The 72,089-nt window shown below is 42.5% G+C and overlaps 2 protein-coding genes across 3 annotated transcripts; one reads left to right on the top strand and one right to left on the bottom strand.

Moving 5' to 3' along the window:
- Nucleotides 1-4,671: 4,671 nt before the first annotated feature.
- LOC147890321 (uncharacterized) lies at nucleotides 4,672-10,807 on the bottom strand. The gene is made up of 8 exons (XM_087391110.1): nucleotides 10,412-10,807; nucleotides 10,136-10,248; nucleotides 9,996-10,045; nucleotides 9,630-9,863; nucleotides 9,349-9,513; nucleotides 5,413-5,508; nucleotides 5,273-5,293; nucleotides 4,672-5,152 (listed from the first exon to the last, which is right to left on the bottom strand). The coding sequence occupies exons 1-8, from the start codon at nucleotides 10,714-10,716 to the stop codon at nucleotides 4,985-4,987; spliced, it is 1,152 nt and encodes a 383-aa protein (XP_087247236.1). The 5' UTR covers nucleotides 10,717-10,807; the 3' UTR covers nucleotides 4,672-4,984.
- Nucleotides 10,808-35,610: 24,803 nt separating this feature from the next.
- LOC147890320 (DNA/RNA polymerases superfamily protein) lies at nucleotides 35,611-60,902 on the top strand. Of its 2 annotated transcripts, XM_087390441.1 has the most exons (14): nucleotides 35,611-35,855; nucleotides 36,057-36,229; nucleotides 36,403-36,576; nucleotides 36,665-36,788; nucleotides 37,047-37,147; nucleotides 37,242-37,328; nucleotides 40,396-40,491; nucleotides 40,589-40,709; nucleotides 47,274-47,402; nucleotides 57,928-58,019; nucleotides 58,138-58,249; nucleotides 59,000-59,156; nucleotides 59,235-59,678; nucleotides 59,819-60,902. In XM_087390441.1, exons 1-14 carry the CDS (start codon nucleotides 35,798-35,800, stop codon nucleotides 59,931-59,933), a joined length of 1,983 nt encoding a protein of 660 aa, XP_087246567.1. In that variant the 5' UTR covers nucleotides 35,611-35,797; the 3' UTR covers nucleotides 59,934-60,902. The 2 variants fall into 2 exon arrangements, with proteins under 2 accessions (XP_087246567.1, XP_087246568.1); XM_087390442.1 differs by lacking the exons at nucleotides 59,235-59,678; nucleotides 59,819-60,902 and having other exon boundaries at nucleotides 59,023-59,110.
- The last annotated feature ends 11,187 nt before the right edge of the window (nucleotides 60,903-72,089 follow it).

Here is a 72,089-nt window from a genome sequence, read left to right as displayed (position 1 = left end):
TAAGCTCTTTCTCCAATGATTAATCTCATGTACAATGATCTTCGATTGCCGAGGAACCCATTGCGAAATGACGTCATTTTCTACAGGATATTGAGTTGAAGGAACATCGTTGCTACCGTGGCTTTCCATATCTGTTTGTTCATTCTTTCATCAAGCAATATGTAAGTTTAGCATTAACTTCGTTAACATCAACATCATTAAACAACAAATAAACAGAAGTTTATAATCTTGTAATATCATATGTAGACTAACTATTTATATCTGAACTAGATAATTGATGAATTCACCATTAATAAAAAACGATATATGAGCTTAACATTAATACTATAAACATGCATATCATTAAACATCAAACAAGCAAAATCTTACAATATAATAATATAATATATATAAATAGAGTGTTTAAGTAACTAAGTAGAAAATCGATAAAAACACATTCAGTTAGGCGTCAAAAATTATAGCAAATAGTACTAAATATTTAATAATAGTATAAATTGCATGTATACTATGTAATAGTTATGTATCTTTGAAACTCTGAAACTCATATCAATTACTCATTAGTAGTTAAGGAGATATCATCAACCTAGTATGACTTAGAACATAAAACATACAACAGCATCACATAACCAAGATGATCTAGATCATCATTTATGATCACACATCTGGTTAGGAAGATCATTATTAAGATGAACCGACCAGTAGAAACGAGCCATCATTCAGATAACAATCATCTCTATTTGCACCTATATACATGTATATATATACGTGCGTACTAAATCATAACGAGGCGATCCAAACGAGAAAATGCGAGTTATCATCCGATTGTGATTGTATACTATCTAAATATGTACGAAATTTAAAGCGAGATGATTCCAACCAACACAAGCGAGCCATCATCCAGCTTTAAATGGTAGATATAAAGATAGATTTCTCTTTCTCTCTCTCTCTCTCTCTCTCGCTTTTTTCCCCCCTTGCTTTTTTACATCAATCAAAACAAAACAAGATAAATTCATCTTGTTAATGTAAGCAATCAGTTAGTTTTAATTAATAGCTATATAATTGTACTATATTCATTTGTTGTTAGTAAATGCTACTATCAAATTTCTACTAATTATTTATCGCTAGCAAACATTATTATTCAATTATAAGTAGTTACTGGCAAGGAATATGTTATCAACATAATATAGACTTAAAAAAACACACGCGTATACATACACATACACATACACACGCATATGCACGCATACATTATATATGTGGTTAACACAAGCCTTCTCCAAAGGAATGACATGAAGTAACTTACTGAAGAAGCTCCAGGTCTCTATCTCTTTCTCTCTCTCTCTCCCTCCTTAAAGATTCTATATCAAGCTTACAATATTAAAACTCACTATACAAGACTCTACTTCAATTGTCACCTAGCTAAGGATCCCAACTATGAGCTCTTTTTCTTGTCTTCATTTATTTTTCGAACTCTCTATAGAATCCATCACTGAATCCACCACTTGCTAAATAGCTTCCTTATAAATTCCACAGATCTCACAAAGAATCTTATCATTCTAGTCCTCTCATCGATTCTCTTTTACTTGTTTTCATTATTACCTAAGTCTAGCAATAAACCTAGACTCGATCCCCTCATAATGAATAATACAATAAACATTTCTGAAAAGAGAGTAGATATAATAAATAAATAAAACGAAACATGTCACTCAAGATAACCAATACGAGAAAAACTTATCAATAGAAATCTTAATCACAAGAAAGTTTGCTATAAGAGACTACATAGAAACAATAACATGAAAATGAGTAAGCTAAACACTTTTCTTTAATGTTCTTTTCCACATAAGAATTCATATCTACTAATTTCATGCTCAACAAATGAAGGCTAACGCAAAACTACTCAAAGCAAAGAGAGAAATTAAAGACTATACTACTTAAAGAGTACCAATGATACTTCCAAAAAAAAATAAAATGATACTTGTTTCCCAGAAAAAGACTCGTGTCTATCTTTTCATGTCATGCCCAACAAATAAAGATAAAATTCTCTTTTGAATGCAAACTTAAGACATAAAAGTAGAATGTTATATTCTACTTGAAGTAAAAATACACCCCAGGAACTAATTCATGCCAAAACCATGCGTGTAAATACTATGAAAACTACAAAAATCTATGGTGGTGTGGGACAGAGTAATGGGCAATCATAAACCTAATCCCCTCTCTTACTCCTTTGGTCATCACTAAGACCTACAACATTTTCGACAACCCCCTCACTCTTGACTCTGCAACTATCAAAATGGAAGCAATATATCCTCCCACCTTAGCCTCACAGCCCCGTGTGGACCTCCAGATAATCTTCACCGTGGTGCCTTTGTCATTTCTAGAGGATCCCATCCCCCAGCTGACCTGGACCTGCATATGGGACCCAAGGGAGATGACTCAAGGGAGCTCTTCATTTACCTTTACCCGTTCAATTTGATTGCCTACCAGCCACCCGTTGCTAACAGTTGCCAATGGAGATAGGAACCCAATTGGCTGGAATGAGCTTGCCCACGACTTATTAACAGAAGCATTGTCCACTTAGTTTGTGTGTGACCGCGACCTTGATGATCCGAATTGCCCTTGAACGAAGCAAATGTCATGAGTAACCAAATTCAAGAATCAAGGGGTATATGTGATCGTCCACTTAAACCCTAATATTCTTTCGTGAGGAGTGTGCCTGAAGGAGAGAATGTAGAGTTCTAGTGTGGGTTGAACTATGAAGCAGTGCGAAGAGCAAAAGAGAGGGATGGAAATTGCGGAGCTGATGAATTGTAAGGGAACTGGAGAGAGAGAGGGAACGAGAGAGAGAAGGTGACTGATTGTCTCTAGCTGTGAATGATCTGAAAACTACTCTGATTGAAGTTGCAATGAAGAGGGAGCAGCACCAGGGGAACGTTTAAACTGTAAGAACTTGCAAAGCTCGATCTGAGGAGGACATGCGCTCAGCGACAGGCGAGACTGCTGGATTCCATAGGTCACTCGCAAGAGGGTGCTCTGAAAATGCTGGATTAGCAGGCCTTCGAGAATTACACCACTGAATCCGAAGAAAATTTTTGCAACAGCAGTATCCTTCCGCAGCAACGGAAGAACCTGTTGACATAAAAGATGTCGATGATCGAGCAGAGCTTTTGCGCGCTTCCTCGGGAACACAATGTACAGATCCAGAGTGTCAATCGTCACTTCGAGAGGATCCTCCTGAATGTCATAGGGCTGCACTTCCTTCGCATCTCCTTGAACCGAAAAGCGGGGAAAGCTGGGAGGAATCACCTGCACTGGAGGACAAGCAAGAAGATGTCCAACCTCAAACAAGCAGCTGTTCAACGTCTGCCATAAAAGAGTCGATTGAGAGTACGCATGTTGAGGTGATAATTTCTCTCTTTCTCTCCTTTCCCTTTCTGCTTCACTATGGTCAGATAAATATTGTGCGCTCTCGCGTTATACAAACAAATTGATAGCATACCTATACTTTTGTAATGCTCGTTCGGATGATGTATATACGTGCATGTTAGGAGAGCTTGGTGCCTTTCTCGAAATTAAACTCGTGATCAAAACTCAAGCTTTCAATCGTTTGGAATCGTGAAGAATAGAACCGATTTTGCGCTGGCAGTTTTGCAATCCTGCAGTGACCTGAGTAACTGCATGAGATTATTCTCGTAAAAGCTTGAAATGCTGCACTGGCCGTGGAAAATTGTGATACGCTCACCCCAAAAATGAGTGAGCTTAGAGATTGTTGCATCTGCATAAAGATACAACCGTTCACGTTAATTGTTTCTGCCCTTGAATGCTTTACCTCATTGGAACGATGTCAGGTGCTCGAAGGAGACGAGGAAGCTCCGAAGGTTGTGCAAAGTATATCAAACGACAAGTTAAATTCTCTCGTCCAAGTACTACGCAAGTGATTCCCAGGAGATGGATTTCTCGCTCCGCCAAAGCATTTCAGTAAACGTCGATTCTGACGAAATCTTAGGGAGCCCCTCTTCCCCTTTCGCTGCTCGATCTACGCTTGTTGATTCGAGTCGTTCTACAGATTGGGAGGAACTGTTGCGCGGGGATGGCCTCGTGGAAGAGAGCCATTTCATTGCTCAAAGCAACAAAGACCAAATAGAATTATCTGTTATTGCACTTCTGCTGGCAGCGTTCATTAATTTTATGCTTAACAAACAAGCAGCCAGCAACTTAAGCTTCCGTCCGAATAGACTAAATGCTGCCTCGCGCGAGAGAGAGAGAGAGAAGATTTAATATCACCACACGCCCTCAAAAAAAGGAAAAAAATACTAACGCTTGCATAGGGAACAAAGATAAACCAACGTACATATAAGAAAATAAATGAAACACCAATAAAAACAAAAGAAAACAATTATTATCATTAATATCTTTTAATTTGTTATTTATTTATTTATTTATTCAAATGTAAAAGTACTAATAAATAATAAATAAGGAAAAAATACACAAATATCTAAGAGTCGATGACCTCCAAAAAAGAAAAAACCTAAGAACTGGAAAGAAAATGAGCTATGAAGCTCCCCACTTTGGATTTTGATTCTAAATTCAAGGATCCTAAACACATGACCAAAGCCGAAATTCCAAAGATACAAGCTTACATTAGTGATTAGAATGTACAAATGTGGTCTGGAAGCCTGTGTGCACAGATTAATCCTTTTGTTTACAATGAAGACTTAAAACTTATGACAAGTTACTTAGGAAATTAGGGTTAGCAGGGGCATTGGGAGAGCCTTTGCTCAAACAGAAAATGGGCCTCTCTACAAATTCAGAGGAAAAATGATTTGAAATTGAATAATATATGCTTTGAGGAAGTGACATGGCAGGTTGAATTGCAGAAATTGCCTCACAGTGGTACAGTGCCAGTTGTAGTCTTGTGACAATGATTTGTTAATGGCTTTTACATGCTTGAAACCCACTTCACGCAGATTGAATTGCAGAAATTGCCTCACAGTGGTACAGTGCCAGTTGTCGTCTTGTGACGATCATCTGTTAGAATGGCTTTTACATGCTTGAAACCCACTTCACGCATAACCTCCTCAAGATTTATGCTGTAATACACATCAATCCAAGGTTCTGTGGCTTTCATCAAAGTAAACAGCACAGGCGGTAGATTCTGCAAACCCAGAATAAATTTCACCTAAGCTTCATGCAAATAGAAAGAAATGGGAATTCCTGCATTCTATATGCAGAGTGATTATACATATACGTTAAAGATTTTGCATCCATTTCTTACCTGAATGACCTTTGACTTGGGCTGCAAAAATGATGGTAATAAGTGTGACCCGTTGCCAAGAGTGCCATGTTTGTTAGAAGTACAGCAGATTGAAAAAATGCCCAAAGACAAAGCAACCGAAAATAATAAGCCACACTTACTGCAAGATCTGTAACAGCAAGAGTACCCCCAGGTCTCACAAGCCGAAATGCTTCGTGGATCAATGCTCTTGTGGCGTCCTCTGAACATTCATGAAGCTGGAAAAGTGGATCTCTCAGAATCTAGTCTAATATTACCAATGAAAAAATATCAAGGCCACAAAGGCATTCTTGACAGGCCAGAAAGAATACTACAATTGTTACAGATGGCAAACCTCTGTCACCTGCCTTGTCAAAGTCAAAGTCAAATCTCTCATTGTTAGGGAGAACTTTATACGTAATATTTTTGTATGACTTTTATTGAGCCAACGACACATTCAGGCCCTGTAAAGAAGTCACTGAGTTTGAGCCATCTTTCTCAAGACCTAAACCTTTGATCAATGGAGGTTTTCCAGCCCCTCTAAGCTCCACATAGGAAGTTATGGCAAACAGTCCATTTTCTTAGCCTTTGTGCAAAACATCAAAATGATAAATGACTGTAGACAACCATTCTCTCTCACATAGCACACATATTCACATGCCCACATAAAGATGAGCATACATATCAACCAAGGTCTTACTAAATTTTGTCATAGATGAAGCACGGACAGGGAAATATGGATGAGGGCCTCCAGCGCCATTTGGATGCACTCCAGTCCTTCTGCAAGACGCATGATTTGAAGGTCAACCTGGGTAAAACCAAGGTTATGATCTTCAATACATCCAAGGCAGCCGCACATCGAGACCAGTTTACCTTTGATAGGGCACCATTGGAGATTGTTGCATCCTATACATTCTTGGGGTTCTCTTCTCGGGCTCGATCTTCACAGTGCAACCAGCCATGCATGCTCGTTTGAGCAGAGGGTTTTGCTGGCATTTTCAGGATCCTGGTACCAAGTCTTTTCTATTTGATTCTCTTGTCCGTCCAGCTGGGCTGTATGGCAGTCCCTCTTGGGGGACAGACTTTTTGGCCTGTGTAGAGAGACTTCAAGTTTTGCTTCTTGCTCAGATGATCCACAGCCAGCTATCGGTCCCACATTAGATCATACTAGCAGAGCTTGGGGCTACCCCTCTACAACTCGGTGCAGTCGTCCAAGTGGTCAGTTATCTCCATGAGTCAGGTATTTTGGGACCACGACACCTGGACGGTGCAGATTGCCATGGCTAGCGCTGACTTCATCTATGTCCATGGACGGATAGGGGATCAAAGGAGTTGGTACGCTCCCTCAGACGCCAAGATGGTTTGCAGGCTTGGGACTACAGATGGACATATTGCCATTATTTCAGTATAGCCTATAAACCCCATCACGCATAGCAGGGACTAGCTACTATGACATCCCCACGGACGTCATCAGCGCCCAACAGTAGGTGTAGACCATAGTTGAAACATATGCTCTCACACATACAAATCCACACACCCACACATACTCGAACATCCATTTATACAAAGTCTTCGTACTGAGTTTCTGTTGGCACTCCGGAGGTGAAGGGCAGACTCAGCCATGATGCAGCTAGCACTAAAGGAGAAGGCTAATCATGTGATATGCACGAGACAGAGACAGAGGATCACTTTGCATTCAAATGTCCTCTATACGATGAGATCCATGAGACCACATCATTGTCTATTCAGTGGCCCACTGAGAGAGTTGTTGGCACATCCTGATCAGCAGCGTTTGGCCGTTTTTCTTCTTGAGGCCCAGAGACATTACGAGCATAGAGGAGAGCATGATCACGGATTTTTTCTCCAGTGACCCGTGGTTAGGGACAGCAGAGAGCCAAAGTACATGACTCAACAAACCCAACCCTTACATTGCAGTCATATCCTCTCTTTTCAACGTGGGGAGACAGACCACTAGAGTGACGATAGCACTCGTCAGACAACAGGCTACCACAGGGAGACTACAAAGGAGGGAGGGACCTGGACAGGCCGAGCATCAACGACGATCCATCACTAAATTTCTTTCTCGATGCCAGTCCTCACCAGACCTAAAGCCACTGTCAGACGAGCTCCTCTTGTCTCTCCTCAGTTGTCCGGTGGAGCTGCTCCTACAAACAACATACATAGGTCAAATCATTCACATGGATGGCTGACCAATTGGTAGATGACCAGGGGTCTCCCCTCATTGTTTCCCCTTTTGTGAATTTTCCTTCTCTCGCAGAGTGATAGCGCGATGTATCTAATTGTTTTCTTGTCACAGATATCAGCCTCGTTTAGTGGCCCCACCCTTATGTATTGGATTTTTCAATGTTATAGATCCTTCCGTCTTTCATGGATATTAATAATCTCTCTCTCTCTCTCTCTCTCTCTCTCTCTCATGCTGACGGGAGTGACAGTGGCACTTGTTCATTGCACGGCCATAACTAGGAGATCAAAATGGACCACACATACGACAGCCGTCAGTGCACGATCACAAGCTTTGTACCACCACCACCTCATACACCGCCGACCCCCTCTTAGGCTTAACCTCTCCTCTAGCTTCTAGATGATCATCACAGTTCTGTCAGCCCCCATCTTCTTCTCCATGAGCTCAGAGATTTCTCTTTCTATATTGGTATCTTTATGATTATGATTTTTTGAATTTGTCATGGGTGTTGATGCCCACTTAGAGGCTCCACAATTTCAGCTCGTTGTATCACGTTCTTTCAGTCTCATAGACCCTTCGATCTTTCGAAGACTTTTAAAATCTCTCTCTCTTCCCCCCTCCCTACTGCTGTATGACATTTGGGTCGATCTCTTGTTCTCTGCATTCATATTGCTTCTATGCATTGTGTACTAGAGTGAAATATATAATTAATGTTTCCTTTTGTGTTGTACTTGCACTTAGGAACTCCCATGGTCCTCAACTATACACATTATATATATACGTTCATGAGACTAGGATATCTTGAATCTTCAAAATTAGTTTTTTTTCAAAACAAGTGAGAACAAAGGAAAGAAGGGGAGTTGTAAGCGACTTTAAACAAAACTATGAGTAAATGAGAAAAACAACAAAAAAAGGGACTTAGAAAGCAAAGCTATGCTTTGGTATGTACATCTATACATTGTGTTCTCTCCATTCAGACTCAAATGCATTGGTTTACACTGAAATACGTAGTAGCGTTTCCTTTTCATCGTAGTTGCCCTTAGGAGTTCCCATGGTTCTCAACTACGCATTGTGTACTTGCATGTACCATTTTGGTCTCCCAAAGACGTTTACTCCCTCCCTCTCTCTCTCTCTCTCTCTCTCTCTCTCTCATCCGCTCGACATGATGAAGGTATATCGATAGCCCCCTTTATAGCTTGTACTTTACTGTCCCCTCTCCTCCAACTCATATTTTGCATTTACAAACTTCTCCTCAATCTTCTCTCCGTCCACTCTTCTAGTTCTCTTTTTTTTTGGGGGGGGGGGGTAAATTGTGGGTTTAGGCATAAGGAGATAACAGAACAACATCTCTAAAGTAAAAAGCGAGCCTTCTCCCAGCCTCAAAGAATTTGGAGTACTGTGATCTGTTGGTTCAGAAGTACACGACTACCTCAAAAGACTGCCACTGCCTAAATGCTCCACTCTTCTAGTTTCTCCTAGACCCCATGGTATCTCTAAATCCCCCTCTAAATCTGTCCTACCACCTTATTCTCAGATTTTCTATTCTTATTTTCCACAAAATGATCCGCACTCTCAGATTCTGGATGTGTGATACTGAAATAAAATCATGATATCTTTCAATGAAGTAAAAAGTACCAGACGACATTTACACTGGATGTCAGTAAAATTTAGCTATAACCCCTATGTGTTGTGCTACATGGCTGACGAAAGTGGCATGTCTGAACGTGGCAAGACATGCCTTGCGAAGGGCTATGGACCACACACGTGACAAATTTCCACCCAGTATAACCGATTTGTACAGCAATAATGCCATTCACTGAAGTATATATATATGAGAACCACAGGAAAAAAAAAGGATATCCAGACCGCGACGCACCACATAAGCAATAGAGACAACGTCAAAAGATGCAGATAAAAGCCCCGTCTCCTCCCCCCTTGCATGTAACCAGCGTATTGCTTTCTCTCTTTTTGAACCCATTGTGGCCAGTTGTTTTTCTCTGTGTTGAGCCACTGCCAAAAAGTAAGGTGACAAATCCAGGCCCTGCAAAAGCGATCCAACCAGCCCGCAATGTAGTTCTTCAGTTTTATTTCTATGGCAGTAAAGCAAATATGGACACTGACCGTGACTTTTTTTTTTTTTACAGAGAAGATACTGACCGTGACTTGAGCGGAGGGAAATCTGTCGGCCAAGCTGCGAGTACTGAGACCAATAGAGCATCCAACGTCAAGGATATCCATGAGCTCCTGACCCCCAGAATATTTTTGGTGATGATTCTCTATAGTTTGTAACCAATTTCCCCGCAACACGTTTTCAGCCTCTTTCAAGGACTTGGCAGCAGGAACAGCACGCATCACTATTGAATAGGTTGCTGCTTCCGCCTCGGCTGCTGCCTGCTATCACCACAATTCCCGCAGTGTGTGATTAACATCTTACTCGCCTTCAGAACCAACCAACAAAGACCGGGTTTCTCTTCACTACGTCAAGGATACGAATGCCTGTTCATTGATGCGAGCGTTCAATACCTTCCATGATAGATTCCCATCCCCGTAGCCATGAAAGTCCTGCAGATAATCTGATAACGCAACAAAAACGCGACCACGTAAGAAGGCACCCGCATTCTGCTTATATAAAAAGACTTTATTAACTGGGTCTAATCGCTTACAATCAGGATATACAACGGACGTGTTTTCAATCAATTCCTTCTCTGCGTACACATCAGACGCCAGACATTGTTCTGCCATCTGCCTCCATGGTACTCCATTCTTCTCTGCTGAGCTGAAAAGGAGTATTGCACAAACAAGGGGAAAGAAAAGATAAAGTTGTAGCCATGGAACATCAAAAGACCACATTTCCCCAATGTTGATTAGCAACAAAGCGATGGATGAACATGGCAGCTTCCATCCAAGTGCTATATCTTCAAATTGCGGGTGCGCTATACCTGATAAGAACCTGCCGTGCAGCAGTCTTCATGAGAGAGAAAAGAGGCTTGATGGAGATGAGGGAAGTGACGAAGCGAGCGAGGGGATCATGATGGCCACTCAAACGAGGCTTATCGAGGGGACCTTCGGAGAAAGGGCCATGGAGGAGGGGATGGGAGGGGGAGGTGGGGGAGGAGGAGGAAGCGTGGATTGTGAGGCGCCATAGCTGGTTGTGGCGACGAGGAGACGTAAAAACCTGAGTATTGGGCTCCTGGAGAACGGAAGAAGCACCCAGGAAAATCGATCCCAAACCCAACACAGACATCGCCACAATTATGGATTTTTTAAATGCTCACAGCTCCGTGCATGCCACACCAAGTTTTAGAGACATTGCCACAGTAGCACAACATCATGAGTTTCTGCACAGGAGGCCCACGTACCTAACTAGGTGCGGCTATCGACAGTTCCCCACCTTGCCATAGTAGGACAACATCATGAGTTTCTACAGAGGCGGCCCATGTTCCTAGCCAAGTGCGGCTGGCCGGCGGTCCCCTGCCCCTAGCCGCACCTGGCTAGGTATGTGGGCCTACCCAGGTGCGGTCCCCTACCCCTAGCCGCACCTGGCTAGATACGTGGGCCTCCTCTGTGGAAACTCATGATGTTGAATACTACATGGAAAAGGGTCTCTTTCCCACCTGGTTAGGTACTTGGTGCCTTCTCTGTAGAAACTCATGATGTTGTATACTACATGGAAAAGGGCCTCTTTCCCACATGGCAAAACTTCCAAAATGTCTTGTGGTGGTGAGAGTTGAGTTGAGGCATGTTTCTTTCTTCCACATTCTCCACTTTGTCTACGACAACGGGTCACAGACCCGCTCCACTCGGTCTTAAAATGTGTTTACTTTCAAGAAATAAAATTTCAAGTTTCTAGATCTCCTCCACCGTAGGCACTATTTTGGCTTGGCTCTATGATAAGTTTACTCAACAATTGAGCTAGATGAGAGACCAAGTCATGTTGTTCGAGGAGCAAAGCCCTCTCTCTCTCTCTCTCTCTCTCTCTCTCTCTCTCTCTCTCTCTCTCTCTCTCTTTCTCTCTCTCTCTCTCTCTCTCTCACACACACACACACACACACGTGTCACACACACAACACTCAAACTTAGGAGACATACACACACAAACACTTGAATTTCGGCTCTCTCTCCCCTTTGGCTACCAGATGGCAACTTTTTCGTAGTAAAGGAATAGAAGTAAATATAGACATATCTATGTGTGTGTACACACATGGCCTTGATTGTGCAACATGTGTGTATATTTCTTTTTGCAACTTTTTCGTAATAAAGGAATAGAAGTAAATATAGACATATCTATGTGTGTGTACACACATGGCCTTGATTGTGCAACATGTGTGTATATTTCTTTTTAAGCTTTTGTATTAAGTATGCATACGACCTTTTTTAAACTAAAACTAATGCTTAGGCTTAATTGAGATCTAATTCAAAATTTTGAAAAAAGAATTAAAATATTGAGATCCATAATAAAACCTAAAATATTATTCCTTGGAATTAAAGGAAAACTTGCAAGAAATTGGCTTAACTCATTGAGGGATGATTCAAATCGAATGACCAACTGTCCAGAAAGCCACAATAAGGCCAATGACAATTTAAAAAAGTTCGACTTTGTCAATACCTGTTTTTGTAGGACATGCGTGTGGTTGAGTTGATGATTGTATTTTTCCTTAAAGAAGGGCATGACCCTCATTTCGTTGCTCGCAGTTGCTCCGCCATCTTGTACAAACTTATTTTCCCCAATTCTTTCGGTTGACAGGTCTCAGAGTGGATACTTCTTTGGCAATTCATGATGCTTAACATTAACTTGAGATCTCTTAAGGTTGGCACCACTTAGTTAAGGGGATCATTCATGCCACAAATCTTACAGTCAATGAAGTCGAGGATCTTGTAGAAGATAATAGCAGAGAGATCGAGGTTTGGGACCAAAACCTTGCCGATACGCTCTTAGAGAAGCCATTCATGCAAGTAGTGTCTCTTCTATTCATTCGTGTGGGAGACATCAATGCATAAGATTGATGCGCACTTAATGACCATGGAGAGTTCCCATCCAGGGTGTAGACCCACACTTTGCTGATCAACATGACATTGATGTAGTGTCTATGGCAAAGCCATAAGAGTAGATGGAAAACTTGCAAGACCAATAACTAAAGATTTTGACTTCTTCAATCGTAGCTATGACACATGTTAGATCTGCCAAATGATAGAGGAGGTCTATCAAGGTTCTTAATCCCATGCTATACTTCTCAAAATCAACCATATTTCAAATCTCCCTCCCTTGTTTCCCATCATAAATTTGTTATGTGTTCTCTACATGTTCACATATCCCCCCTCGTACCTTTGTTTCCATCCCTCCTCTTTACAAACAATTCCAACTGACATTCCGATTTCTTGCTCATTGTGGACCTTACTTTCTCTCAAAAATGCCTTAGATTATTCAAGTCATCTGGCCTTTCCTTCCTTCAAAACAATGTTAGTTAGACTCTTGGTGTTTTATTAGTTTTCCCACATATAGGTCACAAAACATATAATTACAATATGATTGATTCAGACATTGTTCAAAACAATGTCAGTCAAGGCTCTTGGTGCTTTATAGCTTTCTCACATATTGGTCATAAAACTTATATTTACACTATGACTCATTCAAACAATAAATCGGTCTCGAGAACGAAAATTGGCTTACATTTTGGAGGCATAACCAACCGAGGAGATTAGAGTTGATGTAGAAATGAACAGCTGGCCATGCAGCAATATGTAGGACAGTGTTGCGCAATTTGTCTTGGGCGGAAGTCTAGTAACCATTCTGCTTGGAGAATATAATGAAAGTGACCAAATGGTCAAAGCAATGTGGAGGAGTTTTTTTGCTTATAGAGTCTCAAATCAAGGCCGCATTCACTTGCACTCTCTAGCTATATGGACCAAACAATAGTTGGCTTCACTATCTCCCCTGACCCACTTCAACAATCGTTGTGGACCATCAAGATGAGTAAGCATGGAGCCGAACATAGTGCCTCAAACCATTGCCATCACTAGACGAGTAAGCACAAATTGGAACCTACATAGTGCCTTGGTAAGCCTTAACAGGTGCTCAATGGAAAGGTTGTCACCCTTCCTTTTAAATTTGCATGTTTGTTTAATTGAAGAATTAAGACGATGTCACTGGTATCATATCTAGCGCTTCATCGGCTTCAAACAGGGAGAGCAATCTTTTGACCATGTTCTGAATAGATCATGGGGCTGCCATAGATTTAAGGAAGGTGATACTAATAGATTTGTTGAACCGTCTCTCTCTCTCTCTCTCTCTCTCTCTCTCTCTCTCTCTCTCTCTCTCTCTCTCTCACATAGGTCTCCAAAAAGAGATATAATAATTAAGGAGACTATTCACAAACTTGCCACGTGGATTAATGTATGTATGTATACACATATATAATACATATCCCTATACCTATAGTTATTCCTCTACCTAAAAAGAAATAAAAATTAAATAAAAAGTACTATATATACATATACACATACATATATCTATACCTCTCTCTCTCTCTACCTGCTGTTAATTTGCCATGTGTCATGCTTTCTGATGTCTTTGCACATTAATCCATTGCCACATCATTTCTTTGGTCTGCTTCAACCTTGCACCGCCGTCTATACCAATTTTCATTTATAATATTTTTTTTATATTTAAAATAATTAATAATATAAAGTTGATACAATTATATATAATAACATATATATGATAATATATGTTATAGATAATATATAATATAATATAATCTCTCTCTCTCTCTCTCTCTCTCTCTCTGTCTTCTCTCTCTCTCTCTCTCTCTCTCTCTCTCTCTCCCTCCCTGCCTCCCTCCCTCCTTCCCTCCCTCCCTCCCTCCCTCCCTCCCTCTCTCTTTCTCTCTCTCTTTCTCTCTCTCTCTCGAAGGACACCTGGCTGGACTCAGAGGAGCATCACTTCAGTGGGAGGTGGATCTCAGAAGAGAAGCAACAGGAGCTTGGCTGGAGAGGCGCAACCGTGAGCTGCTTGGAGGGGGACTGTGCAAGTTGAAAGCTTTGGGTCTTGGTTGTGGCGTCGCTAATATGTGGGTTGGAAGAGGTATGTGTGTTGTGTGTGCAGAAGAGCAACTACAATAGCTCATGGATCCTGCTAGAAGAGTTGTAGATAGTTCTTGCTAGGAGTTTTTGGAGGTGGCATTGTTATTGTGCAGGCTTGGAGGAGACAGCTGATGTGAGTCCATGAGTTTCCATGAGATCTGTGAGCAAGAGAGTAGTCGCAATGCTTGTGATCATCACGTGAAGGAGAAGCGATGGACTATAGTAGTAGATTGGTTATCACGTGAGCTAATAGATGGGCCAACAAGCAGCAGTGGGTTTGTGGCACATGCAAGAGCACACGGGCTGGGAGGTTTTGAAATTAGAGGGGCTTGACAATTATGTAGGCGGGTGCTCCATGAGCTAGGAAGCTGCAAGGGATCAGTCACTCCATGAAGACAGAGGAGGGCAACAAGGGCGATGAGCTGTGATATGGGAACTTGTCTTACTTCAAACTTAAAGGATTTCGACAGGACCATAAGGGTGGCTGATAGCAAACCCGGTGTCCATTGTTGATTATAGAAGAAGCGTTGTTGCTTGTGATGATGAGACTATGGGCAGCATGGTGGTAGTTTGAGCATATGCTACTTGAAGTGTTCTTGATGGATTTTGTCAAGGGAGATATGAGCATGGTTGTTTAAACCTTGAGCTGTTAGGAAGTGTTCATGGCAGTTATGCAATTCTGAAGTTTTCATTCTCTTGGGATTTATGTTTCATGGCTCTTCTATGTATTTTATGAGCTCAATCTCAGTCAGTAGGAGAGCTTGTCTTGAGTGGTCTAGTCCTTTGGGTTCTTTTTAAGGTTGTTTGGCTTTGGGAGGAAATGTGGCCAATGTATGAACTGAATGTAGAGAGGTGTAGAGACAAGGATATTGAATGAATGCCTTTTACCTTCCGATGGTGTTGTTCATTTGCTTTAAATGTGGATGAGGGTGGTTGTGCAGGTGGTCTAGGCTCTATTGCTTTTGTCCATCCACATTTTGGTGCCTCCACGGAGGAGATCACTTCAATTTACAAGACTGGAAGAGAAGATGTTTTGAGCTATGTTGCAAGCAATGGGGAGAAATCCACACATGAGAGGGTGTGGTCATAGGAAGGACAGATGCATTGAAGTCTAGCTACGTGTGATCCGACTCCATGCCAGAGTGCAGAGAGCTCTGAAAGTGCATGCCCGCAGGAAAAAGAATGCTCTTCGGATGCAGAGTGAGCTTCTTCAGTAGTGTGTTTGCTTTGTTGCTTTCCAGTTTGTTGTGGTTGAGATAGGCCAGGGTGTGGCAGTTGTAGGATTTTGAGGATGGCACAGGACTTCCCAGAGTACTGGGGGATGCCGTATGAGAATGCAGTAAGGTTCCTGGAAAAGATGGAATTTACAGCACTTATGAAAGATAGGACAACCCTTGAGATTTTGTTTCAGATCATGAATTATTGCTTGCAGGGAGATGCAAAAGCATGGCTACAAACTCAAGTTGCTACCTTCAGGACTACTCATCCTCAGCAGCAAAATCTGGAGTATACAGTGGTGAGAGCAGCCTTCCTTGCACGATTTGCACAAGCTAGGAGCCCTAATGAAGTTTGGAAAGAGCTATGTAAAGTGAGGCACGAGGAAGAGCAAGATGTGAATCAATATCTAATTTAGTTTGGAAGACTATGGAGTTTATGGTGTGAAGCTCTTGTTCTAGAGGTACCGCCTCAGATGATCAAGCGTGATTGTTTCATAGTTGGCTTGAAGCCTACACTCAGATTGAAAGTGGAGCTGAAGAATCTGGATAGTTTTGAGGATGTAGTTAGAGTGGCCAGGGAGAAGGAATGGAAAGTCCAGAGACTGAGGCAGCTTGGCATGCAAGAGGAGCCTAAGAATCTGATTGGAAGTCTAGAAGCAATAAAGGATTATGCAGAGAGAGAGCTGGTGTCTGTTCCTATGTAGGTTGATTCCCTAAAGAAGGAATTGCATGATGTTGTAGAGCTTATGAAGTCACTCAACTTGAACTGGATGGAGTCTGCAAGAAGAGGAAGAGACCGAGGTGTGCAAAATAACAGGAGAGATGCACAGGTTGGGAGAAGGAAATTCAATTGGAATAGGTAGTGACGAGGATACATGAGCAATGTAAAGTGCTAGAACTGTGGAGAGTCGGGACATATCATCCCTCACTATGATAAACCAGCAAGAGTAGGTGGAGAAGTTTATCTTGTAACAAATGATAGGTTAGGAGACTTTAATGTGGAAGAGAAGGATTTGAATCATCCCTCTACCAGTGGAGTCAAATGGGAAGATAAGGGAAAAGGGAAGGTAATTAGCATGATTAGGGTGGAGACTATTCCGAAGATCATGCTAGTGGCAAAGAGAACAAGGAGTGCAACAGGAGAAAATGGACCCTTTGCAAAAAAAGGGAAGCATGTGGAGTTTGATCTCAGTCCTCAATCTCCTAAGAAGAAGAGTCGGAGGCCTACGAAACATGATAAAACTTCAGATTTGCATATTGGTCAAGGTAAAGAGGAACACACTAATGAATGATTTGAAGGGGAGGATAGCCAATATAACTTTTGCACAGTTACTTGGTTTGTGCCCGAAGCTCAAGACAGAATGGAAAAAGTTGGCTAATCCTAGGAAAAGTAATGAGCAGGAGCCTACGAGAGGAGAAATGGACATTATGTCCGTGGAAGATCTTCCAAATTTATGCCCTGCGGTGGATGCATGGTGTGGAAGTATGAGTGTTAGAGAGGCATATGTTGATGGCGGTGCACAGATAAGTGTCATGACTCAGGCATGTATGGAGAGGTTGGGGCTAAAATTGAATGCACATTCAGATTTTAGTCTCCGATTGGCAAACCATGCGAAGGTGAAGTGTCTGGGTATATGCATGGGAGTAGTGGTGGATGCTTTCGGAGTATCATGTTGCATTAATTGGCACATTATGCCTATTGATTTGGGAGCATACCTACTGATTTCAGGCAGACCTTGGCTCAGACAGGTGGGAGCAATGCAAAAATGGAAGATGGGTACAATTACAGTGCATAATAAGAAGGGAAAGGCCAAGAAATTTGATATGAGCAGCAGATGGGAAATAGAAGAAGAACCAAAAGAAACAAGTATGGAAGAGGAGTCAGACAATGAGACGTAAGAAGAAAGTACTACATCTGAGGAGGAGGGGCAAGTATCATTTTTGTTGAAAAACTCTGATGCATATGAATTGCAAGCAGCAGAGATACAAGAGGCTAAGGAGGAGAGTAAGCTCGAAGACATGGATACCTTGATGCAACCCCCACCTTCCCAGACAGAGAGAGAGGAGATATTGTTGTCCATGCTGAATTCTAATTTGGAAGAAGTGGAGAAGGAGGAGTATATGAATGTCATTCATCACTATCCAAAGTTGTTTATTACCTCACATAAAGAGATCATGGGTTTCAGATGTGAGCCTATGCACATTGAGATAAAAGAAGGCAGCAGGCCTGTTTTCAGAAGTTAAGGAGGACACATAGAGAGCTTTTGCCTATGCTGAGAGAGGAGTTAAATAAGTTGCTCAAGGATGGGTTGATATATCTAGTGGAGCATTCAGATTGGGCAGTCTAGTGGTAATCGATAAGCACACAGGAGGATGGAGAGTATGTATCGATTACAAACCTCTCAATGCTGTAACAAAAAGCAATCATTATCCTCTTCCTTTTATTGATGATATATTGGATAGAGTGGTAGGGGATGAAAAGTACAGTGTGTGTGATGGATATTTTGGATATTTCCAGATTTCAATGAAAGAGGAAGATCAAATCAAAACTACATTCATCACACCCTGGGGTTGCTTTGGTTAGAGTAGTGCCATTTGGATTGAAGAATGCACCAGTATGGTATCAGGAGAATACTAATGAAGTGTTAGCCCCTTTCATTGATAAATTTGTGAGAGCATTTTTGGATGATATATGTGTGTCCAGTTCCAAGAGAGAGCATGCATGGAGGTTGGATCAAGTGTTCCACAGAATGGATGAAGCTAGAGGACAATTCAATCCATGGAAGTGTCATTTGGGATGATCCAGAGTGAAGTTATTGGGGCATATAGTGTCTCAGAATGGCATTGAACCTGATCCAGCAGAGAAGGTGAAAGCCCTTATCTTACTTCCAACTCCCTCTACATCAAAATAGTTGCAGACTTTTGTACAGGAAGTGAAGTATATTACAAAAGTTCCGGGCATATCTTATCTCGAAGCCATTTGTGGTTTTGACTTGCTACCCTTTATTGCCTCAGCTAGTTAATAATTCAACACTTTCTTGAAGCATGATGAAGTGGTTGGTTGAGCTACAAGAATGGCTCCTGAAAAAGCTTGGGAGATACCTTTCTATCTCCCCTTATTTCTCTATTTACCTAAATCTTCCCTTATTATTTTTTATTTACCAAAATTTCCCCTAATTTTTCTATTAAACTAATTCTCCCCTATTATTCCCAAGGCTCTCTAAAGCCCCTAACTCTTCTATGCTAGGCCTACCTATGACCTATTTTCCCCTACACATGCAACCTTTATTAATACCCTCCACCCATGCACTCCTGTGTGTCCCCCGCCATCATTCTCTCTTCCACTTCCTCAGACTCCTCACCTCCTCGACTTCCCCTGCCCTGACTAGCCTAGGTCTGCCTATAAATTAAACCCCCCTCCCTTCACTCACTACCTACCCACTACTCTTAAATCTTCTACCCATGCCCCTTGCGCTCTACTTCACACCCGTAAAACCCCAAGCCCACGCACACTTACTGACTCTGAGCCTCTGTACTACCTTGCTCACTTGCCCGCTCCCCAAAACACCCTCCACAGTTTGCTATCGCGGCCTTTGCTGTGCCACTGCTCGTGGCCAGTGCCTCTCCAGTAGTACCTTGCAAGTCGTTCTGTGTACTTTCCAATAGTACCTTTGCTGCTCCTAGTATTAACTACTTTATGAGGCGCATGCAATTTTCGAAGTCCCGCCATCTCATCAAGCCTCTTGATGGACTCTCAGGTCTCTGCCACCCTCTTTCACGCTTTTTCTTATGATTTTTTACCCTTCTCTCACTTCATGTACTTTAATTATCTCCCCCCCCCCCTCCCTCTTTTAAGTATATTGCTCATTGTTCCTTTATCACTATACCTTATATACCCCCCCTCACTCATTACAAATTTTATTTACCTCCCCTCTCTTATACCCTAAAACTACTATGTCTTTCCCTTGATCCTTTTTAAATAGACTTATATATTATTACCATTGTCTTATATTTGGTTAAATTAAAACTTTAAAGTAAACTCTTATACTAACCTAGCTCTTAAACCCTTTGGCAAACATTCAATTTTTAATACGCAGTTCATTCCTCTTCTGCCTCCTTTGCAATGATTTACTCTCATGTGCCAATGGGATGTGTATGTGTTTATTTCATTTACACCCCCTTAATTTTCATTTATTTCTTCACACTTCTCAATACCCCCACCTCCCCTTAATCTCTTCTCTTGTGGTTCAACATCCTCATCCAAATCCCCTTAAACTTTTAGATTATTTCTTTTTAATTATTTCCCCCCTTTTTTCTTTCTAGTCATTTGTTTAAAATTTTCTCTCCCCATAACCTCTAAACTCACTCTTCTACCCAAACATTCTTGTTTCTTCATTATGCTTGATAAGTGTATGGCCAAGTATTAATTTTTATTGTGACTCCAATAACAAGGAAGGGGTATTTATGACACCTGTCTTCCCAACTAAAATTAAAACAGGTTCTTACTGTTTTGCTTGTTGGATGGTGGCAGGTAGGCAGACTCCCCTCTTCAATAAAAGTGATGCTGCCAATGACTTATCAAAGCTCTACTACTCACATTTCCTCTTTTAGAAAAAATTGTTCATCCTTTAATTATGCTACTTCATTTTTTGTGGATGTTTATTGCAAAGTTTACCTATTAAACATTTCTCTTTCCTACTCCAAAATGTTCTACTCTTCACTATGGAAAGGGGTGTTGTAAATGTCTGCTACACACACACACACACACACACACACACACACACCTCCCCTTGGGGACCCTTGTGATCCTAGGGTGTGCAAGAACCACCAGGTTCACCTAGTGGGCTACCAGGAGTCAAGGGACTATAAGGTTCACATAATGTTGTGGGGAGGTTATGCAAAGGGATGCATATTGATATTGGACCACCATGGATATATGAAGATATGGAGTGGAATTGTTATATTATATTTTTAATTTTATTTTTTATTAAAAGAGATGTCCACATACTATAGAGAGTGTGCATTGAATGTGATGGCCACTACAATGCTTTAGTGCACATTCCCCTCCCCTTGGGGCTCCTTGTTTCTAGGGGTGCCTTGGCATGACCGAGGGAAATTTAATGTGATATACTTCATTCTCCTTATTTCCCCCTATAGGGATTTATCCCATGATGGATTACTCGGAGTCATGGAACTATACCTGGATCACTAGGCTTACTTAATTTATGGGGGATATTATGTAAAGGAGTGCATCTTGGTATTGGACCAATATGTCCACACACCATTAGATATTTATGAGGCATGAAATAGAGCAATAATGGATGATATGGAATATTTGTGATCTGATCCCCGTGCTTATGATCTATGAGCATTGATATAATATATATCCCATGAATTGAGGTCTTGGCATACCCAAAGAAGCCTTGGATTTCTTAGTTGGTTGAGTTATATAGCTCTTATGATCATTAAAGGTGGGAACCTATGGACAGTTGGCTGGTGAGTTCTTTCGACTTGGTATAGCTATATGAAAAGAAAAGGTTAGAAAGCCATAGCTACAAGGATACTTATTGGTATCCTGTAGTAGTATGATGGGATCCTTTGCACTCAATTGAGATGCATAGGATGAGAGTGCTCTCAACGGAAGCAAGAAGGGAAGAAGGAGAGACAGAGACAGAGAACCACACAAGTTTTGGTGGGTGCAGAACCACCCTAATCTTCTTTTTCATTCATTTATATATGTGTTTGAGTATTGTACATAACCGGGGTAAAGGCACAATGACCTTTAACCCCCACAACCTCCCACTTAAAGGACAATGTGCCTTTAAGGGAGAACAACTAGTGAGCATACTATCCAATGCCCATCAATACATGACAATACTCAAACCGCTGACTAGGTAGACTCTTCGTCAGCATATCTGCAGGGTTATCATCTGTATGAACCTTAACAAGCTCTATGCGCTTGTCCGCAAGTACCTCCTTGATGAAATGGTACCTGACCTCAATGTGTTTGGTCTTTGCATGAAAGACCGGATTCCGTGCTAGCTGAATAGCACTCATGGAATCACTATGCAATGTCGGTACACCTGTATGAATCCCCAAATCTCCCACTAGCCGATCAAGCCATATAGCCTCCTTGCAACCCTCTGTGGCTGCAACATACTCAGCCTCTGTGGTAGACAAAGCAACACACTTCTGTGCGCGAGACATCCACAACACTGCACCACCTGCAAAGGTGAACACATAACCAGAAGTGGATCTCCTACTATCCACATGCCCTGCATAGTCTGAATCTGTGCACCCAAGTACACGCATGTCTCCTTTACCAAAGCAAATGCACATCTCCTTGGTACCCTTCATGTACCTCATGATGCACTCAACTGCCTCCCAATGCCTCTTTCCTGGATTAGCCATATACTGGCTAACAACTCCCACTGCAAATGCAATGTCTGGTCTAGTAGCTATCATAGCATACATAAGACTCCCGACTGCTGATGCATAAGGAACCTTGGCCATCATGGCCCTCTCCTCATCTGATTTGGGAGTATCTGTATGACTCAGTTTCACATATGGAGGCAATGGAGTACTCACTGCCTTCCCCCCCTCCATATTGAAACGCTGCAATACTTTTGTAACATACTCTTTTTGTGAAAGCCAAAGGAGTTTCCTACTCCGATCACGCGTGATGCGCATACCAAGAATATGACCTGCAAGTCCCAAATCCTTCATATCAAAGGCCTCATGCAACTTGGCCTTTAATGCATCTAGCTCATAAGTATTCTTGCTAGCCAATAGCATATCATCCACATATAGTGCCAAGATTATCAGGCTATTATCCTTAGCCCTTTTAGTGTAGAGGCAGTGATCAATTTCACTCCTCCTAAAATCCTGGGACCGAATGAAAGCATCAAACTTCTGATACCATTCTCTAGGCGCTTGCTTAAGACCATAGAGACTCTTATTTAGCTTGCAAACTAAATGCTCTTTGCCCTTTTCTTCAAAGCCTTCCGGTTGCACCATGTAAATTTCCTCATGCAAATCCCCATGCAAGAAAGCTGTCTTGACATCCATTTGCATAAGCTCCATATCCTCTACTGCCACTAGTCCAAGCATGCATCTAAGTGTGGTCATCTTCACAACCGGAGAGAATATCTCATCAAAGTCCACACCCTTCTCTTGCTTGAACCCTTTAGCAACCAAACGGGCCTTGTACCTAGGCACATCATCACCTGTGACCTTCATTTTGTAGACCCATTTACATGGCAATGCTTTCTTTCCATGTGGCAAAGAAACCAAGTCCCAAGTCTTATTCTTCATAAGTAAAATCATCTCTGATTGCATAGCATACTCCCACTTGCGTTGATCCTCATGCATCATAGCCTCTTTGTAGCAAGAAGGCTCCCCGCAGTCAGTAAGCATCACATAGTCTACCCCTGGAATAAACTTATCAGGCGGTCTAGACACTCTAGAAGATCTTCTCAAGGGCATTTCAGCTTGCTGTCCCACCTGCATATCAGCCACATTTGGCTCATCATTTCCACCAATAGATGATCGATCATCTACCCTTGATTGTATACCTGTGGGAGTACTTGGTGGTACCATTTCTTGCACACTTGGTGCATGGACAGCTTGCTGTCTATCAACATGTGCAGGTGGATTCACATCCTGGAAAGTGATTCTCCTCATTTCCACATCCCTCATGGGTGCCTTATGCATCTTCTTCTCATTGAAGGCTACATCATGGCTGCGTATGATCTTCTTTGCTTCTGGATCCCAGAGACGATAGCCCATCTCTCCACTTTCACCATAACCCAGAAAGATGCATTTCCTAGACTTAGGATCTAGCTTCTTTCGAAGCTCTTTTGGCACATGTGCATATGCCTCACACCCAAATATATGCAAATGAGAGTAAGAGGGCTTCTTGCCACTCCATGCCTCTTCAGGAATACCACCATCCAAACTCTTACTAGGTGATCTATTGATCACATGCACTGTAGTCTTCATTGCCTCAGCCCAAAAACCACCAGAAAGACTTGCATTGGAAAGCATGCATTGTAACCTTTCTTGAATTGTACGGTTCATCTTTTCTGCAACTGGATTTTGCTCTGGAGTACGAGGGGATGTGAGCTCCCTCTTAATCCCACGTGTATCACAGAAATGCTGAAAGTCATGAGAGAGATACTCTCCACCATTGTCAGTCCGTAGGCATTTAAGCATTCTACCTGACTGATTCTCAACCAAGGCCAGCCATTTCTGAAATACCTGGAACACATCACTCTTCCGAGCTATAGCATAAGCCCACACTTTCCTAGTTGCATCATCAATGAATGTCACATAGTATTCAGCCCCGCCTAATGACCGTGTAGGCATGGGACCGCATACATCTGAATGCACCAGATCAAGCTTTTCAAACTCTTTCTTTCCCCTTCTTTTATGGGCTGATTTAGTCTGCTTTCCATAGAGACACTGCTCACAAAATTCAAAATCAGAGAAACTCAAATGCGGTACATAACCCAAACGGCATAAGAGTTTCATTCCATTCTGGCTCATGTGCCCCAACCTGCAATGCCACAAAGAAGTGCTTGGCTGCTCGGTTATTGCAACAACATGATCAAATACCCCTGATACATGTAAGGGATACAAAGTCCCACACTTGGCACCCCTGGCCAAAAGCATAGAGCCCTTCTGAATTTTCTAACTTTGAAAGCCAAAAGTGGTGTGAAAACCAGCATCATCTAGCTGACCCACTGAAATAAGACTCTTGGTCAGCTTAGGCACATGTCTCACATGTTTCAAAACAAATGCAGACCCATTTGCACAAGAAAACTTTATGTCACCTGCTCCCACTATGTCACATGCATAGTCATTTCCAAGATGCACACAACCTGTCTTTCCACTATCATAAGTGGAGAACCATTCCCTATGGGGAGTAACATGGAATGAAGCACCAGAATCCAAAATTTAATCCTAGGAATATGCATCATCTGAAGTGGTAAGCAACTCTGCAGATAAAGTAGACATGAAGAGAACATCATTATCACTATCATGTGTGACTGCATTGATCTCCTCGATCTTCACTTTTCCTTTGTCCTCCCTTGGACTCTCTTCCTTTTGATTTGCACCCCAATTTGCATTCTTTTTCTTATCCTTTTGCTCTCTTTTCAGCTTGTAGCAATCCTTTTTCATATGGCCCTTCTTGCCACAATGGTAACACTCAATGTTTCGTGCCCTGGATTTGCTACGAGACTTCCCTCTTTCTTGGGACTTCCCCCTGAACTGTGATCTACCCCTTTGCACATTTAAGGTTGCATCCTGCTTGTTGCCATCCATAGACTTCCGTCTAATCTCCTCGGCCAACAAGCTACCCACAACATCATCAAATTTCAGTACTCCACCAGGTGCAGAGTTACTGACAGCTGTACGAAGGGTATCCCATGAGGATGGCAATGAACATAAGAGAAATATTGCCTTAGTCTCTGCATCAAAATTCATTTTCTGAGCTTGAAGCTGGCTGAAAATAATATTGAATTCATTCAAGTGAGAAGCAATGGAGACCCCTTCCTTCATCTGCAGCTCAAACAACCTCTTCATGAGGTAAACTTTATTAGAGGCAGTTTCCTTTTCATAAGTGGCACACAGTTTCTTCCACAAATCTTCCGTAGTCTGCTCATTTACTACTGTGAAATAAACTGATTCTGCAAGATGAAGTCTAATAGTAGACTTTGCTAATGCATCCAACTCATTCCAATCATCCTTAGACATATTTGCAGGCTTAGCTTCAATCCCTACCAAGGGTTTAATCTGCTTCTTTTGAATAAGCACATCCCTTATTTGTTCTTTCCACAAAGAAAAGTTTGTCCCATCAAACTTTTTAATGTTGAAAAACTCCTTTTCAGACATGGAAGAGGATGCCATGATGCAAATGAAACAAAATCCCAAATGCTAGTCCCTGCAAGAGAGAATCACACCAAATACCAGGTGCACCCAAATGTGTATGCCACAATAGAGTGAAATATCACCAAAACTCAAAGCTCAAAGCATCAAAAGATGCATCTGACTCATGTGCATATACTATGCATCCATATGAGCAAATCTGGCCCAAAAGAAAATGCCAATAAGTGCCAAATGACTCAAGCATAAACACTGTCCACTGGCATATGCATCGATAATATCTCATCCAAGAGAGCATAGCACTATCAGTGCATCACCTACAATGTGTCAAAGCTGTCCCTCAGCATAAAATAGCATCCATGTGCAAAGCGTCCATAAAAATAGCATCCCACAAGGCAATTTGGGCCTATCAGCGCATCCAATAAGGACCGCAATGCATCCAAATGGCCTATAAATCATCCACTGCAACCCAATGCATACCACGAACGAGCGCACACTGCTCAAACTGCAACCAGAGTGATCTCTCTCAACACAGAGGTTTACATAGGAATGTTGAGCTCTTTGCTAATCTCAAGATGGAATCCTAGATCTTGCATGTAGCATTCCCAGCTCCTACAGAGGACTATGAATCTTCTTGCCTACATGGAACACTCCATAAATGTAGATGCGGAGAGAGAACCCACTTGCTTAGGCCCGTATGGATAGGAGTGCTCTTTGTAAGGCATTACGACCAGTGTAAGCCAGGGATTCTCTCTACAACTTGTTGTCTTATAGAGGATTAGCCCATTCTCTTTGCAATGGCAAATGACTGTCATTTTCAAAGACTCAACCTAACAAGCCTTCATTTTAGCCTTGTTGTAGTGGAGACACGGCCTCTAAAAGCTTATGGATGTTTAGACTTATGCCCTCGTAGAGATAGACATTGTTCTATTTGTGATGTTGATTTATATGTTGATCCATCTATGAGTAGTTGAATCCTTTTAGGTTTATTTCTCTGAAGGATTTCAAAGCAGATCATTAAGCCCACGGTGACTTGGTGCATGAGTAAGGAAGGCGTTTCAGAGCTCTACCCATGAAAATATGGCCGAAGGTTTGAGAAGACAAGCAGTTTACAGAACCAAGGCGATTTTAGACTTAGAAGCAAGGATTTCATTCCCCTACTTCCCCCACTCTCTCATGCAAGTATATACGCTGCAATTAAACCTTCTCTCAATTCATGCAACTTATTGTCTCAATTCTCTCATGCAAGTATATACGCTACAATTGAACTTTCTCTCAATTCATGCCACCTTATTCTCTCAATTCTGTCAATTCTATTGCTGGATACCACCAATTCTTTCGATTGATTGATAGCACCGATAGCACCGATTAAGATAGATAAGTCATGTGTGGCCACTCTTTATCGAGATGATACATCATAAGCAAAAAATTCACACTCGCAGAGACATTCTCCAGAACTTTTGTCGGAAGAGTAAGCTTGATTGGAATGAATATATTACCTGATGAAAGTGAGATTAAGAAAAATGTCACTCAAAAAATCTCCTAGGGCCATATACCCACTGCGATAGAGCTGAACCAACCAAAATAGAAGGAGCATAGCCAAAGAAGATTTGCCTACTATTTAGGACTCACTCACAAGCTATAGATATAGCTAAAGACCTAGCTCACCCTTCAAGCAACAATCAAGACTGGGTACTCGAAGTATAAGAAAAAGTCGAGTCTTTAGGAATGGATTTGTTTCATACTGCTTATTGGGAGGTTTGCTTAGGGGAGCCCCCTATCTATTATGCTTCCATATTATTGGTCCATTTTATTGGATATGTTCCAAAATTTTGCTAGTAACGAGACTCTTGATCCTAATTATGATGGAACCAGAGAGAAGGTGTCTTTTATTAGAAGTTCCCTTTTGTGGTATTGAATATTTCTATTCTTATTATGTCCTTTTAATTTGTTATTTATCTTGGTATGTAAGCAGCATAGGGATGATTATATGGAATTTTTCGAATGTTGAAATGATGGCGAATCCTTTTGCTTAACCTTCTAACATGGAAGCCTGGTAAAATGAAAGGGAAGGAGCCCTAAAGACAAAATACTGTGTCTTCTTAATGATCATGCGTTTCTTACTTGTCGTTCTAATATTGATCCAGTAGCAAAAAAAGAATGATGATGAAAATTTCTTTTGGATTAATACCTTACATGTGCTCTACGTTTGGAAATATTTGGCATATTCTCCCCTCTTACATTTTTATAGCATTTCCCAACAAGAATCCATGTTATTATAACAAGTGTTTTATCTTGGATTTGCAAAGATGATATATTAATAGGAAGGATATGGTGGAAAATCCATGGGAATTTGTTAAGTTTTCCCTACACCCTGATAGGAATGATAGGGAGAAAATCCATGGGAATTTTTTGAATGTTTTCCCTACATCCTTTAGAAATGATATGGTGGAATATCCATGCTATATATTAGCAACCAGAACCCCCTTTTTTTTCTCAATAAATTGATATTTGCACATGCATACCTTGATAATAATGCAAATAGCATTTTGGGACACGAAATTAGTCATTTTTATAACTATTGGTTTTTCAAATATCTGATAAAGTTCTTGTAAATTCTTTACGTCTTTTTTATCCCCCCAGTTTTTATTAATGTGTATAAACTATACTTAAAATGCTAAACATGTTTAGTGTTTAATGTATTTAATGTGTATAAACTATACTTAAAATGCTAAACATGTTTAGTTATTAATTGTGTTACGAGAATTATCACTAGTGTACCTACTCTTGGAGGCGCCTTCAATTGTTCGGTGGCACTTGGCTTACTTAGTACTCCCCTATCCGCTACCTAGCCCCCACTACCTAAGCTGCCTCCTACTCACTAGCTACCTCTGGTGCAACTATCTAATGAAAGAACACATTTTCACTACTAGCGTGCTTTCACCCATGAATTGGTGGATATGGTTGAGAATAAACCACACTACATGATTGAACCACATGACCTTATTCGGGCAGTATATGCCAATATTACTACAATTACATTTTAAATAAGGCCTAATGTAGTTCCACATATCAAGTACTTTTTTGGTTGGCAGAATAGTCTTATGGCTATAGAACAGGCCATGTTTTAAATCACAAAAATGACTCTTCAAGCTCATTTAGTGTGCTGGATTTTGCGATCCATAGCCATCTTCTTGAATTCTTGTCCAATTTCTTTTGCATTATCCATCATACCACTAAGGACCACCCACATTTCAAATGTAATGGGGGAAAATACACTAAGATCATTAAGTGCTCATAGCTTATGATCCACTTGGTGTGAAAAGGCCCCTTCTAGTATCCTTCTTGGAATGAGTGGATGAATAGAGATGTCTTTCCCCAACAAGGGTCAAGCTATCTAGTGCACGAAAGTCTTGTGTCAGAATTTCCTTATCTTCCAAAGAATTATAGGGAATGAGAGAATGCATCTTGGAAGAAAAAGGTGTAATTGTGATATTACATTTCTTCCTCCACTTCCAATGAATGGCATTATGGGAATGATAAAAAGATTTCATAATACTATCTGAATTCTATTTGTAGTCATTGCATCGTGACTCATCATTGGTTATGATCCTCCTTATGATCTTTGATAGTTTTTATAGGGTAGGCAGAGTATTATTAGGTGACTTTGCACAGACAATTCCTAAATTTGGCACCAATAAAAAATGCTCAACTAAATTAATTAGTAATTGTTGATGCTTAGGATCCATTGTTAAAAGTTTGCTATCATATTGCTGAATGAATCTGTGTACCTCCTTAGATGCAATAATAGATAAGAAAGCTTGGATCCCAATTGGATCTGCAGGAAGGGGATCAGCATAGCCCCTTTTGGTTAGATCTCCATGCCAAATATAGTCCTATACATTGGACATATCATATCAGAATAGATAAATGTCATGAATGGCAATAGACGAGGTATAAATAATCCTCGCTTTTCCATTCCCCAATATGTGTGTATTGACATACAAAAGCCAACATCATCTATTCAAATCTTTTACGAGGCATGAAAATACAAGATTGGAAGACACTTCATATGCTTGATGAAGATATGTTAGAACAAGTGCCTCTTAATGTGGGACTACATGCTTCAAGGCGTAGCTCCATTTGTTATCGTTGTTGCAATATCACATGCTAGAAGTATTAGCCAATTCCAAAAACCTTAGTTTTGGTAGTGCATCATGTGGCACTTCCACACTAGATTCAGAGGCCTTGAGATGCTCCATAGTATGTACACCCTCTCTATAAAGGATATCCCATAGTAATCCATGTATGTGGGAATATGTGGATCGTTGTTTTATAAAGGCATGTAGGCCTTTAAAAAATAATCTTATCTTAATATCAATACACTTCTTTTGCTTGATGTGAAGTCTACTTGTCATCTTTAAAGGGCCGCACATTTACCCTATTACTATCACTCATGTGATCATGAAAAATCACTTAGATCACATAATGTATGATAGCCTCACGACTCCACTCTAAGACATGGATCTCAAATAAATCCTTAAATTCCTGTAGTACCTACCCAAATAAGAGAATCGAAGCATCATTCATAACCACACTTTAACATATGGTACAGGTCTTGGAGCCATAATTCCAGATGCAATATAAGTGGTGTTAAAATTACACTCTACTTGAAACAATTGTGCTCAATAAAAAGTTCATAATCGTTGACTGCCATTAAAGCCTCAAAAGAAGGGCTAGAGCATTATTCCAATAGGTGTCTAGTAAATGTAATCCTTTCAAGACCTCGTCCTTGATTGATCGTAATCTTTCAAATGATGATAGTCATTAAAGTGGAGAGTCTTATTGCCCAAGGAAGCCCACTATTAGTCTCGATAGCTAGCCTAATAGGCCATGTGTGCGACTTATCTCCTCAACTCATTCCACAGTGTTTATGCTTAGCTTTGCAGCCTGAGTTAGGTAGCATTAAAGTTGTAATGAGAGACAAATAACCACATGGCATTTCAGAGACTTAGTAGCTTTTAGTCCTTATTCTAGCCCGATGCTTCTACTTTTACGGGCTTTGACATCGAACATAGAAGGCGAACATTTATGTATGTAGTTGCCATTATAGTTAGAAATGTAGATATAGCAATTGGCCACCAATGATGTCACTCCAAATATGGAAGCTTGTGTTTGTTCTTCCATACCTGAGCAAGTATCTTGTAGTCTCTATTTCAACTCTATGCCTTTATCTGCATGGTTTTTAGATATGGTGAAAGGCAATCTACGGGGACACCACTATAGTCAGCAACAAAGAAAATAGCAGTTGGTAGTGCTGCCAACCTGACTATGGAAGCTTGCAAATAATCACATGTACCTAAGCAAGTTGGCAGATAAAAATCTAGTGGTAGTGAGATGAATGCCAACACCAAGTACTCGGCTCCTAGGTGACTGGCAATATGACATTGTCTATCCACTTCCATATCTATATCTGCATGGCGCACAAAACTTATTAAGATGGCTATCAATGGTGATGTCATAGTGGCAAACTGCATAAATGTATCAAATGGCAATTGCCAATCTGATTTAGGAAGTGCCTAATTATAGTATCTTTGTATAAATGGCTGACTCAGTCGGTTTGAGTCCAATCGGTGGGAATCCTGCCACTCCCCACTAGCGAGATAGGAACCAGCTCCAAAAAGCAATATTGGCCATCTGCAAGCTATCCTTGTGTTCCCCCCCTTGTAGAGTAGAAAATGAAGGGTGGCTCACCTTCACACCTTTTCATGTTAACATATATTGTTTATGTTAACTAAGCAAAGTTTTTCTTTAACCCACTTTGCTTTGTAGGTTGTGACTCAAGCTTAGCAATTGAAGGAAACCAAGTATAAATCGTGGGATATTCAGAAGTAGTGGGAACTTGGCCCAAAACTATGAAGCATGTATTTCTTGCCCTGCTTATTCTTGCCAAGTCTTTTCTATACTATATGTGACCATCTAGCATAATGGACAAACACATGTGCAAGAACTTAAGTCGTCCTTTCATTAATATAGTTGACTCCCCCTAGTTGACTCCCCCTCGAAGCTTGTATTTGGCAAAAATAAACTCTTAACTATAGATCCTCAATCAAGCCAAGTATATTCCAACTAGCCCCTTAAGTGGCATAGAGGTATACCAATAAGCACATACCCATGGATAAGCACACAAAAAATACATTCATTATAATAAAAAAAGTGTGTGTGTGTGTGTATCTCCTAAGCATCATCTTAATCTTATCTCATCATGCATTATCAACATTCCGCCTTGCGCTACATTAGCCAATGCCACGGTGCTTCGTTAATTCTATTGCAATGTAGGAGTTGAATTTTTATTATAATGTGGGTAGGTGGTTGATTGCATTAAATGCCACGTGGCACTTGATGAGATCTGTTAGGGGTAGGTGGGCTTTTGCAACGTCCCCCCATGTTATAAAGCAACGTACGCCGCGTTAAGCATGTTGTAGTGTGATGTCACATTGAGCTTATTGTTGCAACATCTCCTGTGCACACAGTTCATTGACGGGAGTTTGATGATTTTGCATTTCTATGTAGAGTTGGTGAGCTTCTAGGGGTCCTACACTACCTATTCTACCTATTGGAAACCAAAAACAACAAAAAACACATTTGGGGGCAAAAATGGAAACTTTTCTATGATGTAATAGTTTTGGCCTTCCAAAGAACTCGAAAATTTCCCAAAAACGTCATTTTACAACATTTTTCTTGACTTTTGCTTGCATAAACACCTTAGCAATCCACTAAACTAGCTTCTACTATGATTTATCAACACGAAAAACAAAAAATCAACTCACAAATACCTTAAATGCTTTACAATAGAAAAAATAGTTTCTTCTTTTTTCTCCTCAACCAATTCCTATTTTGAAAACCAACACTTCTAGTTAAGCAAGAAGGCATTGAGCAATCGGTAGATAACGAAAGAAGACAAAACACAATGCAAAAGCATACATGGCTATCCTCGATAGCGGTGCCAAAAATATGTAGTCCCAATGGTAACGTGTTGTGAAGATGTTGCCGATACGACGATGAGCTCTACTCCACTCTACTTTGGGTTGGGAGTAATGCAAGTGCTTGTCAACTGCTAGTGTCACTCTAACAGCTTCCAAACAGTTGCAATGTGATTCCACATGAGGGAAGGGGATGGGGAGGTAGGGGGAGAGAGGGAGAAGAGGGAGGAAGAAGGAGAAAGAGGGGGGAGAAAGGAGAAGGGAGTGGTAATCATATAGGCACTACAAGGAACAAGAGAATACTCCAAACAACTCAATGAGAGAAAGAGAGCTTGTATTCCAAATGGTGTAAACAACAAGTGAAGACCAAAATCAAACTTTTAGTCTTATATACATCTCATCTTTTGAAGGGAAGGACAACCATTTTTTCATCCTTCCACTCTCGCTCTTCTCTCTTTTTACAAAGTGAAGCCAAAGTCAAACTTTTAGTCTTATATACATCTCACCTTTTGAAGGGAGGGCCAACCCTTTTCTCATCCTTCCACTCTCTCTCTTCTCTCTTTTTACAATTCACTTGGGCATGTCTGGCTCCAAGGCATAATAACCTATGCAAGCTACTCTGTGATCTCTATGAGATGTGCAAAAATGTCATGATGCCAAGATGGCACCTTTGTTAACCAATGTGGCTAACATGCCCCCCTTCCTATTCGTGATCCATCCTTGGATCACACTCTATGAAGCACGTTGGAGCTGATGGCCACTTGCATAAGGGAGTATCTATCCAGTTCTCGAGTTGAGATTTTGCAAAATTGGGGCCATGGCTTCCAGAAGTTGGTGTTGTACATGTCCTCGTACATTCGGATATGACAGCCATATAGATTTTGAGCTCGGAAGTACATGCATATATATTGCCCTTGTGATGGACCTCATTCATATCAAGCACCATCTTGGAGTCGAGATGGAGGTGGCGCTCTTTGGCTGTGGATTGTCGATTGGGTATATTCCAAGCAAAATAGTAATAAGCCTAAAGAAATTGACCATAGCCACTAGTTTGAGCGAGATTCAAAACCATCCCATAAGTGTTGTTGAAATTTTGTAGCTGATATATGAGACCAGGTATAGTGGTGACTTGGGGGAAATCGAAGCAAGGAAATTTGAATATCATGTTGGGGTTGCTCACTTGAAGGGCTCTAAACTCTAGTCAAGTCCACCAACAATGCATTGCCATGAAAGTGGGGTGGACTCTTTGGTCTTGGCTAGCTCTGCAATAGATGGTCCAAAATTTTTGCTGCTTCAGGAAGTTTATTCTCTAGGCTTATTGAATCCCTATATCGGTATCCTATACTAGAGTCTTGGAGGGGTCTAGGTCCTGGTATTCACCTTGGTTCTCGTGAGAATGCTATTTTTGCCACTATCAATAACTCTTCTCCGTGAATGCAATTAGCGGCTTTACCTTCATTACGTCAACTAACCAGAGGTGTGACACTTCTAACTATGCCGTCTAATGTTGGAGAGTCTCCAGATCAATCAAGGACTCGAAGGGTTCAAGCAACTTATGCCAATTGGGGCTTGCTGGAGGAACAAGCTCTTGGTCTTCCCCGGTGACTGGAAATTGCTCTTCTTATTCAATAGATATGTCTAATTGAGGAGGAGCCATAGGAGCGTGTTTTGAGGAGGCAGGACCGAGTATTTATTAGATCTGGTTGTTATCCACATGCATGTTAGAAGATGTATTCATCGGCTATAGTAGCACGTCCCATGTCTCAGTGTGAGTGCCAATGGATGGTTGTGAAGTGGAGGGGGGTGCAATTGTTATCCATAGGCATGTTAGAAGATGTATTCATTGGCTCTAGTAGCACATCCTACGTCTCGTGTGTGAGTGCCAATGGATGGTTGTGAAGTGTTAGAGGCGTGAGAAGAAGTGTTGGGGGTGTGTATTATCCACACATATTGTTATCCAGAGGCATTGTGAAGGCATGAGAAGAAGTGCTGGGTGGTGGTGGGTGTGAGAGGCATGAGAGGATCGGGGAGAGTTTGAGGGCTTAGAGGCAAGGTTAGACATTAAGGTCACTGAGGGCTTCGTAGCATCGTGCAATGTGAGTCTCGTGGCATTTAACTTGTACTTTGAGTAGATTGCCCGGCTTCGTTGCTCGTTGAGCCATTGTGCACTTAGAGGAGAGTGTGTTGTGCGGGACACGGCATACTCTGTGTCAATTTGGGGTTCCTCTGTCTCGTCGGTCCTCTTTCTTTTGGCTTTGAGCACCACTTGCTCGACCTTGGGGTTAGCCTCGCCCCTGATTTTTTATTCATTGACTTGACAATGGAGGCGGAGTGGCTGTAGAGATGTCCATGGGCCGTAGGAGAGGAGTAGAGCCCGGGTTGGGGATGTCGGTTTCAAACTCAAAATTGAGTTCCGAATTCATTAGAAATTGGTGTTTGAGGCTCTTGATGAGGGAATCTGTGGATGTCCAAGGACATTCGGAGAGACGAGGGGAGCTAGAAGAAATTATGGGAAAATTTTGGCAGGCGTGGGAATGTCCCTAGGGCCTATTTTTATAGGAAATCCTAAAGAGTGGCAGTGGGGTGTCACCATAATGCGACAGACAACATGTGGTTATATCGCGTTGGGCGAGGATGTGTCTGCCCAAGTTGACGAGAGCCCCTTGTTTTTTGTGCTCTACTGTGCCTTGCCATGTGCATGGCACATATTTGGATGCCCTTGGGCGGCGCTTGGTGTGTAAACACCTTCAAATTGCTTTTGCAAGCTAAGCGAGAATACTCTCTAATAAGAAGCTGTTCCCTCACACCGCGGGTGGCCAAATGAGTCGTTGGAGGCTTTGGGCTATTTGATTGGCCACCGGTGCCTGAAGTGTCCACACCTGTGTCCGCACCGCCGCGGGGGAAGAGGTCCTAATAAAAATGCCTTATGCCACATGTGATAGAAATGACATATGCCACATGTTATAGAAATGCCTTATGCCACATGTAATAGACATACTTTGACCCGCATACCTGTGCACGTGAGGCTGTTGTCTTCGTGGATACGCTTCCGAAGAACCTTAAACTGGCGATGGCGAACCCAAAACTTGAATTCATTTGCGCGGGGAACCCAATCTTCTCATCGGACTGAGTTTTGACGTCTACAATTCTCCTCTCCATGGCCTCCGAACAGCCCTGGCAATCTTATCACACCGTCTTCACCAATGCCAAAGCAGGTTTGAACAATGCGCTCATTAAAGACTCGACGTTTTATCCGTGGGGGTCATTCAGGCTTTGTTGCCCTTAGCTCGCAAACGACATATGGGTTTGCAAACCCAACATTGGGGCCCTTGTCCAGGCGGAATTAAGCTGATGGTTTACACGCTTCCTTCGAATTGTTCTTGTTTTACACATTATTGCATGTTAATTGAGTGCAGGAATGGATGGCGTGGACAAGGAGAAAGTACAAAAGGTGGTATATGATATGAGTAAAGGGTCGAAGTATTTTGAGAACGAGCAACGGAAAGAAGCCCTAGTGCAGCAGCGAGTGCAGCACATGCAAGCCCAAGCTGCTCGGCTTACTAACGCTGACTTAGCAAACTATGAGAAGGTTTGTTCTAAAATTCTATTTCAAGCAAAGTTAGCTCTTTGCTCACTTTCTTAGCTAGATGTGTATTTCATACAGGTATACGCGTCCCAGTTTTAACAGTTAATAGATGCCACGATGGGTGCTCTTCTCTCTATTTATTTATTTAGTTTGACTTTGAGAATTCTGGTGTAAAGATGGCAGAGTTAAAGCTAGCAGAATTGGAAGCAAGTAGGGACCTTTTGCGCACTTGGATGCATGTTGATTTGGATGCATTCTATGCTGCTGTTGAAACTTTGGAAAATCCTTCTCTTGTTGGAAAACCGATGGCTGTGGGGGGCGCATCGATGATCTGTACAGCAAATTATGAGGTGTGTTGAACTAATCAAGCAGTTTTTTATGTGCTTTATAATATCGTCCGCGCTTGTGACGGTGACATGTCATCCATGGATTCTGCAGGCTCGCAAATTTGGAGTTCGTGCTGCCATGCCAGGTTTCATTGCTCGAAGGCTGTGTCCAGATTTGATTTTTATCCCTCCAAATTTTGATAAATATTCTCGGTACAGTGAGCAGGTTCGCGAAGGTAATGCTTATTTTAACATGTTGTACGATAGTTTTTTGATCAGTACTTGATTTACGGAGTCCTATTGAAACGCTACACTTCATACTTTCCACGAGACCGTTAGTTCATGAAGGTCCAGTGCAGTACTTGTGCACTAGTTAGGAGTTTAGTACCGGCAAAATAGAAACACATGAAACATTCTAATGGTTTAAAACAAGATAAGTTGCTTTGCTTTTGGCGGAAGACTTAGCTGTATCAATCGTTGGTGAATGATGACAGTCTTTCATGAATACGATCCACAGTTTCTTGCAAGGAGTTTGGATGAGGCATACCTTGATATTACTGAACAATGCGGTCTACGGAATATTAGTGCAGGAGAAGTGAGTATGGATGGACTGAACACTGCTTTTGCTTGGCAAGATGATGGTTTGGAGCTCACAAATTAAGGCATTAACTGTAGATCTTTTGCCTAAGGTTGCTGAAGAACTGAGGCGGCGTGTCCAGGAGAAGACTGGTCTCACTTGCAGCGCAGGAGTGGGACCCAACCGCATGGTTGCTAAGGTTTTCCAAGTAGCCATGTAGTCCAGATCAGACTTAATTAAGCCCTTTTGAATCAAAGAAATTAAGATCGCTTCCTTGGTTACATTTATGGGATTATGGGATGACATGTTCTAATTGCTTGAAAGTTACATTGCCTAGATTGGCTTTTCAGATTTTCCGTATCTTGAAGTTTGCAATGTGTGCTTGCTTTCACTGTTTTACACTTGATGTCATTGCCATCATGAAGCAACATTTGAACATTCGATCCAAGTGTGAAGATGTAATCAAGATAAGATTGGAGAGCCTGCGTGGGAATAGTGTGCATGCTCATAGTCAGTATCGTACATGCCCCTTACATTTCCGCTCGATATACAAAAGATGTTCAACGAATCCAACAAGTCAGAACAGAGGAAGCTTTGAAAGCCTGCCATATAATCACAATACCTAATAGTTTCAGTTGTGCTGCAGGTCTTTAACATCTGACAATTTGCATATATACATAGTCTTGTAACTTCTGACTGAACCATTTGCTGAGCACCGGTGTTGGTGTAAGTCATAGGCGAGTCTACACCTCTCTTCTACATTTCCATTTGCTTTATGGCGTTGTAATGAGCCATGATCATACGATCTCTATCCTTTCGTCAAATCATACCTCTCTATCTGCTGACTTTCTAGGCATTGAAAAGGAGTTTACCTCAGCTCAGTGTATCATGTTTCCTAGCTTCAGCCAATAAAATAATGTCTAGATGATCTGGAATCAACACTTGAAATCCCACTGCGTGGCACCACTTCAGCTCCAAAAGCATACCTTCAAAGCATTAATTATCTGTCCCACAGACCACGAATCCTAGGGGTGTGGTTGAGCTCAGCTATCTGGCCATGCCTTGTGTATGTTTGGTTAGATGCTGTAAGTGTCCAATAGATGATATCGACTGGGGGCTATGGATCTTGGCAAATTACAAAACGCGGCTGATTTACAGCATTTCTACTCAAAGATGCTAAGATGGGTTTGATCTTTGTTGATCTTTGATGTGTTGAACTTAGTCAGGGGGTCTTTGTCACACGAACAGAAAATTGATCAAGCCACTCTGTAGTAATATTAGCATGCAGGTCCTTGGCCTCACGATCAAAAAATTGGATCTAAGCTCTGCATAAAGGGCAAGAATCAGTTTTGCAATTGCCGCAGGTGAATATTTATGATACCTCTTCTTCATCCTGTTCTAGCAGTGTACATGCTTGTATATTTTGGCCACAATACCCATGTACCCCTTGTGGTACTCATCTTTCTTCCACGCTCCTCTAGGACCACATTTAGAGCCTTGTTAAGACAACAAAGCAACAGCATAGGCCTTCTTGCGATTGCATCTCTTCCACCCATCAGGACATGTATAGTTACCAAATGTTGTGTGCTTGACCCTATGGAGGTAAGTGACCACTTGGAAGATTGCATCAAGCTATAGAGGGGTAGCCCCAAACTCTGCTAGTATGATCTGCTGTGGGACCGATGGCTTGCTGCGGATCATCCAAGCAAAAGCAGAACCTGAAGTTTCTCAACATGGGATCAATTTGTCTCTGATAAATCTGTCCCCCAAAACGGACTACCGTACATCCCCGCTAGGCGGACCAGTGAGTCAGCGAGGAGAGACTTGGTTCCGGGATCAGAAGAACGGGCGCTCGAGTCTTGCTAGTGCGGCATATCGCCTGCTCAAAATGGCCTGCATAGCTGGTCGTATCATGAAGATTGGTAGTGAAAAGCGAACGCCCAGGTATGTATAGGATGCAACAATCTCTACTGGAGCTCCATCACAGGTAAATTGCTCTTTGTGCGTGGCCATTCAGGATTTCTTGAAGATTACGATGATCTTGCTTTTACCCAAGTTGATCTTGAAATCATGTGTACTGCAGAAAGACGTCAATTGAGAGGAGCGGTGGGTATTGGGGTCAGGGCCCGGAGGATGAGAGTGGGGCAGAAAAACAGGCCAGATTGAGGAGGGACGGTTAAGCAGCAACAGGAGAAATGTGGGAAAGCTGGGTGGGAGGAGAGGCTTTTAGGGACATTAGCAGTGGCTGTGAATTGATGTGAGTAGTCAGTGAGGGGAGAGAAACTGAGTAGTCTAGTAGGGAGTGAGGGGGGAGTATTGGGCAGCAGCAAGGGGGGCGAGGATGAGGGAGGTGGATAGAGGTATGTAGATAGCAGGGGGAGAGGATGAGGAGAGTGGCGGTCAGGTGCAGCACAAGGGCAATAGAGGGGTAGTTAGGAAGGCAGCAGTCTGGTAGGGAGGGGTATAGACCAGCAAGGATGAGTAATGAGGAGCAGTGTACCTTCGCTCTGTGTGCTGGTGTTAATCTGTAAGTTTCAAAGCGGTATAGACCAGCAAGGATGAGTAATGAGGAGCAGTGTACCTTCGCTCTGTGTGCTGGTGTTAATCTGTAAGTTTCAAAGCCTGAAGATAATAGCACATATGGAAACATGTGCTCCTCTTTAGGCTTTGAGTTTTAAACCCTTAATGCACTCAGCAGCTTTGTGACTTTAACCGATAATTTCTACTACCAACTCTATATAGGTTTACCACACTTGGAACTTGGCATCTTGTTACTGGACTCTTAAGGCTTTTCAGATTATTTCATACAATTCATAGCTTTGCCTCTTTGCTATGTCATTGGCATGTCAAACTTGAATCTTTAAGCCTGACTTTGGAAAAAATACTCATAATGCTATGCTGAACAATGCCTGATGAATAATGTCACTATTGAAGACAGCTGTGTATTGTCAGTTTTTTTGAACTTCTAGGCTTAAATGATATGTCTTGCTTTTGGGCAACTGTAGAGACATCTCTTATAGATCATTCGTGTGTTTTCCCTGTGCTAGCCTTTTCCAAGCTCAAGTAAAGTGCAACATCGTAGCTGGACTATCAACATTGTTTGTGTGGTTCTAGAGATAAGACTTTTGGGATTTTTAGCAGAAATGCTCAAAACTTGCACAGAGGTTACAAAGTGTGTGAATGGAGAAATATGAACTTAGCATGCTTCTACTGTGGCATACTTGACAATGGTGACAAATTCTCTGCTTTGGTATGTTTTCCTGTAGGTGTGCTCGGACATGAATAAACCAAACGGGCAATTTGTTGTTCCTAATGAGAAAGGAGCGGTCACAGCTTTTTTCTCATCACTACCCATCAGAAAAGTAAATTTTCAGATGTCATCTGTTTGTTTGTTTGTTTTTTGTTCATCTTGCCTTAATTTGGGGTCTGATGTGCATTTAACTCTTATAATTTCTGCAGGTAAGCGGTATAGGAAAAGTCACAGAACATTTATTAAAAGAAGTCCTTGACATTGTTGTCTGTGCCGATTTGATACAAAAACGAGCACTTATTACAGCTCTGTTTTCTCCCATTTCATCAGGTGTGTCAGCTTTCTGAACCATTTGTCGCATTTGGTGATGAAGGGTTTTGAAATGCTGTATGCTCTTTGGTTTGGCTTGCAGAAAATTTTATTCATATCCGGGGGTGTTTTTGCCTTTTTGAAAAGCTTGGGATTCTTAGTCATGTTAACTTGCAGTATAATCCTGATAGGGAAGGGAATAGGAAGACTTCTTTAAGATCAATATAATTGTAACTTAGACTGCTGCGCATGGAAGGAGACAGGGCATAGAGAGATTGAATTTTGTACATTTGCATCTATAGTGAGGGATAATCTCCAATGCCTTTCTGTTGGAGAGAAAAAATACATGAACAATGTCAGTTTTATTGAGAAGTGTCAGGCGATTGGTGACTTTCATCCAAAGATGTGGAGCTACAGTGACTCGGTTTTGGGAACTTGTGCTAAGAGGTAGAGCCTATAGGTAGATGGTGTAAGGTGCCATCCCTTGGCCCCTTAGCCACATCCCGAGCTAGCTTGCATCCGCCTCATATCCATGCCGAACGCGCCTCAATCGGAGCCCGGACGACCAAGAAACGTCCATTTCCGTGAGCAGCCCTGCAGCCATGCTAGAACCTCAACCAACACCCCAGGGGTGTGCGTGGTGCGTGCTGTGCATGCCAGTCCGTCTGGCTTCACTCCCCATCACCTGTCGTTCTGTGCTCTCTAGCCCACTCACGTTCCGGTGTGTGCATGTGCAACTCTCATGAGAGACCGTCATGTCAAATACCATCGTTATTCATCATATGTACAAGAGGTTGGCACCGCGCCTTTGAAGGGAGCACTACTTCCCATATACTCTCCACTGTCCTATTGAGTTCATGTCCTGATGAACTTATTTCAAGTGCCATATACAAAGGGTCCAGGCCGTCATGATCAACCGTCACACCGGTTGTCCCGCATTTACTCACCCGCTACTCTAGTCTAGTCTAGTCTAGCATATACATCCAGTTTACATTCATTTACACATTCATTTACTAACGGTGGTTCCATAGCTTATTCCAAAGCCAAATTTCCACCGTGCATCCCGAAGATGTGTCTAGAGATTAATTGAGTCCGTTTCTCAATGAACCTCGTGGTACCTGAGTGGTGGCATGCCCGCCGGATCCTCCCTTTGCTTGTCTATTTGCAACTCCGCATTGCGTCGAAGAATGATGGCTTCCCTGCCGTCTTCCCATTGTTGATCCACACTTGTGCAACTCTGCGTTGCAACTCTCTTCATGAATAAACTTATTATGCAACTCCGCGTTGCTCATACCCATTGTTACCGATATCGACTTACCCCTTGGTTCCGCTTCGTTGGATCGACCTGTTGGAGATGCCCCCTGCATCTCACTTGTGCTTCGATGTTTGAGTGAAGATCTTGATGCACGTTCCCTTGTGTTCTTATCGCCATCTCATTCATGCATGTGCTACGCCTTTGTTCGTTGAGGTTAGATTTGACACCATTGGCGACGCTCCTCGCATCCCTCGTGTCCTCGCGCCAAGTCTCACCGGTTCACTATCGTGCACTGCTCACATAGCTACCAACCTCCAAGTCTTCGCTCTAGCTTGCAATGGGCTCTCTGACCTTGGTCCACCCGTGTCACGTACCGTTCTTGCTACCCGCTTTTCCCTTGGAGTGGCACCCATCCTTCGCTCTGATACCAAGTGTAAGGTGCCACCCCCTGGCCCCTTAGCTGAATCTCGAGCTAGCTCGCATTCGCCTCATATCCATGCCGAAAACCCAACATGAGCCGCCCTCCTACTTGCAGGTTTCACATATTGTGCCCGTCTCCACAAGACGATCCCCATGACAAGGTTGCCAAGCTCCCACTCTATTGTGGTCCCAGCCAACCATGAGGACCTCCACACCTAGCTCGTACTCGTCGGCATCTTTGGCCCATAACCTCTCATCCATGCTCTCTGCGAGCCCCCAATGTGTGCACTCGTAGCCAGCCTCTCTGCGAGTCTGCGCTCCCGAGACCCCCTTGGATTTCTTTCCAAAAGTTCTTTTACCAGCAGCCTTTCAGCCCAAGCTGATGTATTAGGAACGACGAGCCTTTCGTGCTCTTCATAGCGGCATAGGTCGCGCCTCAATCGGAGTCCAGACGTTTAAGAAACGTCCATTTTCGTGAGCATCCCCACAGCCATGCGAGAACCTCAACCAACACCCCAGGGGTGTGCGTGGTGTGTGCTGTGCATGCGAGTTCTCCTGGTCTCACTCCCCTTCACCTCTCGTTTCGTGCTCTCTAGCCCACCCACGCTCCGGTGTGTGCATGTGCAACGCTCAAGAGAGACCGTCATGTCAAATACCATCGTTATTCATCATATGTACAAGAGGTTGGCACCTTGCCTTTGAAGGGAGCACTACTTCCCATATAGATGGGATTTGCTACATCCTTAATGACCCAATCAGTGTAAATGATTGGGTTACCAAACGCAAGAGATTAGTTCGCGTTTTGTTATGGTACAAACAAAAAAAGACTAAAGGCTCTTTTTTTTTGGGGGGGGGGGTGGTAGAGTAGTTAGAGTTGTAGAGGTGGATTTTGTACTTTGTTTTTTGCAAGTAGGAGGGAATTTTCAAATATCAACAGAACCTGCACATAAATTTATAGGAAGCATGACCCAGACCATCCCATGATGTCAACAATGAAAACACATTAGACTCATTATATGAGCAACGAGGTAAAAGTTAACAAAATTGAAATTTTGAGCAGGTGCTTTAAAATGCAATAGAAGGCTGATTTGATCGTTGTCACATCCATGCTTCCAAGGACGGTTGAGCGCACCAATTAGCTACAATAGAGTAGAAGGGTGTTCACTGGGTAGTGAGCCCCACTTTGAAGGACATAAGGTAGCTACTTCCATAGAAAGGCTAGAGTCATAGGTTCAGAACAGAAGGGCTTACATTTGCTTGGATGGCCACATGTTGGAATAGGAATGGAGCATCCTAATATACTTACCTGCAATCAAGAAAGACAGCTTCATTGCCATGTATAAGCTGCCCATAGGCTGCACCAGCATACACAGGTCCATGTAGCAGCAGCAGCCGCAGGAACGTGTATGAAACCATGAGATAGAACATACTTCCTCGCAAGTGTCGATTAAGAACAAAGCAGAGGAGAAAGTTGGGTGGGAAGCGGTGTATAGATGATTCTTTGTCTATAATTATATGATGGAGATTATCTGGCATAATCAAATTGAGATATTAAATACAAAGTTGAAACAACACCAATGGAAGAATTAGATGGAACAGGTTAGGTGTATTGCCCTAAGAAATTTTTTGCATGGGAAACATGCAATGAAAGGGCTCTAGCCATCATTGGTCTTGGTCTGTCAGATAAATTCATACACCACATTGATTTTGAGGAATCTGCAAGAGCTTGCTGGGACAAGCTGACAAAGATTTGTGGTGGGTTGATCAACAACTCAAACTTGTACCTACGTGAATTTGTCAGAGTGGTTCCTTTGTTACTCGTTGATAGCTGTGGTTTAGAGATGTGCAATGCTATTGTCATGGTGGAACACGTAAGGAATTTGCAATCTAGAATTCAACGACTGGCTTCTCTAGGAGTGAGGGCCAATGAGAAATGGTGAAGTGTGTAGACTAATGGCGGTTAAAGAGAAAGAAAACAGCTCCTTTGATGAGCATGCCCTACTGGTGAAGGAGATGACATCATCAAAAAGGCCTGCAACAGATAAACGCAACTGCATCAACAATACTGGTGTGCCACAAGGAGTCTAAGTGTTACAGAAAGTTTTATGATGAGAAACATGGTCTTCATTGATCTGCAAATTGTATGGCAGTCAATGTAAAGGAAGGAGGAGGACCATGTAAAGAGATGATGAAGATGAATATCACATTGGCTTCAAGCGTGACACTTGCTTTTGAGGCCATTCAGAGTAGTCAAGTAAGTGAAACATTATAAAATTTAGATTCATAAATCTATGTCCTGGTCCAAGAGCTCTTTAGAGCTATTTTGTAAGGGGCATGTGTGTATATAGGCGGTTGTAAAGAACAAACCCCTAATCTGATTCTGACGTACACCGAACTGCTGAACAACAGAATTGAAATATTCACACATTGAATACACAGGCCTAGGAGCGTCCCCTAGACCATAGATACCCCTCACACTTGGCATCTTGCCAAGTGTCTCCCCCATATGAACCTGCCCCGTTGTCCACATAGATAGGAGATCCATATAACTAACATTTGGTCTTATTTGCTCAGCCATTCGACCCCAATAAGATCACTATGAACACCAGCGTGTATAGGGAATATTGGATATCTAGTCCTCTCGTGTCCCCTAACCAAGCACCTTGGTAGAACCTTGTCTTTGACCATTAGTTTGACCCTGTAACTCACAAACCAAACCATTAACCAACCATATTTACATACATAAAGCCAAGCCGAAACGGTTTACAGCAAACTAACCTACGGCCTGACTTATGTCAACCAATCCATCCGAGGCCATATCACATTCAACTGGAACGTAACAGCCGTGAGCCACTTCTATTGGTCGTATTAGTAGTTGCTCCTGGGTGAACTATTTTGAGTTGCCCCTGATGGGCAATTAGATGACTGATTGTCTGTTTAGGGTTCGATGTGTGTGTTGCACAGGTTCAAATTTTGTCAGAGGAGGCATGTCTTTACAAGTTCTTCTAGTGACACGTTGGGATCTATGAACGATGGCCTTCTTACTAAAGATGACTTTATAGAAATCTTCTTCACCCTCATGAGTGGATGGAAGCCCAGGTGAGGCATGGTCTTTAAGGCCAACCTATACCATTCAAAATGCCAAATAGGGCAGTTTTTTAATATGTAACAAGGTCAGATTGAGTCAGTCAATCAATATGCAAACTACTTCATTATTATGGTTATTCTACTCCCAAAAATGTGAAAATGAAGCTTGACAAGTCCTTTGATTGGAGTTAAATAGCAAGTGGTATGTTTAGAGTTTCGGCTGTTTGATATACATGACCACATCTGAGATTGCCTAGAACTTTGTACATCAAGCTTGACAAGTTCTTGCGTGGAATCAAAATGGTATTCAGTGGTGTCTTTTTGGATTTGTAATGGGAAGACTAGCACTAGTGCTGTTCCCTGCAAACTCATAGGAGGTTGTGAAGAATGGCACTTTTTACATTTGAGACCTCCTTTTGACAATGAGACCACACCTGAGCTTGGTTTGTACAAAAGGGTAATGATTATAGTCATGTGGAAACACAAAGGAAAAGGAGAAGCATCCAACCAGGTGGGTAAGTTGTGTTTCTGAATTCAGATATGGTGTGAGAGCCTGTTCTTGTCCTGTGGCTTCTGAGACCTAGACACTGCCTTCAAATTGTACCCAGAAGTGTGTGCAAATTAGGATGCCGGGGCAGGCATGAAGGTAGTATGCCGTGAAATTGCAAAGCATTCATATTGGGATTGTGTAATTCACTGTTTCACTAAATTAATCAAACCTGAAGAAGCTTTTGAAGTCTTCGTGGAGATTGAAGGATACAGAGGATACAAGAGCAGAGCTCCAAAAATCCAGTTACAGTGGTGAAGTGCCCTTTGATATTGAATATCTTTACATGCACTACAGACTTTGTTCAAGTGGCAATACAATCAGGACTGTCACTCAGAATCAGGAGAGTGTGATTCTCCACGTCGATGTTGGTGTGGGAAAGAGAATGAGAGAATGAGTGAAGGACCCATCCTTTCTTTGGTCAGGTGATTTTTCGCTAAATCTGGTAAGTTGTTCTGACTGGTTCAAGTTGTGGAGCAATTGCATAGGAATATAGGAGTTTGAATTCTTGAATCAAAATACCTATTGTTCCATATATTGTTCCATATAATAGGTCTTCTGTAATCCTTAAGTACTTTGCCATTGTCTTGCTCCTGTCTTGGGAAAGAAATTGTTTTTCCACAGTTATGAATACCCAAAATATAGCTTTGTTGATTTATTTATGAGCTGTTGGTAGATTCAATTCTATTTGTGCATGCCTGTGGCTACATTAATGCTCTTTACAGGTTGCTTCGAGTGCCCAAGATTGTGTGATATTCTGAGTGCCTCATTCAAGTATGTTATATTGTAGAGGTGGCTCCTTTTTGATTAGATGTCTGGTGATACTTCATCATTTACAAATTTCTGTAGTGAATCTTGCTTTTTTCTTGTTTATTCCAGCCTAGGTTCTAAATACATTCTTATCCCCTTATGAAAGTCTTCAAGAGGGGGACCTTTTTTTGTAGTATATGCTATAGCTGCATGGAGATCCCAGATTGAGACAGATCTCTGTTTCCAACCTGCAGTGTTTCCTTTCCATCTGTTAGTGTATGTTTGTTTTGTGTTCTTTAATTTGTCATGCTTGCTCAAGTCACAGTGGATTCTTGTATCATTTCATCTAATATAGCAAGGCAAACAATTACTTGCATGATGGTCTGGTTTGATGCTTGGTGTGGTGTTTTTCTTCTTTTGCAACACCTTTTTGTTATTCATTCATTTATTGCATTTGGCAGACAGACATACACCTATTTTGATCTTCTATCCCCTTTATTCATGTTTGTCTTGTTTCTTTACACAGATTTTTTCCTGTCCGTCGGCTTGGGTATTGGCGGTTCGGATACACCACAGGAGGAAGTACGGAAGAGTGTTAGCTGTGAGCGCACATTCTCTGCAACAAGTTGTGAGAGCAGCCTGTTTGCTAAGTTAGGTACATGCAAAGTTCTTGACTTCACTTTGAGCCTTGCATATTCAAATCGTCAATCTGTTTCACTTTGATTCTTGGTCATTCAAACGTCAATCACACTTTGTCTGATACTTTTTCCATTCCCTTAGGTAATATGTTCACGTGGATTATTAAATATGCAATTGTTAGAAATTTCATATTAGCTGCCCATACATACATTACAAGGATGCTAGTGATCCAATGAATTGGAAAACAAGAGTGCACAAGTGCGTGTGGGCACTGCCTCCTAGCATATTGGGAAGTGTCCATACCTTACATATATAGAGCACCGCCTAGTCTTATTTAGAGCTTATGGTTTAGTTTATCTTGACAAGAGTGCAGAATTGTGCATGGTCACGGCCTCCTAGAATATTGGGAAGTGTACATACCTTACGTATATAGAGCACCTCCTAGTCTTATTTAGAGCTTAGGTTTAAAAATAATAATTACATGTGGGAATTCATAAAAGGAGAATCCTATTCTCCACTTTTGCACTCCCTCTAAGGAGGCAGTGCTAAAAAGGCAATGCAAGCATTTACCTAGTATAGGCACAATATTTGTGAGTTTCTTGATGTAGCTCGTGAATGGTTAGATTGAATTGAAATAGGAACATTTGCTTGCCAAAATGATGAACACCAGTATCTCGATTTGCAGGATCCCTACGTGTTACTGCAAACGAGATATCCTCCAAAGACTTTTTAAGAATGCATGAAATGCTTCTTGTAAGGATCCAGATGAAGGTATGGGAAAGTGAGGGTTGAAGGCAAGATGAAATGTGGGAAAAGTGTCAGCATCTTGATTATATAGGGATGCCTACGTGTTACTCCAAACAATATATCCTCCTAATACTTCTTAGGAATGCATGAAATGCTTCTCCAAAGGATCCTGCTGACGATGTGGGAAAGGGAGAGTCAATATAGCATATGTCAGAATATAAGGGTCAACTCCCCATTTGTTGGGCCCCGAATGAGGAGAGCAAGGGGGAGTATCACCTGTAAAAATTTAGGTGGTAAGGGAATGGATGAACAGACTTCCACATGGGCAGCACATGGGCTGTCATGTGGGACCCAGAAGCGCATTGTGCTGCGGCCTCAAAATGGCCTCAAATAGTTTCGTGATTGGCTACACCCAAGCAAACGTTGACCCAGATGATAGCTTCATATCAATGGATAGTGCCATACCTTGTATGTACCTAGGGCAATGTTCTCATCAATTAATTTGGTGCTGATCTAAACATAAAGACCTAGCAACCCAGGGAAGGAGCTAGTCCTAAGTCCTGGTGTTAAAAGAAGGCCTCAAACCCAAACAAATCAAGTATACATATTCGTCATTTTTGCCATACAAGTATCGTCCTTAGGGTTACTTATGACCCACCCTTCAGGGAAGATCTTGCATGTTACAGACAGCCATGGTGTTGGTCATTCGTTGGGCCACACATGGGCCCAGGGCTTGCCCTCAGCCTGGTCTGGTTGGCCAACAGGCGAGGCTGGTTGGACAGCAAAGGGAGCTGGTCACTGGTCGGGTTTACAGCAGGCTGCCATATTGGCAAACCTGCACACTAGTTGGTCAGTACAAGGCCCAGTCAGACACTATATAAAGCTGCTTTGGGGGGCAGTCGGGTACTTGCAAGTTGCAGAGCAGCATTGTAGACTGCAGACTAGTTGGCCAGTCAAGGCCCAGTCAGTCAGTATCAGGGGCATTCAACCCTATATAAAGCCGCCTTGGGGGGGCAGTCAGGGTAGAGCAGCATTGTAGACTGCTTGAGGCTCTTCAGGAGTGCATCCCCAGGCACTAGAAGGACCTGGAGAAGGAAGTAGCAGGGCCATAGCAGCCCATCAGCTGTTACCAGGCTTTAGAAGCACACCAAGGCACTAGAGAAGATGCAGACAGAGGTTCCAGTAAGGTGTGACAGAAGCACCAGCATCACCAGTATACCTTAGCATGTGTAGTGAGCAGAACACACAGAGGCAGAGAGGGAACTGTGAGTCAAAGTTTTGGGCTCTTCCTGTAGCCACTGAAGTTCTCATCAGAGGGGCACACACAGCAGAAGGATAGAGGAGCAGATTAGGGCAACACTTTGTGGCCTCAGATCAGTGTGGTTTGTAAGTGAACAAATGTGTAATAGATTTTGGGTCCTCTCTTGGACATTCTTATTCAAGTATTGGTTGTTGTATCTTGCTGTCTATTCCAGATTTGAGTGTGGTTTATATTTACATGTATGCGTGCACATCCTGAGTAGGATCTAGAGTTCTCTAGTGTGATCTTGTGGATGATTCATTTTCTTCTGCGTGTTGTGACATCATACCAAAAGCTAGCGATTGAGCTAGGCGTACATGTTGAAATATTACTCCAACATGGTATTAGAGCTAGTTCACGATTTCAAGCTCCAAGGGCCCACAGATCAACACAGGAGAGGATCAGAAGGTCTACTTGGAGGTTGTGTTTCAAGAAGAGAGCAGAGTTTTCTATCCATCCAGTTTATGTTCCGATTTCTATCAATGCCTTCACCCAATTTTGGGGACAATTGCAAGCTGGACGGGAGCAACTACCCAATTTGGAAGGTGAAGATGAGGAGCCACATGGTGGCTAGAAAGATTTGGAGGCTGGAACTGAAACCCAAGGATCTACTGGATGTCGTAAAGAAAGGTGACCCAGAGGATGTGGAATAATGGGAGGAGAAGAACAAAGAGCAATCACCTTTGACCTTTACCACGACGTCAGATGCAATGAATCCACACAGTCAGTCGGCGGATGCTTCAGCAGAGGCCTGGAACACACTAAATGACTTGTAAGAGACAAACAACTGGATTCTTATATTTGTTACAATGATGATGTGAGAGGGAGAGGGGAGATGTAGCTAATAAGCATGTAATTAAAGTCAAGGTTGTCAGAGATCAAGTAGCATCTGTAAGTGAGAAGGTCGACAAAAATCAACTTGCGTTGTTAGCAAAATATATGCTTCCCAAGGCTTCAGAGGTTTGGTCACAATACTGCAGAACGATCCAAGCCATGAGTCATGTGGAGCTGGGTCCGATGCTCATGCAGGAAGAAGATACGGAGAAGTACGGGGACGACAATGCGCAGGATAAGGCCTTTCTCGTGTCAAGGAAAAGGAAAGGCAAACAAGGGTAAACTTGGACAAGGTAAGCCCAAGATTGATGGTGACTCTTCAAAAGAGGTAGGGGATAGTGGGGGCAAGAAGAAACAAAGAAAATGCTTCTACTGCGACAAGCTTGGACAAATAGCAAAAGATTGCAAATCGAAGAAACCTGGTCAATAGAAGAGGAAGGAGGACTAGTCCTAGAAGGAAGAAACAACAACCAATGTGGTGAAAGATCTGTTGTTTTTGGTGGTCGCCCCAAGCACGCTAGAGAGTATCTGTCAGAATTTGAAGCATTGAGTGCTGGGTTGCATTTTTTCTGATTCTTGTGTAGATGACAACATTTGTCTATATCAAATACAACGATTGAGACTGAGGAGGAGGCCATCGATGTTGAGGGCGAAGATGCAAGTGTACAGGTAAATTGTAGCCATGCGACAACCGCCGAAATGCAGGCTCTGATACCACTGTAGGGCTGCACGTGGCATCCCAGAAAATGCACCGGGTGCGGGGTCCCCAGGTTCCACCCCATAGCCACATAGAGAGCTCTCGAAAATCCCGGGAGTGTATGACTCTAGAGGGCTCCACGCCTCTATAAATTCAATTGGTATCCATAGGTCATTAATGCTTATGGGACTAAGCAGCCTCTCCCTTTGTACATGGGTCAATAGCGTGGCCCATGATTCTACCAAGGTCATTGGATCACTCCCGCGCATACGTGAGGGTGAAGGCCACCACCTCCAACATTGGTTGATAAAACCTCACTGGAAAACCCCTATGGGTCGAGGGGGCCCATTTTCACACCATAGGAGGGGCAGTTTTCCTACTTGGATTAAAAGTGCCTGCTTGTTATTCAAGTAGGGTTAGTGTCAGCCACCCTTCATCACCTCGTCCGACCTCGCTACTCCTACATATCACTCCCCCGCCCAGATCATACTGTCCCCACCCTCAATACAACCTCAACAGCCCACCTTCATTCCAACCTCTCTCGAGATCCAGTTCCCACCTGGACCAAGACATCTTAGGCCCCTGCCAGATGCTTGGGACTCCCTATTGGCTGAGATACACAGCATCCGGGCCAGCAGGCAGAGCTGACACATTACACCTAGGAGCAGGCCCGTATTATTCACGAGTAGGGCACCCTTATCCAGGGACTCAGACACGACATCACACAGCTTCGAGAGGAGCTCGAGACCCTCAGAGCAGCACCTGGAGGGACCCCAGTCACAGAGATGGAGGCACAGATAGCCACGATACAGTCAGCTATAGTAGAGACGACCAGATGGGTGGACATGGCAAAACGGGAGCCCGCAAAGGCAACCGTTTCAGCCGCCATACAGGAGCAGCAGCAGAGGGCTGCGAAGGCCCTCAACATTCGGATACGAGGGATCACGCGAGACAGCACTAGCACCACTACGACGCCCATGGAGGAGGTGATTACCTTTGTGACCACCACCATGGGGGTCCCCGACCATGGCATAGAGGGAGCATGGCGTGTTGGGAGAGATCCCAACCGAGAGCAGCCCCTAGTCATTCGCTTCAGAGATTCACATGCTCGACTAGTGACACTTTGACGCCGAGCCTCTCTACGAGAGCATCCCACCTTGTCCATGGACGAGGACTTGACACCACTACAGATTGAGGAGCGACGAGTTCTTCTGCAGCAGCGGGATGTTGCCCGCAAGGAGGGAAAATGGGCCGTGGTCCGAGATGGTAGGTTGTTGACCGGCACCCGTCGGCCTCCCACCCATACCCCCTTGGGGGACGGGGCCTATGCGACTCAGGTTTTCGAGACCCTAGACTGCACCATTTGGAACTGTAATGGCACCTTATGGTCAAACCCATGGAACTTCTCGGAGTCTTATACAGGACGAGACATAGTCTTTCACACGGAGACACACTAGAGCCCAGAGCGTCCACTACCGATAGTTAGTGGCTACACATGGGAGTCAGCCTTCAGGGATGAGACGAGGGATACAGGAGGAGTTCGAGGATCAGGCGGGGTCGCAGTATTGTACAGGTCTTCCCTCGCTGGAGCCATCTCCATTGAGAGGAAGGACGCACACTCCCGATTCATGTGGATCCGGATCCGACGCACAGACACCCGTGACCTTTTCATAGCAATATGCTACTTTCCGAATCCCGCCAGACACATTCCACTTCGCCAGAGTGGCACGAGAAGAGGGTGAGACATCGCCATATGCACCCTTACATCAGGATATCCCAGACCTTTCAGCCCGCGGGGAAGTTCTCCTTGTTGGGGACTTCAACGCTAGGACGAGTACGCGACATGCACCACTCTTGGACTTCCGAGACGACTCTATCATGCTGCCAGACATGGACCTGGACGGAGTAGGTATGACTAGGATCTCATCGGACCGACACGGGCCTGTTACACCATATGGACACGCACTCCTTGATTTGGGCAGGATGCATGATCTCATCATCTACAACGGGCTCGACCTATGGCCCTCCTCAGGTGGTTTTACTTGCTTCCCACACGGGGGGGGCACTAGTGTAGTAGATTACATCATGGGATCCACCGACTTCACCGTAGCACCACTCCCTCCAGAAGCTGATCACACATACCTATTCTTCATTATCGCCACCCCACGCTTAGCCACACCACACACACCACATACACGACACCTACCATGACATACACTTTGATCACAGCCTCTCACCGGCCTACTCTGGACGCCTAAACAGACTCCTAACCTACATCGATCACATACCACTCATAGAGGACCGTGCTACCCTGATTAGTGGCATGCTCCACGAGACTGCCCTCCAAATCTTTTCCCACACCACATGGTCCACTAGACCACCACCTCTTGGTTCTGTACCTTGCAACAATTGGTACGATGCAGAGTGCAAGGCTTATCGCCGACAGCTCCGACTTGAAACCAGATGTCACCTCTCGAACACACCAAACACGGTACGTAAGTACCGACGTCTCGTACGTCGGAAGAAGCAGGCTTTTCTTCGTCAAAATGAGGAGCTACTGCACATCTTGTACAGCAACAACTCTAAGGATTTTTGGCGGAGATTCCTTGAGCGTAGGTCCCCATCACCCCTCACCGACATGAGGTCTGGCACACGTATGCACACCATCTATATGATGTCCCACACCAGCCCACTCTAGACCTCATACACACACCTCCTCCCACCACTAGCACGTTGTTCACCAGAGGGGGAGTCAAGGACGCGACATTGAAACTGCACAATGGCTGAGCTAAGGATCACGAGGGGCTATGCACTGAGTTTATCGCATATGGGATCGACACGTTAGCCCCAATCCTAGCAAAGCTATTCAATGATTCTGTTTGCCTTGGCTTCCCCCGCACTTGGACACTCAACACCATCACCCCCATCCACAAGGTAGGGGATCCCATGGACCCGAGTAACTATAGGACTATCATGATTGGACATGTGATGTCCAAGATCTATGCAGTTGTATTGGATGCATCGGCCAGCCTGTTCGCAGAGATGAGAGGGCTCAGAGCAGAGGGTCAGGCCGGTTTCAGGCGAGACCATGGGACTATGGATCACATACTCACACTCAGGAGTGTCATTGAGGAGACCAGATCACGGAAGGAGAGGGTATACTGTTGCTTTGTGGATTTCCGCAAAGTCTTTGACACAGTATCTCGAGCTCGTCTTATCACACGCCTACAGACAGGGTTGTCCCTTATCACCGATCCTGAGTACCATAGGGGTCAAACAGGGTTGTCCCTTATCACCGACCCTGCTTGGCCTCTACATCGATGAGCTTGAGACTTTCATACGTTCGGAGGGACCGGTTGCTCACTTGCCAGGATCATCATCAGGATTCTTCTTTATGCAGATGACGTGGCACTCTTGTCGTCCACACCCGAGGGGCTCCAGCGACACCTGGATGCACTGCAGGCTTTTTGTTTATCCCATGATTTGGAGGTCAACCTTGGCAAGACCAAGGTCATGACCTTTAACACCTCTCGAGCAAACATGCAACGGAAGCAGTTTACTTTTACTTTGGGTGGGTCACCAGTTGAGATCGTATCCTCATACACTTACTTGGGGGTCATCTTCTCCGGCCTGATCTTCACGATGAGACCAGCGATGCAGGCCAGACTGAGCAGGGGATACGCCTCACTGGCTCGGCTAGAGAGACAGTGCTTTCACTCCCACTTCCAGGACCCTCGGACCAAGGCTCTTCTCTTCGACTCCTTGGTCCGACCAATCGGTATGTATGGTAGCCCTTGTTGGGGGCTTGACATGTCAGAGATAGAGTGGACACGGGTGGAGCGCTTGCAGATCCTCATGCTCTCACGGATGATCCAGGGGAAACCGTCTGTACCACATTACATCATTCAGGCCGAGTTTGGTGCTTCTCCACTCCAGCTAGATGCAGCCTTTCAGACCATCACATATCTACATCGGGTTAGATCATATGGGGACTGCACATCAGGGAGACAGAGGTTGCCATGGTTGGCTCTCGATTCCTTCATGAGGCTGGCAGCAGAGGGAGACGAGCGATGCTGGTATGCACGGACTCACAGATGGTTTGTGAGACTAGGGTTCCACATCGATAGGATACCTCCTTTTCAGTACAGTTTAGATGCCCCTCCGGTACTCCCACCCACCATCCCGATTGGGCCACATACCAACCAGGTCATTCGAGAGAATCTCCTGCAGCTACACACCTTTAGGACCTGGTTGAGCCGAGGGAGCTTCCAGTGAAGCTGAGTTTCTACAGAGATTATTGTCTTCGCATTTTGAAGGAGGGATTCATCACACCACTGGGGTACACTGAGCTTCATATGCCTCACTCATTACGGATCTCCGTCGGGCAGTTTTGGGTATCATCACACCGCCTCCGCATAGAGAGCGGCAGAGCAGAGGGGATTCCTAGGGCGCTTATGCATATTGTGCGACTGTCAGGAGGTTGAGTAGGAGGAGAATTTTATTTTCAGGTGCCCAGTGTACTACAAGATCTGAGGTCGCTACCACTGCCTCTTCAGAGACGGCTTCGGGCTCCTTTCCAGATTCCTCGCCTACCCAGATCAAAGATGCCTTGCGGCCTTCATTCACAAGGGAGTCCGACATACAGAGTACTTACTCAGGCGACGGGGCTTGGCCACATCATCGCACCTTTGAGAGCAGGATCACAGAGTTCTTCCCATCGAGTGACATTGATCGTCCAGTCTCTAGCCGCCGACGTGATAGAGACCCCGACCCGACGATCGCATCACGACACACGAGACATCGAGGGGACACACATATCACTCTGGGGGACCTCCCGTCATTGTTTAGACCCGGGATACGTCCCACGGGAGTCACGGTGGCTCTGGTCTTGCGTCGAGCCTCGTCCAGGAGACCGAGACGCACGGCACCCCTTGACGGGCACCAGCGTCCCATCACCGGCTATGCACCAGCCAGGGGGACATGACATACGGAGGATTCCGCTCCGCTCCAGTCCTTTTCTTTTCATTGTTACATCCAGATGTATTTGATTATGTATGATCAGACTTAGGATTCAGCACGGGTGATGATGCTTGTTTCAGTAGCTCCACCCTTATTGTGATTTGTATCAGGTTTTCTTTCAGTCTCATAGACCCATCGGTCTTCCGAAGACTCTAATAAATTTCTTTCTTCTTTCTTTCAGCCACTAGTCTTCGGCTAGCTATATTAAGAGTACACCTCTTTGTAGTTTTCAAACTCGCTTTGTAGCCGATTGCATATAGGAGTAGATCTTTATCGCAATCGAGGGATTTTAATTTTCATTACTTATTTGTAGTAGATGTTCTTTGCATCCACGCAAAATTCTATCTGTGTGGTGCTTTATCATTGGCAACTTCATTTTTGCATCCGCTTTCTTTCTTGGATAGCTGAGTTCATTTGTCATTCTCAAGATGTGCTTATGAGTACGTCTTGAGAAGAGCCTGGAGCTCAGTGGAAAGCATCGTTTTATTGACTTGAAGGGGTCACCGGGTCAGCCCATGTTGAAAGTTCAAGCAAGATTGTCCATCTTGAAGGCCATGATTTCTTAGTGCACTGACGTATTTTCCGACCATCTTGCTATTTTTGGTCATTTGAAAGGCACAAAAGTACAGACAGCACAGTCATAGCATAAAGTTACTGAATTAGCGTTAAGGTACAAGCAGCCAGAAATAGCAAGTGGGCAGTTGTTTGTTAGGGAAGAGCACTCATAAAGGAGTTGTGTCTGTAATTGGTGTATAGAAGTTGATAACAGGCATGATGAATGACATAGGAGGTGCTTCATGCACTCGTAAACTCTCTATGTTAACTCGACAGCTTTACAACTTTGAAAATCGCAAAAATAGACAGTTTGCAGCATAATAATTGGAAGTACAAAGATAAACTCTAAAAATTCATGGCATAACTTACACAGTACACAGAATAGAGTAGAGAAGATGGAGTCCCTCCGCTAAGTCGGATCTTAGCGGAGTTTGATATATAATGGAAGATACAGAGTTGCTTAGTGGAAAGAGAACTTCCTAACTAGTAACTTTTGGGACAAAATCGCATGCTATGGACACTAAACTCTTCTGCAAAAGTGTCTTGGACAAAGTAATTACAACACTCTGCTGTTTTTGATAACTGACTGTTCTGAATTCCAAGATCTCAATTCATGAGGTTGCCACAGGGGAGAGATGAGATTTCCAGCAACATTTCGGGATTTTGAATCGCAATGTCCAGATGTTTGTTCCGATTTTGCAATTTGTGGTGGGACTGTCAGGAAGTCTCTTTGGTTATGATTTGTTGAGGTTGGTGGTGTGTTAAGAGCTATGCCAGTATCTGAGATTTGAAGAATGTTAATCAAAGAGGGCAACTTTCAGACAGATTGTGAGGTTGGCTTTGCCGTTATTTTTGGAAGCATGTTTACAGCATGTAATGAGCTTGTCTTTTGTTTCAATTGTACATAAGCTTGTGCTTCATCTTGTAAAATAAAACTTCTACTTAGTGATCCGTAGTTGAGGAAAGCCACTGGTCATTAGGGAAGAGAGTTCCATAGTAACATTAAAATCATGCAGGCTGAGTTTGCAATCATGGCCTAGTTGAATTAAGGGATCATAAGACCATAAGATATGGTAGTATTTAAATGTTTTACACTGAACTGTATCATGTCGGTCTGGTTTTGTAATTATCTACGCTACATTTAAACCATGCTTAGTACGTATGCTGATTGCTCCCCAACAACTGGATCCATGCTTTGAAAGATGTATCTCCTTTATTTTACTGCATTGCAGATGAGATAAAGGTGCACAATTGTTTTCACCTATTAACAGATAGTGCCTCAAGTGATTGATGCATGATTGGGCTTAAAGATCTGATGCTCCTAGTATTTGTTTTGGACTATAGTCCTTGGATGATTCTGATTGTCTGTCCACCTTTTAACATTGGTAGAGGATATAGCAGAGAATCTCTCAAAAGATATGGCAGTTGAGGGTTTACGGGGACGCACACTGACGTTGAAGCTAAAGACAATTAAATTTGAGGTTTTTTTTCTTGAGCTTTGAGCATTTGAACATTGAGAACTGAAATAATACTTCAGTTGTTGTTTTGGTTTTAAGTTCGTTGTTTGATACTATGTCTAATTCGTGTTTTGTGCTACAGGTTCGAACACGATCTTTGTCATTACCATTCTTTGTCCATAAGAAAGAAGAATTGGCCTTTCATGCTTCAAAATTATTGAAAGCAGAGCTGCCTTTGTCATTGAGATTGATGGGTATGTTATCTGATTGCTTCAGGCGTCTATTTCTTATGTTTTCAGTATGCGTGCAGTTTATCCATGGCCGATCCGTGTTTTACCCTAGCCTGCAACATAGTATGCTTTGTTGCCTTTCTACAGCTAGAGACACTGTTGCTTGAGATCATCTCTTCTATTCTTAGCGGACCGATGGAGTTTGTCCCTACAAGCTTCTGTCACTCAAATGATCAGCTCCCTCCCCTTTCTTTTGGTGTTTTTGGCTCTCATGCGGACAGGCATTTGTGTACTCTCCCGTATAGACTCTGTGTGTGTATCTCTCTATCGATATTCATCTCAAACATCAGCTTTGGGTGTGGATGCCTGCTTTAGTGGCCCCACCGCTTAGCTTTAATTGTATTCAGGCTCACGGAGCCTTCGGTCTTTTTGAAAACATTAATAAAATTTCTCTCTGTGTGTGAAAAAAAAAAAAAAGAAAGAAAGAAAGAAAAAATAAATAAAAATATATATATTTTGTGTGTGTGTTGTGTACCCGCCCCCATACACCCTCCCGCCTCCTCTCCTCCTCCCTCTCTCTCGAGTCTCAATTTCAACTCTTACAAATGCAGGTGTCTTGTTCCATTTGCTCTCTGTGCACTCTTATTTGATTCTTTGTTCAAGGTTTTATTTTTTGTCTCTATCTTTTGGTTGATAATGTGGATTGTGGGAAATGGTTTTGAGATTCTCCTAGAGGATAGACAATTAATGAGCCTCAAAATTTCTGAATGACAGGTCTTCGTATATCTCATTTCCAGGGTGATTTAGCAGATCCAAGCCAACGGACTATCTACGATTTTATGCATGCCAACTGTGCTCAGTTGAGTGAGGATTCAAATTATGATGCTAGAGACAAGGGTTCATCATATCCTGATGAAGTCCCACAGGAGGGGTATGTACAACGAACCTTGCTCTTGACAAGTTCTTCAGAAATAGCAAAAACTCAAGCACCTTCCTTTATTTTTTGTAGTGGGAGCCCAAAGCCTAAAAGAAGATTGCTACAACTTGCTGATCCACAAGCAAGTCAGTGTCCAGGAACTGGGAACGAATGTACAAGCACATCTCGCAGTGTCTCTCCTAGAGATCAAATATCATACTGGCATGAGAAATCTATAAGGAATGATGACATAACCAACTTCCATAAAAAAGGGATTCCCCCCCATAAGTTTGTCTTTGACATTGAGCCAGATTTTACAAATTGTGATTATGACACAGCCAACTTTCCTCATGTTATGAATTGGGTGGATGGCAACTATTGCTCGTTATGTGGGTTCGAGATACCACCCTCTTTCACTCATGAAAGGCAGGAGCACATGGATTTTCACTATGCTCAAATGTTGCAGCAGGAGTATTCAAACAGTGGGAATTTTGAGAAATCTGGAGACTGTAAACAACAAAACAAGAGCCTTCACAGGTGACATTTACTCTCTAATTGCTCTATCTTGTGGTGGTGTTTAATCAGGGCCTGTCAAAAGGCGAAGTTTATTGCGTAAGTTGCTTTGTCTTGCTTTGGCGTGGATTGAAAATAGGTTCTTGGAGTCTGTTTTATTGCAGTTCATCAAAAAAAGCGACACCGAAGAAGGGAGGCATCGGCAGACCTGAAAGTTCAAAAGAAAAGAGCAGAAATGTGCCCATTGATGCTTTCTTTTCAAGAACATGCGGGGGGTGAACTTGGGTACATTGGTTGCAATATGGATATTCAAACAGGAGGAAGCTGTTAGAATGGCATTGAAGATACCAAGCCAGCTGATTTACAGAATGTAATCTTTATGGGAGAACTTTGTTTCAGATTGCATGCCTATTACTTGGTGTGCATTCCCTGCTTACTGGTCTTTCTTATTGTGGCATTCTGCGGTAATCAGCGGTTTGTGTACAAGGAGAATGTAAAGGGTCCTCGTACAAGAAGGAAATGGTCTGCATTTATAAAAGAGGTGCTATAATATGGGGGAGATGCTCTGGAAATTCCCAAAACTGCTAGTATTTGGCACTTGATAGCAATAGATATCTTATAATCAAGTGTCAAACTCCCTTAAATGATGCATCCCTCTATTCCTGAGGTGTCGGGCAATTGTCACTGCTTATGGACCCTAACAGACTGGTTTAACGGCTCGGGAAGGCTTTCAGTCTGGTACATTAGCAGGCAGAGAAGATGTCAGAATCCACAAGTATGGATTTGAGTGTGAAGATGTCACCACAGGCAGTGAGCATAGTTTGAACTCAATGGAGTGGATATTTGCTGCATCCATTTGAAATTGTAGATGTAGATAATGTCATCTGCACGTAAGATACGGGGCATCTTCTAAGTATCCACTTTAATGCAGATAATGTCATCTGCATGTTAAGGTATGTTGAAGAAGTGGGGCATCTCTACTTCAATGCATCCAACAAAGTTGACATGTCATGGAACTCAAAGAGGTCAATTGGTGAACACTCATGCTCCCTAAACATGCCAAACTACTGAGGGATAGAATCTACTAGCTTGGTTGCATATTATTATGTGATTCTCATTGATTGATGTCTTGTAATCAAGATAAATCTCTAGATGAGATGCTAAGTGTACTGTCAGTCGAAGCAGTTTAACATGATTTAAAATGAGGAGAGGAAAAAGGATTGGTTGGCAGTCAACCTCTTGTAGTGTATGGGATTTCTTGTGTGTGTCTTAGTATAATTTGACCCCAAGATTATTTATGAAAGGGTTTTTTTTGGATAACATTTATGAAAGGGTTTTTTTTGGATAACAGATGGACGATGGAGAAATTTTCGTTGAAACTAGGTTGTTGAATGCCGCCTGAATAGAATGTTTTTGAAGTTGTTTAGTTCATACGATACAAATAAGCAATTAATATAAATGAGCACAACTTATGTGAAGCCAATGCCTTTGTGATATTTATAAATAAAAGTATAACATGTAAATGACATTGATATTCTAGGAGTTTAATGAATGAGCCTCTATGCTTGTCTTTTGTAGCTTTGAGGGGAACACAAATCATAGGCAATATTACCTTAATCAGCTATGGTTTAATGAATGAACCCTATGTACTTGTCTTGAATAGCTTTGAGGTGAACAATGTACCAAATATGTGCGATTGAACCTAGCTAGCTAAAGAAAGATGAGTGATGCTATTGGACATAAGCTCTTTATAGAATTAACAAAATCTCGAGTAGAGGGATGCAACCCCAAATAGCAAACAACTTTTCCATTGAGAATCCATCAAAACTAATGGGCAAGCATCCAATAAGGAGGATCAAAAGTGCTTTAACTAGAAGGCCATATATTTATGCCCACCATTAATTTGAGCAATTGTTGCCAAGGAAAAGGAGGCAATAAGTATCTCAAAGGACTATTGTTTGGACCCCATAAACAAGCACATGTATTATTTGCATATTCAAGGTCTTACAAATCACATCCCAAAAGCTAACAATGAAACAATTGTGTCTCATTAATTAAGAACAATTTTGTCTCATTAATTAGGAAAGTTGAAATTTACTTGGTTGCATTCCGTTTTCTATAATGTTGGAGTAGAAAGTATAAGTGGAGACACAATAAATGATATTCGATGAAGGTAACATTTGAATATGATGATCGGCAATCATGGCGGTGTATGTGGATGATCTAATCATACCAAGCAACAACATGGATTAAGATGGGACCATTCTCAATTAGACAACATTGATGAATTGCTTGGATAATATGATAGTGGAAACAAGAAGACTCAAGTACAAGAGAATGTAGAGAAAGAGAGAGCTCCTATTCCCAATGTTCCAAGTACACAATGAAGACCAAAGTCAAAATTTTGGTCTTAAAAACATTCACCTTTTGAAGGGAGGGCTAATCCTTGTACTCTCTTGTACCTCTCTCATTCTCATATTACAAACATTTGGGCCCATATGGCTCCAAGGCAGACAGCATATTCTAATCCTCACACCCTCTCTTACATCTCTGCTTTGTCATTACAACATATGAATTGTTAATCGTTGTGGCGGTTAACATCATCCCGCGGAGATAAACCGGACAAGTAGTTTCTTAGATGGTTACAAAATTCTAATTGCAAATAGAATTAATCATTCCGAATCAGATATTGTGATTTTTATACTGCCACTGAGGTGGTCAAAGCCCCCGTTGAACAGCCAAATATGCTAAAGATACCGGTCAATAAGCTGGACCAGTCCTTTGAGAGAGCGATGACACAAATGTGCTTCTAATTGCCTGATGACACAAATGTTTTACTCTTGATTACTTGCCAAAATAAAAAGGCCACAATAATACTGGATGGAGGAGCGAGTGTCAACATTGTTACTAAATAGTGCTGGGGTAAATGGGGAAAGCCTGAAGCACCAACCTGGTTGTAAAATTAGCTGATGGTGCGATAGCCCTAGCTAGTGGGAGTCTTGAAGGCCATTTGGCTGCTTGTGGAAGTCCATTACCACAAACCAAACCTAGTAAGACCAAAGGTCTTGATCTTTATGTGCTATCATTTTAGGGAGACCATTTATGCATGCCATAGATCTGGTCCATGACTAGGCCTCTAATAGAATTTATCTATGCAAGGATGAGAATGTGAGGGTCAACCTATAAACATGGAAAGACCACCCCATGACCGGAAACTTATTTGTTGGCCAAGTCGGACACTATGCAAAGAATTGTCTCCATTGATGCATTGCAAGCCTGTAATGAGAAGAACATGGGAGAGGACTGGGATGGGCATTGGTATGCTCCACTACTAGAGCCCGAATTCTCTCAAAATTGGATACATGTCCTAGCAACCATAGACGCAGTCAAAAAGATAGGAACAAAAATGGTGGCCTATGATCCCAAGGTGCCAGTGATGACTGTAGTTTCCCTAAACATGATAAACATCTTGAAAGGTGAAAGGGGTTTGAAAGGTGAAGATGGATCTTTATTGGTTGAGATATGTGGGTGTTGCTACAGCACACCACGAGTTCTCATTGAATTGGAGAGCTGATTGGATAGACTCAAGGCATCTCTTGGATACCTTAAAGCAGAGGAATCCCCTCTGGCTAACGATAAGGTCCCTTTAGAGACTAAGTCACCATGAAAGAGCAAGACCTCAAAGGCCAAGGATACTAAGACTTATTCTAGGAAGAAGCAACCTACCTCAAAAGTCGTGAAGGACGACAAGGAACAAGAAACCTACCCCAAAAGCCGTGGGGGACGATGAGGAACAAGAAACCAATCTACAAGAAGTCCTCAAGCACTTCAAGGCTCACATGATCCAAGCCCACAAGATACTTCTAGAGCAGGCTAAACGGTCAGCAGAGCAAGGGGACCGATACGGTTATGATGGTCTGGCTAAGGTCAAGGAAGTAGACCTTGCCAATGAAGGCGAAGACCCTTAATTGGTCTATATAGCCGATGAACTGACCCCTGAGCAAGAGCAAGCCTTACTTGCTCTACTGCATGAATTCCAAGATTGTTTTGCTTGGAAGTATACGGGCATGAAAGGTGTGCCGCCCAAGGTTGTACAACACACCAATCCTATGATGCATGACATAAGACGGGTGCAGCAAAGACCCTACTCGATAAATTTGAAGTACACAACAATTGTATAAGAGATATAAATAAATAGATTGATGTAGGATTCATTTATGAGATCAAGCATATAGATAGGATATCCCACAGTTATAGTCTAAAAAAGAATGGCAAGATTATAGTATGTGTGGATCTCAAAAAAGTAATCGCGTGACTCATAAAGACCACTATCTGTTGCCCTTTACTAAGCATGTCCTGGAGCAAAGAGGCTTATAGCTTCTTAACTGGGTTCTTTGGGTATCACCAGGTATCCACAGCACCATAGGATCATCACAAAACCGTATTCGCCACAAAATGGGGAGTCTATGCCTCCAAGGTGATGTTGTTCAAACTCACGAATGCTCCCACAACATACCAAAGGTTAATGATCATGGCCTTTAAGGAATATTTGAAGGACTTTCTAGAGGTCTTGTTGGATGACTTGTGCATCCATTCCAATTGGGATGATCACCTCAAGAATCTAAGACTTGTGTTCGAAAGATGCCGTCTCTACCGTATCTCCCTCAACCCCTTGAAATGCCAATTCTGGGTGAAACAAAGGGTTATACTTGGTCACGTAGTGTCCAAAAATGGGATCTCCACAAGCTGTAATAAGATCAAACTTATCCTGGCACTACCCCCACCCAACGGTGCAAAGGGCATACAAAGATTCACTCGGCACATGGGCTACTATAGAAGTTCATCTACAACTATGCTAAGATTGTCCACCCTTTGTATAAGTTGCTGATCATCTTTCATTGGACAGAAGAATGCCGAATTTCCTATGAGACCCTCAAGTTAGTCTTGGAATAAGCTCTAATTTTACGAGCACCTATTTATCTTTCATGTCCATATTGATGTTTTGAAATTTTCAATAGGATGCATGTTGGCATAGCCAAGTGAGTTCAATTTGGACTATTTGATATACTTTGCTAGCTGCCAACAACTGAACGATACCAGAATGAATTATACCATGACTGAGTGAGAAGGACTTGCCATGGTGTATGCAGTTATTAAAAAGGAGTTAAAAAGTTTAGAAATTACTTGTTACAAGTTTGTCTTTTTTTTAGATCAGTAAGCTCTCCTTTATCTGGTTAATAAAGCCATGCATGACTGGACGCATCATGCGATGGAGGCTTATTATTTTAGAGTTAGATTTCACCGTGGCAATTAGGAAATGATGTACTCATTTTATGGCTGATCATATGTCCTATATTCCTAATGGAGAACCAACGAAAGGAGTGGAGGATGACCTTCTAGATGTCCCCTTATTCTTGGTTGATCTAGTTCCAGAATGGGTGCAAAAGATCAAACACTTATTAGCCAATGAACTCCCTCAGGATAAGGCCCTTAACAAGGATAGGGCTAAGAAGCTTATCAAGGATGTGCCTCCCTATCATTTGATAGCTAGATAACTGTGCCGGTTAGGGAAAGATGCCATAATGCACCATTGTGTCCCCGAGAGGATGAATTTGTGGAGATTTTGGATGAAGCTCATTCAAGCATTGCAGGTGGTCATTTTTTCGGTGAGCTTATGGCCCATAAGGTATAGCAAGCCAGATTATGATGGCCTATGTTGTTCGCAATACTGTCGAGTTTGTTAAGCACCGTGATCCCTACCAACAATTCTCCATAGCCCACACTTAGGTTTGCATGCCACTGATAGGAGTCCTATATTCCTAATGGAGATCCAACGAAAGGAGTGGAGGATGACCTTCTAGATGTCCCATTATTCTTGGTTGATCTAGTTCCAGAATGGGTGCAAAAGATCGAACACTTATTAGCCAATGAACTCCCTCAGGATAAGGCCCTTAACAAGGATAGGGCTAAGAAGCTTATCAAGGATGCGCCTCCCTATCATTTGATAGCTAGATAACTGTGCCGGTTAGGGAAAGATGCCATAATGCACCATTGTGTCCCTGAGAGGATGAATTTGTGGAGATTTTGGATGAAGCACATTCAAGCATTGCAAGTGGTCATTTTTTCGGTGAGCTTATGGCCCATAAGGTATAGCAAGCCAGATTATGATGGCCTATGTTGTTTGCAATAATGTCGAGTTTGTTAAGCAATGTGATCCCTACCAACGATTCTCCATAGCCCACAGTTAGGTTTGCATGCCACTGATAGGAGTCCTTACAGACCAGCCCTTCAAGAAGTGGGGTATTGATTTTGTAGTTCTAATTAGTCCAGTTGCAAAAGGGACCCAGGCCTGTTGTTTAATAGTTGCCATAGATTATTTTACCAAGTATGCAGAGGCCAAGTTCACCAGGAAGGTGAATGCGAGAACAACTACCAAGTTCCTTTACGGGAACATGATTTCATGCTTTGGCCTCCCAGTGGAAATTGTGAGTGATTGAGGAATACATTTTATTAATGATATGATTCGCATTTTAATGAGCAAGCTCCTCATCATTCATAGAGAATCCACACCCTACTACCCTAGAGCTTATGGACAAGCCAAGAGCTCAAACAAGATCTTGTGCCGCACGATGACCGCATGATGACCGCACGATGACATACATGTTTGAGGCAAGTCATAAATGACTGGGAGCATAAGCTTACCGCCACAACACTTTGGGCATACCGAATGGCATATAAGGTTGCTACCACCTACACACCCTTTAGCCTAGTGTTTGGGGTAAAAGTAGTAATGCTGATGGGCTTTATCACAGAGTTCGAGTTAGGGATTGATATTAGAAAAGGAAAATCTAAAAAGGCTAATCGAGCTTGAAAGGCTTGATGAGACAAGGTTGAGAGTGGCCTATGGCATAAATATTGACAAGCTACACCGCAAAAAATGTTTTGACTACAACCTCTAGAATAAGGACCTAAAGAGGGAGACCTTGCACTATTATATAGTGTAAGGAATACAAAGCGTAAATTGAAATATCGAGGAATGGTGGGTTGTAGAAATCACAACCCAAGGGTCATGTAGAGTCACAACCCTTGCTATAGTATTGAAATGGATGATTACATCAATGGCAATAAGCTTAATGCTACTACGGCCCATTAACGCTTCAAATGTTGCAAGCCATACATTGGGAAAATGAGCTAAGGATTCTGCCCCCCCCCCCAAAAAAAAAGAGCTAAGGAAAGAATTCGCTCAAATGAAGTGGCAAGAGATAGAGGAGGCTAGGGCATGGTAGGCTAAGGAAAAGAAATTAAGGCTAATAACAATATGCAAGGCATCCTTAAAAAGGGTTAACCCCATGGAAGGTCTCACCATTGCCCCTGCTAGGGTACAAGTGGACTTCCAGTTGTGTAGGAATACTATTTGCTCAGCAAAATCCTTTATCGATCTTGGTGCAAACCATAATTTGATTTCATATGAGATGTGTACTCAGCTCCTAACATTTAAGGTAACCCTTGAAGCTATGCTTGTCATGGTACATGCTGCTCACAAAAAAATCCCGCTCGCAACAATAGGTTGTATTGAACTGCCTTTATCAGTTAATAACCACAGTGTGGCTAGTAGATGCTATGTTATGCCGGCAAGTGCTATGGATGAACAGGTTATCCTTGGAAGGATTTGGTGTTGGGCGGTTAATTGCAAAATTGACTGGTGAGAATGCATTGTGACTCTGACCAACGACAGTCGCACCTCACTCATCTCAATCAACAATAAGGCCTTAGGTCCAATGCTTCTTGTGATCCAGATACCCACCAAAAAATCCATGAGTCCCTTAGCATAGATGGAAGCTTCTTCATCCACTTTTGGTTGCTATTATAGCGACAACAACATCCATGCAACAATGTGATCCGCTTGCAGCTCTAGATACAAGGAACAATGGATCAATAGCCATCTCGCCCATCCTGCCAATGACTAGTACATCCAAAGAGCCCATACTGGCATCCAAGGGATACACTTCCACCCTCATCCTCATGGTCCATGTAAGGTTAGAGTCATTGTGTAGTTCTGCCTCTCTACCCACTTCCTAGAGCAATGAAGGTTTAAGCTGTGCAACCATAGAAATCTAGTACGGGAAGCCTTAAGACAACAAGAGGAAACAGAAGCTCCACCCTAGGTGGATATCCAAGAGGTTGCTAGAGGCTCAAGGTTTCTATGAGGGTAAGAACTTCATATGGGTGCCCAAATCTTAGGCTACGACAATCCCACACCCTAGTAAATCTTCTAGTAATGCCAAGTAGCTTCTGACTTCGTCTATGGCAAGGGTCGTAGTAGTGCCACAAGAACTTGCCTCTAAAAATGAGGTAGACACACAAGAATCTATTGCTAGGAACTCAAAGGAAAAACTCACTTGGCAGTGCACTAGAACTTTGTCAAAAAAATTCTAAAATTTTAAAGCCTCCAAAAGCTTCCAAAATCACTCCAGCTCTCGCTCACACTTCATGTTTGCCACATACTCATGTTCCATCAGCACTTAAGACCTCTTTTTTGCAGACGAACTTGACTCCACCAACAAAGCCTCATCAGCCTTCCTACCATCCATCACTCCCTCATCTTGTTGCACTATTTCCACCTCCCTCCTGGATGAAATGGAGCAGGATCCTTCCGGACAATAGGCTACTCATGAGCTAGAAACACCAGCACAACAGTCTACTACTCGCACACTCCGAAAGCAATGTATTTTGAATACGGAGGATGTGCAAATTTTTTCAGAGCATGCAATGCAGGTCACTCAATTTTTTGCACTCAGGTAGGAATGGCTAGAGCAACTCCAAGAGGTAGGGCAAGAATGGCTAGAGCAGCTCCAAGGGGTAGTTATCCATTCCCAGTACAAGTGCAATGCCAAGGACCACCGCCTATACTACCACAACACCAATGCTTATCAAGTAGGATCTCAATTTGGTACCCCTGATCCAGGCAATCGGCTTACATATAGTACCAAGCAGGTTTCCTTGCCATCTTAATCTGTAGCAAGCAGGTTAATTTGCATGTATTTTTTGCAAATTTCATGTCATGGGTGAGGACATGTCATGCAATAAAGATAAAAGCAATGTACTTGTCATGGTATTTAGAGATAAAATTGGGGCTTATTGTTCAGATTGTGGGATAAGCATTACGGATGTGTAGAGCTTGTTGAGACGAGCACTTTTGCTTTTTATAGTGTTGCAATACGAGTTACGGATTGAGAGTTATGTAGGTTGCAAAAATGAGCAAAAATGCATTCAATTGCGGATTTGGAGTGGTAAAAAGGTGGAGAAATGAAGGGGTGGGAGAGAGGGACACATGGCAACGATCTAAGTACTCAAGATCCATGTGTGTTGAGAGAAGTATGTGTATTGAGTGATGTGATGTTATGAGATGTGTTATGTGTGAATGTTGTTATGTGGTATTGGTGTGTTGTTATGTGGGGATGTGATATGAGAGTGAGTGCTATATTAGAAATGGTTTATTGGTGTATTGATTGTGTGGCAGCTTTGATGGACAAGATGCTTGCAGTAAGGTCCAAGTTTGATGTTTGTGAGGACGCTTCACATTTTAGTGTGGGGGAAATGATGATGTGTGACTTTGGATCCTGAAAACATGTATTTTTTGCAAATTTCATGTCATGGGTGAGGATATGTCATGTAATAAAGATAAAAGCAATGTACTTGTCATGGTATTTAGAGATAAAATTGGTGCATTTGTATTGCTAAAATTGTGGTAGAAGCATTACAGATGTGTAGAGCTTGTTGAGATGAGCACTTTTTCTTTTTATAATGTTGCAATTCGAGTTACGGATTGAGAGTTATGGAGGTTGCAAAAATGAGCAAAAATGCATTCAATTGTGGATTTGGAGTGGTAAAAAGGTGGAGAAATGAAGTACTCAAGATACGATAGTTGTGTTTTAAAGTTGGAGACTAAGGTAGTTATGGATGGAGAAATATAAAGAAAAGAGGAAATACACAGACCGGTGACGCACAGAGAGAAGAGGATTCCATTTTGCTCATTTCCTCATGATATCGGGTTGTGAGTGCATCTGTGGGCTTCATGGAAGATTGCTAAGCTGATGGATTATGAAAAGATGAAGCAGTTTTGCTGAATGGAATGGTGCCAAGAAGAGGTTGAACGCTCGATTTTGTGGGAGAAGCTTGTGGACATGAACCCACTCAATCTTGGTGCTTGCTGGGCTTGAAAGGGTTGCTAAAGAGAAAGCTAAGCATCCCATAACATCTCCCATACCAATCGGTGAAGGACTGAGACGTAGGAACATGTTTTTTTTGTCAAAAACGAAACTGAGTTCACACACAATCATTTTTACTCTGTTTTTTGCAAAAACTGTAGACTGTTTTATATTTTCTAGAATAAGTCATAAATGGTGTGTCAAATGGAAAACGCTTCAGCTACAAAAGTGTTTACAAACATGATTCTGGTCAATTTGATATGTCATATGTCTGATTTGGCCAAGTGGAAGGTGGATTTTGAGAAAATGGGTTTTGTATAAGGGATTTTAATGCATTTTATGGTTTCATGGAAATCTAAATATCTTTTGATTGGTGTATGGAATGGAAGTGAAGTAAAAAGGAAAAGATTTTATTTTATTGAGAAGATTATAGATCTGAAATGATATATTGTGTTAGAAATTTATGAGAAGCTGTTGCTTTGTAAATTGATCATTAAAAATGCACTTAAGAATTATGTATTTGTGGATATCTTGAGATGAAGAAGTGTGTTTGAGATGAAGTAAAAAGGAACATGTGTTATTTTTCTGTGTTGAATCTGAATATGCATTTGTATTTGATATTTGAAATGCATGAAAGGGTGATGCATTGTAAAATGATGGTTTGAAGAGATTGTGAGATGTTGAATATCTTGGGATTGGTGCATTATTTGGGAATGAAATGAAGAGAAAGTTATGTTTATTTTCTAAGGGGATCTTAATGTATAGTTTGGATTACATTATTAGGTTTAGATTACATCCTTTATCCCTTTTCTAGTGCAATAGCCTAACACTTGGCTAGTCAGATACCTGTCTTTGTGGATGCCTTTAGGGGTTACCAATAGGTACGATCAGTCAACGAGCACAACAAGCTCAGACATAGAATATTGCTATTATCATTTTATAGTGGAAATAGTTTGTCATGCTTTCGGACTCCCCGTCATCTCCTAGCCCTTTGCAAAATTAAGAAATATGGAAAAATAGCTCGTGAAGGTGGTCAAGTACAATATGAAAATTAGTAGGGGTGGTGTCCCTATCAACTTTTCAGCCCTAGCTTATGAGGCTAGGTCTACGCCAACCAAGCCATCTCCCAAAAAAAGAAGGGAGGAGTCTAGCCAATAGGGCTAAGATGAAGCAACTATTAAAAGGTAACAAGATGAAGAAGCCACCAAGTGACATCAAGAGAAGGCAGAAGCTAAAAGGCTCCAGGATGAGGAAGTGGCCAAAAAGAGACAAGATGACCTCCTCTAGCAACAAGAAGAACCCCAAAGAGATAGAGAGGAAGAAGCTCAAATAGGAAGTGGCCAAAAAGAGACAAGATGACCTCCTCTAGCAACAAGAAGAACCCCAAAGGATCAGAGAGGAAGAAGCCCACAAGAGGGAGGCAGAGAATGCAAAAATGCTCCATAGGAAACACCGGCTAAAAAGGCCCATTGGGGATGGAGTGGAAATAATTAATATGACACAAGGTCTCTAGGAGTAGAATCCTCCACCACAGCTAAGGCAACCAGCATGGAGCTTCGAAGAGCCACCCCTCTACAGCCATTGTACCACCCCAATGTCTATCAACAAGCTCTAGAAATTTTCACCTCTAGTTCATACCAAATTGCTTAGGGCTACCACAATTAATGCTTGAAGACAATTAAATTAGGCACAAGGAGGTTCCTTTTCTTGAGTCCATTATGGCCATGACAGTAGTAGTTGTGCAAAACATCCTGGCAAGGAGGTAGGAGTTTTCAATCTGCCAGAACATTGTAGTATAGTCAAAGCCAACATCAAGCTCTAGGAATCAAAAAAAGACTTGCAAAAAGAGAAGGTAGATCGATTAGTAGTGGAGGCCGGTGGATTTAAGGCCATAGAAATCAACAAACAATTTGAAAGGGAGCTACTATAGACCCAAGAGAAATTGGCCACCGAGCACTCACACAACTATACCCTCCAGGTGGATTATGAAGCTTTATAGTGGTAGGCCACCATGGATCAATAATATACCAAGGCCTAGGAGGGGAAACAAGCTTTGGAATTTAGAGTGCACCAACAGACCTAGTTGATCAAACGGTTGTAAGCAGTCATTCAAGAACAACACCTACAGATAGTATCCTTAAAGATGGATCTGCAAGTAGCATGGGCCTCCACTTCCCCAAAACAAGAGCTTGGTAACCTCCACTAATGGTTGTTACTAGAAGCGTCA

This window comes from Dipteris shenzhenensis, chromosome 19 (assembly GCF_047967505.1).
Source record: "Dipteris shenzhenensis isolate YYH24624 ecotype China chromosome 19, Dip_SZ_1.0, whole genome shotgun sequence".
Lineage (NCBI taxonomy): Eukaryota > Viridiplantae > Streptophyta > Polypodiopsida > Gleicheniales > Dipteridaceae > Dipteris > Dipteris shenzhenensis.
This window is presented reverse-complemented; position numbering and strand designations above follow the sequence as displayed.

Excerpts from the sequence above, each read along its gene's own strand:
- LOC147890321 (XM_087391110.1), bottom strand. The coding sequence starts at position 10,716 with ATGTCTGTGTTGGGTTTGGGATCGATTTTCCTGGGTGCTTCTTCCGTT. Across the intron at positions 10,249-10,411 it reads GCACGGCAGGTTCTTATCAG|CTCAGCAGAGAAGAATGGAG; the intron begins GTATAGCGCACC and ends ACTCCTTTTCAG. Across the intron at positions 10,046-10,135 it reads GTCCGTTGTATATCCTGATT|ATTATCTGCAGGACTTTCAT; the intron begins GTAAGCGATTAG and ends TTGCGTTATCAG.
- LOC147890320 (XM_087390441.1), top strand. The coding sequence starts at position 35,798 with ATGGCCTCCGAACAGCCCTGGCAATCTTATCACACCGTCTTCACCAAT. Across the intron at positions 37,329-40,395 it reads CCAACCGCATGGTTGCTAAG|GTGTGCTCGGACATGAATAA; the intron begins GTTTTCCAAGTA and ends GTTTTCCTGTAG. Across the intron at positions 40,492-40,588 it reads CATCACTACCCATCAGAAAA|GTAAGCGGTATAGGAAAAGT; the intron begins GTAAATTTTCAG and ends TAATTTCTGCAG.